The following is a 72,089-nucleotide window of genomic DNA, read 5'->3' as shown; positions in this document are numbered from 1 at the left end:
ACGCTCAGTTCTTGAGCCACCTGGCTTCTCTATTTAAATTCCTTCCCCTGGCAATCTCATCTAGCCCCTTGACTTTGAATCCCATTTCCATACTGATGTCTTTCAAGTTTTACGTCCAAACCCTAACCTGGCCCTAAATTACAAACCCCTTGTCTTCTTGACACCACTATTTAGCCTTTTATCAGGCATCTCAAATTTAGCATGTATGAAACAGATAGACCTAACATCCCCCACCATCCTTTCCTTATCAGTAAATGGCAACTCAATTGAAACTCTACTTTCAAGATAAGTCCTGAATCTGATTACTTTCACTACTGCCACCATTAAAGCCCTGGTCCAAGCCTCAGTATCACTCACTTGTATTAGCTCAGTAATGTTTTGGATGATTATGTGTCAATGTAGGTTCATCAGTTGTAACAAATGTACCACTATGGTGAGGGATGTTGATAACGGTGAGGCTGTGCATGTGCAGTGTGGGCAGAGGGTATATGAAAAATCTCTGTAACTTCCCCTCAACTTTTCTGCGAACCTAAAGCTTCTCTAAAAAAAGAATAAAAAACATTTTTAAAAACCTTAAAAAATATATAAATGAGAGCAGGTCAATGCTCTGCTCAAAACCCTACAATGGCTCTCATCTCACTCTCAGTGAAATCCAAAATCCTTACTATGGACTTCGAAATCAATAATGTTCTCTCTGTACTCACGCTACATCTCTGCTCTCATCCTCTATCACTGCCCCTTCATTGTTCTCATGCTACATTGACCTCCTTCCTGGTTTTTGAACATATCAAGAATGCTCCTACCTCAGGGACTTTGCATTTGCTGTATGTAGTGTCTGTCTGGAATGCTCTTTTCTCCGATATCCACATGGCTCAGTTCTCTCCCTTCAATCTGTCCAAATGTCACCTTATCAGAGCGCCTTCCTTGAACCCTTTAGAATAGCACTTTTCTCACTTACTCTGTCCCTTTTCTCTGCTCTATTTTTCTTCTGAACAATTACCATAATCTGAAGCATTATATTATCTATCTGACCATTCTTTTTTTTTATAAAAATTTTTAAAAAAGATTTTATTTATTTATTTGACAGAGAGAGAGATAGCGAGAGAGGAAACACAAGCAGGGGGAGTAGGAGAGGGAGAAGCAGGCTTCCCCGCCGAGCAGGGAGCCCGATGTGGGGCTCGATCCCAGGACCCTGGGATCACGACCTGAGCGGAAGGCAGATGCTTAACGACTGAGCCACCCAGGCGCCCCTATCTATCTGACCATTATTTTCTTAATATATATATAATAAGCAGTGCGGATTTAAACTCTATGAGAACAGGAACTTTGTCTTGTTAACCACAACATCTTCAACATTTAGAAGAATTATTGTTATGGAGAAGAATGCTCAAAAAATATTCACTGAAAAGAATGCCAAAAGGTTCACTATATGTCCTCTATCATATTCAAATTACAGGGACTGTGTCTTAAGACATTTATTTCTCCATCTCAACTTTCATTTCTTTTTCTTTTTAAAAAATTTGTTTTAACTTTTTAGTTTGAAATATAGAGTCAAGTATTTGCAAATATAGTACACAGAAATTCCATATACTTTTTATCCAGCCTCCCCCAAAGATTACAGTTTACCACTATCCTTAAAAAAAAAAAAATTTCCTTTGTTTCTTTTACTCAAGTTTCTCCTGCTTTCTTCCCTAAATCCTTCTAAACAGGCCTTCAGAACTCTTCTATCCCTTATTTCATAGTCAAGCCATTGATAAACTTCAACACCACCATCAAATCCCTTCTCAAAGATGACCGTCTTACTCAAGGGAAAGATAAAATACTTCAATTAAATGGAAAAATGTTTTATCGTATTTTTTAAAGATTAATTACTTACTTATTTGAGAGAGCATGTGCTCGACAGCATGCACAAGCAGGGGGAAGGGGCAAAGGGAGAGGGAGAAGCAGACTCCCTGCTGAAGAGGGAGCCTGATCCCAAGACCCAGAGATCATTACCTGTGCCAAAGGCAGATGCTTACTTGACTGAGCCACCTAGGCACTCCTGTTTTATCTTATTTTTTAATACTAATAATCCAGAAGAGAAAAGCCTTTTCATCTCTTATGTTTGCAGGTCCTATGGAAAGATGCTGTCTCTCCTGTAAGTTCTGAATAGCAACTTGTTTGCTGTGATTTCTAAAGATAGGTGAAATGATAATTTGTTGACTCTAGTGTGTACTCATTTATCTCTTGTATGCAACTGTTTAGGAAGAGTTGAATAAAAACAAATATGTGATTTCCTATATATGTTTATATTTTTTAAAGAAATTATTCTGCAGAGAACCTGTCATTCATTTATCCAACAAATATTTATTGTGTACCTACTACCATGCCAACAATGGTATTTTATCTCCCAAGATGATCTGGGAGGAACGTCACCTTTAAGACACTAAAAGTACTAAAAGATAGATTGAAAACTCCTCCTGTCTTCCAGGTAAGTAGGTTACTCTCCATGGACTGGGCATTCATGTTCAGGAGATAAGGGCATTCAATGTTTACAACAGCAATGTCCACACTAGCCAAACTGTGGAAAGAGCCCACACACACAATGTAATATTACTCAGCCATCAGAAAGGATGAATACTTACCATTTACATCGATGTGAATGGAACTGGAGGGTATTATGATGAGTGAAATAAGTCAATCAAAGAAGATTATCATATGGTTTCACTCATATGTTGAATATAAGAAACAGTGCAGAGGGGGTGCCTGGGTGGCTCAGTTGGTTAAGCGACTGCCTTCGGCTCAGGTCATGATCCCGGAGTCCTGGGATCGAGTCCCGCATCGAGTCCCGCATCGGGCTCCCCGCTCAGCGGGGAGTCTGCTTCTCCCTCTGACCCTCTCCCCTCTCATGCTCTCTCTCTATCTCATTCTGTCTCTCAAATAAATAAAAAATCTTTAAAAAAAAAAAAAGAAACAGTGCAGAGGATCATAAGGGAAGGGAGGGAAAACTGAATGGGAAGAAATCAGAGAGGGAGACAAACCATGAGAGACTTTTGACTCCAGGAAAGAAACTGAGGGTTGTGGAAAGGGAGGTGGGTGGCGGGATGGGTTACTGGGTGATGGGCATTAAGGAGGGCACGTGATGTGATGAGCACTGGGTGTTATATACAACTGATGAATTATTGAACTCTACATTTGAAACTAATGATGTACTGTATGTTGGCTAATTGAATTTAAATTAAAAAAAGGAGACAAGGGCATTATTATGCTTTAATAACTGGTTTCCAGTGTTAAAAAATCAGTGTCCCTTTCAGTATGTTTGAAATATATAAAATAACCTATGATTTGAGAAGATAAGATGCACTGATTAAGTGATCAGTAAAAAGAAGGACCTAACTGGGACATCACTATCCTCTACCGTTAAACTGAGCATGTATTAAACACCCTTTAAACGCCTTCTTCAAGTTAAGTATTAACTAGAAGCCTTCCTCACATCAGTGTTCTTCCATAATCAAATCTCCTTCCCAGTATTAGTAGGGTGATCATTCACCTCGTTTGCCTAAAATGTCCTAGTTCACACCTGTTGTTCCAGCATAATTGCTAACTGCACCTCCTTTCACTCTGTAAAGAATCTTGGTTTGGACAATAAATTACATAGTCAATCTAAGCATTAGGATCTCTGGGATAAATGATCAAGGCGCCATTCCTATTTATTGGTATTACCTTGTCACAAGCTGTAAAAACAGTTTTCTTTTTGATGGTTTCTTCCTGAGTTGTCACAAAGACCTTCACATAAAATCACTCTGTCCCATTAAAGCAATTATTGAAACCCCCTTCAGTAATGACCACTTGTTTTAGTTTTCCTCCTCAGATTCCAAACACCAAATGCAGACATCGCTTTTCTGGGTCAGCGTCATAATTGTTCAGAGGCATAGCCTCGCAGAGAGAAAATTCTGTCTATCTAATCCAGAAGAATCTTAAAGAGACATTTTTCCTTGGTAACATTATCTGGTAGAAAGAGTCTGTAAATGACTACTAATTTGAGCCCAGAGGATGGAAAGCCTGACATACTTAATTTCAATGGAACATATGTATTTCTGGACCAAGATACCTACCTAACGTCTCTAGAGTGCTACTAGGGAATAAGAAATTGAAAGGTGAATTTGGGTGGTCTCCTTAGATATAATCTCTGTTAAAACTATTTAATCTCAGTGGTTCACAAGGAAAACCTTTCTTGAGTTGAGGAATGGAATGAAATTTCTGGGATTACATGTTTCCAAAAGTGTATTTTTGGCCAAATCTAGTAGCAGCACCTTCATTGATTCATTAATTTTGAAAAACTGATCACTTGTTTTTCTCATCAAAGGCTGTGTCTTCATAGCACCAAAGCACCCAATCAATTTGATGTTTAAAAAAGTCACTTTTGGGGGCACCTGGGTAGCTCAGTTGGTTAAGGGTCTGCCTTCGGCTCAGGTCATGATCCCGGGGTCCAGGGATGGAGTCCTGCATCAGGCTCCCTGCTTCTCCTTTGCCTCTGCCCCTCTCTCCTGCTCATGCTCTTTCTCTCGTTTGCACTCTCTCTCTCAAGTAAATAAATTTTAAAAAAGTCACTTTATACAAATGCGGGATTATGAAAACAACTAGTGAGGGAACTGAATTGTTTTCACCTAATTGTTTGGCTGTTTCTTAACCTACCTATAAATGGTGGTGCTGCTTTTTGCCTCCTGATGATTGCTAGGAGAGTAAATGACATACTTAGTAAAACATTATGAACATTTGAGATAACAGACTGAATGACTTTATCATTGTTTGTAGTTTGCTTGAAAAATTAAGTTGAATGAGACAAAGTGGCTAAAATGTGTTTTTCTCTTTCTTTTTCCTTCTCTACTTAAAATGAAAGTGTATCTTTAAAAAATATTATTACTGAGACAGTCAGTTTTATTGTATGACACTGATAGACCCTAAAATATCAACTACACTCCTCTGTTTTTTTTAAAAAAAAATCCCATGCTTTTATCAAAATTAAGAATTCTATCAAATTTTATCAAAATTAAGGATCAGGAACACTGGGCTCCTAAGTTCCTTCTTAACCCAAGGGACTGGACGGAAAGCTAAAGAAAAATTTTCCTGATAATTATTCCTTTTCCTGTTTCAGGCATCAACTCTACCTCCTTCTCTTTACTTCATCTGTCCCTCTAGGAAACCCATTGCAAAACCCAGACAGCCTCCTTTCTTAGGAGTCAAAGATAGCTTCTTTCCCAATAGTTCCCTGGCCTCTTTGTGAAACATGGTCTTGGCAATTGTCCCAAGAGTCCCACAGTCCTGAGTAAATGGGGAAGTTCCATGATTTGGAAGTAGTGTCATCAGGTGGTTGGAAGGGTTGGGGTGATAGACCAGGCTTCTGGTCTTCCAGATAATCAATTCCATTGGGATTATTTTAACAGGTCATATTATACATTATATACTAAAAATACCTGCAGTTCTCTTAAAGGATAAAGGACCTGCAAGAAGAAGGTAAAGAGTTGATATGACAGGAAAAAAATATATTTAATATATATATTTTTCTGAATAATAATGACTTATTCCTAATTATGGGACAGGAACTACCCAGAAAATATCTTCTTTTAGCAAGGTTATGCTGAGGAGCCTGTGCACATCTCTGCAGTTCTTGAGATTTACCTGCTATCTTTCAGCCAACAGTATGACAAGAATTTACTGATGTGCCAAGATGAGAGCTTGGGTGTCAGAATTGGGAAATCTGAGACATGATCATTTCGTTGAAGAACTCTAAGTTCCCTGAACATTCTTGTTCCATGAGTGGTTCATAAAAAAACCTTAAACATTACCATAGCAACTCTAAGTTTCCCAAATGGGAAACTGGGGCGGGGGGCAGTGCAGGGGTGGGGTATGTGTTTGTGGTGGAAGGATGACATTTTTCACAATATATTTTGCTGGAAGGTCTACATTTCAGCAGGACCAGCTTTAGGAAATGCTGGTAAGTGGTTCTTTAGCAATATTTGCTTATTTTGGAACCACTCTTCCTCTCTACTTCCCCTGCCTACAGGTGTAATTTTGTAATCTGGTTACTCAAGGTCCCCTCACTGTGGTCCTACCTGAGCTGACATGTTCTGAACCTTATCCACTCCTCATGTTGACCCAACTTTCTATCAAATTCTATCTAGTGTCCCATTCCCCCTGGATATTTATTTTTGCTTTCCAAGGGAGCAGGAGGGTTATCTGGTAATCTAATTAGAATGAGAGTCGAAAGGGTAAAAGCGGTTTAATACACTGTCCCTTGTACAATGGAAGTAGAACGTTGCGGTTTATACTTCCATGGGTAGAAGCAGTATTTTCACTTAAAGATATGAATTTTCAGTGGTGAAGTTTCAAGAACTACGTTTTAAATGATTGGGAGTAATATTTTGGGGACATGGGCACACTTTTTAGCACTCTTTTTTAATTTATTTTTTTATTTTTTTTTACTTTTTAGCACTCTTAAAATCATGCACAAACACCTACTCTGAGCCTAAGGAAGTCCTGGCCCTTGAGCTTGGGAGAATCAGATTACCTGTTTTGCGTAGAGATTTCATCACTGTTGAGGGAGGAGGTGCTGGTAGGGGGTGAGGCCGCTGGAGAACATGCCTAACTGCTCCGTCAACAGGAAGACCAAGGTACATACCTTTCTGGGGGTGTGGGGGAAGGGTTGGCATGGAGAGAGGGTGCTTGGCACATGCACCCTCACCCAGGCACTCCCGGCCTCACCCCGTGGTTTGCCTACAGGCTGATTCCTAAAAGATCAGGAAGACAAATGATTCAGAAGTGCCTGCAGCTGATTCCTACTTAGAATATGTAATCTCACAATCCGTGCTTGTTTTCTTTTAAATGCTTATAGGCCTCTGATCAAATCTTCACTTCACTAACTGTCCCTTTGAAAACAGCAGCACTGCTTTATTTCTGATTACATAAATGACTTAAGCCAAATAACTTTTAAAAAAATGCCCACAGCAGTTTTTATTTGACACTGTTTATGTTTCATTTTTGCTATCCTAATCCAAGATTTTCTGAATATCTTCGTAGCTTAGCCAGGACACAATTGCTGAGTTATTGACTGGGCAGGGCTCTGATTTAAGCTCTTAGAAAAATTTCCCATGTGACTTGGAGTGATTTTCAGTGGGAATCAAGAGCACCATTGTTGGTTCTTAATAATTATGTGGTTTCTATATGTAAACGTATGTCTTTCACATGCATAAATGCATATAGGGCATAGGATTTCCAGCGCTGGCTCAAGTGCACACGTGCACGTGCACACACACACACAGGCACACACACACACAGGCACACGAGTCTCTGCTCTTCATTTACTACCTGTTCTCTCATTTGAAGTAGCCTCTCCACTGTCCCATCTCTATTAAATAATAACAATTTCAGAAGGATGCTTGAGCAAATCAACCTAAAGTTATAATTGTTCAGTTTTAAAAAAGAATGGTATTGCAACTCAACACACAGCTCAACAGGGATTTTTCTGGGAAAGTGGTGAGGTTAATACATTTTATTTTATTATTTATTTATAAAGATTTTATTTATTTATTTAGAGAGAGAAAGTGTGAGTGGGGGAAGGGGCAAAGGGAGATGGAGAGAGAGAATCCCAAGCAGACTACACGCCCAGCACACAGTTTCACTCGGGGCTTGATCTCACGACCTGAGCTGAAATCAAGAGTCAGACGCTTAACTGACTGAATCACCCAATCGCCCCTATTTATTATTTTTTTAAAGATTTTAATTCTAAGTAAGCTCTATACCCAACGTGGGCTCGAATTCACAACTGGAGATCAAGAGCTGCATGCTCTACCCCCTAAGCCAGCCCAGCGCCTTGAGGTAAATACATTTTAGAACTTAATAAACAGCTTCTGTTTTATTAGCAAAAGAGTAAATAGGGAGTTTTATCATGATGATAAAGAATGAGGGAATGCTATTCAGAAGGGTTTTTTTTTTTTTTTAATGCAATGCAGATCTATGTGCGTGAGCCCATGCCATTCTTGCTGTTTCTATTAACTCTGTCAAGAGACTATTACAGTGATGTGCAAAGCTGCAATGATGCCAAATTCACAAACTTCTCAATAAAACTGGGCGGGGGGTGGGGAACATATATGAGAAATAAAATAGACTGAAACAATTTTAAATTAGATTCAAGGCTACCCCCTTCTAGAGAGGAAGCTATTGGTTATCATTATTGTACCATATTTTAAAAATTCCCATATTGTGTAAGTCGCTAAATAATAATAGCAGATAACAATTTTTGAGTACTGACTCTGTTCCAAGAGCCATGCTTAGCACTTCACTTGCTTTGTTCTCATTTGAGCCTCATACTTCTCTTGTGGATGAAACTACTGTTATGCCTATCTTAAAAGATATGTGTTTTGGAGACATGTAGGTGTAACAGCCCATACGTAGAACATGTGAACTTGAAATTCCCCTGAAGAGATCTAAGTGACTTACATGGGAGCTGTGTCAGGATATGTAGAGAGGGTAATTTTTTTTTCTTCAAGTCACTCTTGATGTGTTCCATAGCATCATGATGTTTCCAAGCATGTGCACATGTGCAGCACACATTTCAGTTTTTGTCACCAGTTTTTTCCCCCTTTTCTATTCCCTTCATATTTATGATGGGCAAATCTTCTCACTTTGAAGTCTCTTGCTGTGGAATCTCTTTTCCAGTAAAATTTCATGTTAGTTCATATTTCTCAGGAAGTCACCTTTAGAACTTTCAGAAGGATATTAACTTTTTAAAACACAAACACACAAAAAGTCTTACGCTCACCATGAAAAGAAATGTGATGTTTCCCAGTGTTATCTTCGCAGTGACTGCCCAGACCATGAAGGCTAATGTCATTGTAGCCAGGACCCCACCCTGTTCCTTTTCTGTCTTTCTTGTGGCTTGGGGTCTTCACAGCTTTCGCATGTCTTTGCCTGGCTCTGAGATCAGGCTCCCTGACACTGTACCTCTGTGTTGCTTGGAGAGGCAACTTAAAATATACAACCTCCAGACGGGAATGATTTAGCAAAATTAAAAACAGACAGGGGGCAGAGAAGGCGGGAGGTGTCAAATGTTCCTTCTACCCCACTATCAGTTTGATGTGGTGGCCTTGTTCCTACCTAGTCCCCCTCCATTCTGTCCACTGCCCACAGTTAAACCGCCTGAAATGTTAACACAATACACATGGAAAGAGATATGTATACCCTTCCTTCTGCCTCCTACCCAACACATGGAGTTTTAATTGTGACTTATTTCAACTTAATTTTGCTTCACCCTTAGGATGAGAGAGACTTGTTTCAATAAGTCTCAAGAGGTATTGTAAAACATATAAGTACTTAAAAAATCTGCTTAGCCATCTCAAAAGAAAATCATTACTTTTGGTGGATACTGAGCATTTGCTTTAAGAGTGAGCCTCCCTCCTCTTTCCAAGCACAAACATGGTCATATTGATGAGCTCATATCAAAGTTACTGAATGTATAATGCACACTCTTATTCATTATTAAGGCACATGAGTAAATAAAATCTCTGCTCTGATTAGAAACAAATCTAATAGAAAACAGGCAAAAGAAGTATGGATAGAGAAGCAATATCATGTAACATATCCTTTCCTCAGTCCCTGCCTGGGGCAAGATATGGAATCTGGCAGCTCAGTAGTGCTGGGAGGTTTTATTACAAATGGAGAATTTCCCAGTTATTACAGATCTTAAAATCCCCATGGTTCTATGTAATCCATTAAGGCATCACTGGGCTCAAGGTAAAGACTCACATGGAGATGGGATGGCCATCTCTGAATGCAGAAATACTTATTAAGAAGCCCATGAGAACTACCATTTTCTTCATAGCACTGTTTTCAGGTCTTATAAATCATTTTTGCTTCCTCCCTCACTCCTTCTCCTTCCTTTCCTTCCTTCCTTCCTTCCATCCTTCCTTCCTTCCATCCTTCCTTCCATCCTTCCTTCCTTTCTTCCTTCCTTCCTTCCTTCCTTCCTTCCTTCCTTCCTTCCTTCCTTCCTTCCTTTCCTTCCTTCTTTTTCGAGGCTCCACACCCAAAGTGGGGCTTGAACTCACATCCCTGAGATCAAGAATTGCATACTCTACCACCCCATAGATTTCATATTCATTTTAAAATCCATACCAGGCTGTTATGGGTTAGGCTGCATCTAATCTCTAGCATGCCTCCTGCACATAGCCATAGTATGTACTTCTAGTTGTATTAAGCTGTGCCCAACTTTCAAGGTGGTTTCAAGCACAATTTCTGAGTTCTAGTGGGGATGAAAGCCCTTGTATCCTGCTCTTTTTTTTTTTTTTTAGTACCTTGTATGACTTTCTGCAAGATATGACCCATGGAATCCTGTAGCACAAAAATGATAAGATGTTCAATATCTTTCATTTTCTGCAAATAGTCTGTATTTACAATACTACTCTAGTGGTTTCTGACTACCGCTCGGGATGATTTTGCTTAGCCTAGCGGAATGTCCTGGAAACTACTGGCAATGATTTAGCCTCCAAAATTGGAACGCATTAGTAGAGACAGAAAGCCTATGAACAAATAGTGGGCGTGAGCCAGAGTAAATAAGTGTGGTTCATGAGCTGCGGTTAGAAATGTCTCTCTTTCAGTATGCAGGGCAAAACTTTTGCCAGAATTTGCCATAAAGTCATCACACAAAGCAGTTTTTCCTCTCAGTAAGACAGACTCAATGAAAGAGGGCTTCTAATCTCATAATCAACTGTTGGGGCTGCAGTTATATGTCATGCCAAAGTAGACCTGAGCTGAGGGGTCCTTTCTCCAGCTAGCCTTTCTTACCCTGCCTACTGCCAAGCCTCTGTGAAAAAGAATAAAGTCCACAAGGGAGTGAGGAGGAGGTTGGAAGGGTTGGAAGAGGAAAGACTCTTTGTAAAGCTGAAAGCTCCTCCCAGGATCTCATAACAAACCACAGAGTCAGTTTGCTTCCTCTCTTTTCCAAACCCAAACTTGGCCCTCACTGTATAACTCCTTCGAAGCACTTGGTGAGGCTATCATTACTGGGTGAAGCATTAAGACACCTTCCTCTGCAGAGATCTGTCTGAGGCTCAGAGGCTGAAGGGAGACATACATGGTTTTCACTTTACGCTGCTTGCATTTTCCTTCAGAACTTAACCCCTTGACCACACATTACAGAAGGATTTAGTACATTTGGATTGGAATAACATGATTTCTGGTACAGTGTGCATGCTTGTCCTCTGAGCTTGGAGTCTGGTTTCATGCAGTTTTTTTTATTCCTGTGTAGACTGTGCAGTCTTAGCAACCACTGAAACCCAAGAAGAAACTTTTTTTTTTTAAACCGAAGAAGCCATTAATTAATACTCCATAAGACTCATTCACTGTGGGGGATATTATTGTAGGGGCATGTATAGTTTACCTTTAAACAAGGAAGATGATGAGAGACATCATTTTACAAAGCCTTTTTATGATCACCACTGTCATCATACCATAAAAGAGTAAAATATGGGTAAATATTTTAGAAAAGCCTCAGGCATGACAACTTTAGGAATAAAAAAATCTGAAGTATTTCTGCACTAGGTAACAAATTTTCTAATTCATTCCAATAATTATGGATCCTATATTTAAATTCAACCAATATTCAATGGACACCCACTACGTGCCAGGCATTATGCTAGCTAGGTACCAAGAATACAAAGTGAGGAACAGAGTAAATCTATCAAAATGTTGACAACTGTCAGTTCTGAATGGTGGAACTTAATTTACACTCTGCTCAATTTAGAAAATTAAATGAAATGTCTTTTTTTCCCCAAAAAGAAACAAAAAGAGACAGTCTCTCCAAGAGCTCCTAGTTGATGGATATGGAAATGAGTGACCCAATGATTTAAATACAGGGTGATAAGCAGAATAATAGAGGGATGCTCAGAGATGGCACAGTATCCTCAGAGCAGCAATGCTGAGTAGGATATGAATCTGCTATTCTACCCTGGAGGGGTGAGAACTGGTTTAAGAGAAGAGTCAAGCTCTGTTTTAGATTCCTGTATCTTGCTTAACCAGGTGATTACAAATTGCTTAATCTCTCTAACTTACAGCTTCTTTCCTTGTCACATGGGGATAAATACGGTCTTATTTGGTTTTAGGATTGCTGAAAGGATTAAGTGTGAAAATATACATTAAAGGGCCAAAAGGGGTGCCTGAGTGGCTCAGTCAGTTAAATGCCTATGGCTCAGGTCATGATCTCAGAGCTCTGGATTCAAGCCCAGCATCAGGCTCCCTGCTCAGCGGGGAGTCTGCATCTCTCTCTCTCTCTCTCTGCCCCTTTCCCTCCCCCACTCATGCTTGTGCACGCGTGCTCTCTCTCAAATAAATAAATAAAATCTTAAAAAAAAATAAAGGGTTAGCCTGGTGATGGGTATTAAAGAGGGCACGTACTGCATGGAGCACTGGGTGTTATAAGCAAACAATGAATCACGGAACACTACATCAAAAACTAATGATGTAATGTATGGTGATTAACATAACATAATAATAAAAAAATAAAGGGCCAAAAGAACTGTGCACATAATATAAATGTAAGATGTTATTTTTATTATTATTGGTCTCAGAGCCTTAAACCTTACTTGCTGAACAAACCTGCATAGCCAACAGCACTTTGTCATATGTATCAAATATATATTTGACTATAGAAAGTTATGCTTCATCTTTCTTTCATCTGAACATCTCCAAACCCTTTCCCCAAAGTCCCATAGCCAAGGATTTTAAAGAAGAAACAACTAGGCTCATATCAAATAGGTCCAGTCCTCAGCCAGGGGAATCAATAGGCTTTTGCCTCAAGTGAAGTTGGAAGGCAGAATGAACTCATGGAATAAACATGTGCTTTGGGATAAATGGACCTGTAGTATCTTAACATCACTGCATCTCAACTTTTCCTTCTGTGGTGGGATAATAATACCTTCCTCAAGGTTTTGTGAGGATTAAGTAAGTATATGAAATAGTTGGAACATGGTAGTCACTCAATAAATGTAGCCCTTTCCCAAGCACTAGTTACATTGATCCATAGTGATCTCAAATTTTATTTCACAGTGCTCAAGTCCCCTTCTTACATGAACTGATGCTAAGAAGTAAAACAATCCAAGTAGATATTTCGATATGAAAACTGAAGTAACAATGAATGGAAAGGAAGAATGGAAAAAGGAAATTTGCATTCACCATATAAAGTTAACTGATGTAGGGGTTCTGGGTTGGCCTAAGTACTAAGTGAATGGTGCAGTAAGTGGGAACTTCCAGGAGCTGACAAGGATTTGCTTAAACTTAAAACTAGGCATTCCAATCTTGTTTTGGTGGCTTTTTTTTTTTTGGACTCCCAACTCATTCCCCCAAATTTCACTCCAACAAAAGGCAAACATCTTTCCCTTCCAGTGTCCCAATCTTTTTAAAGCTTACACTTAAATGTCCTTTTGTGCTAGTGCCAGCAGAGGAAGTAATAATGTTGTTGGCCAAACTTCTACAAGGAGTCCTGCAGTCATATGGCTTCTTTACCTGCTTTCCCCCTGTCAGTCGCAAAAGAACAGGATAACATGTATTCAAAATGCACAGGCAAAACAAACAAACAACAACTACCAATTACTGGAGGGACAAAAAGGTTTCATGGTGTATGTGTCATTTCTATCCAAGGTTCTGAAAATTCTCCCGTATTGTCATTGTCATATTCCCCCTTATGGCACCATCCTCCCCAACTGGGGATGACAACCTAGTTTAGGAATGGAAAGATGCATTCCATATGACAAATATTCAATTCTCTTCAAAGTGGTTTATACTTTTTAAAATCTTTCTCGTTAGTAATTTTTTACCAGTAGAAATACCTTTTCCTCATCCCACCAACTGTTTTCTAAGAATTTCACTCTAGATTACATATTAGGAAAGAATTATAAGATCTGGTGAAGTATGGCAGAATCAAAACCTAGCCATCATTATTTTGAAAATCTCAGCCATATCGTATAAACACATTAAAAAAATGATTTGATGAGTCTTTATATCTTTTAAAATCCCCTAACAGTATTGGGGGGAAAAGACGGTAATATAGAACCTGGTAAAAACAAAGCACCAGATTAAATCGGAACAGGCTAAGTAACAGGCTATTGGTTTGGTCAAACTAGAGTAAGCAAATAAGATGGTTTTGGCAAAGGAGAATTTACACACACACACACACACACACGCACTACATAAACACCACACACACACACACACACACACATCTATAGACTAAGTTTCTTTACCTGTATTTATTTCCTCTATCTCTCCTGTCCTTGCCTGACCCTGCATACTTCCAGCCTTCCAGCATTTAGAATATCTGACTCTCTATTTATTTTGGTAAAAAACTATTAGGATATTTCAAAGGCACAAGAGAAACACAATTGAGAAATGGTGTAAATCAAATGGATCCACCTTTCTGACTTGTAGTGTGGGCAGGGTGTCTGGACACTGTCAGAGCATTGTAACCCATATCCCAAAGTGACTTTGTTATATGAAAGGAGTTAAATTTTTTTCCTCTTTGTAACCTTGCGAAATTTCCACATTAAAAAGCAATCACATCTTTCAAACTGGAAATGATTGTGTTTGGCACTACAGCCTCTGGTGTAATGGGTTGAGCTTGTTTTCACTAAAACGAAATCAGCTTTCAAAATAAATCATCTGTAACAACATTCTACTCCCCAAATCATATAATCCTATTAACAGAGTTTTTTTTTTTTTTTTTTTTCTTTTCATTGTCACTGGGCTGACAAGATTGGCCAAGTTTCAGCCTGGAGAAACAGAAAGCTTTGGAGGATCTGGCCAACACAAGGAGAGCTACCCAGCTCCTGCCTTCCAGGGCTTAATGAGCCTTTAAATATAATCGTCTCTGTTTCACCCCCACCTAACGTGTTTCATGGGCAATACAGTTATCCAGTCACTCAGCAATTCTAGTCACTCAACAAATAGTCCAGTTGGGACAACCAAAGGACAGTGGCTTACCATGGCTATTCCACTCAGTAAGAACTTTATCAAAATGACATGAGTGCCGATGTGCTGAATGAAAATGTATCCCAAGTGGCTGCTTTGCCAAAAGTGTAAATTATGTGGCAATATCTAAAAGAGCACATTATAATTTCAGATTTCTCAGGAAAGAATATTTTTCTTTGGGGGTACAAAAAAGAAAAAGAAACATCTTATAATAACCAGTAGATTTGTTTTCTTCTGCCAGCAGGAAGAAAGAACTAGAAAATGTTTAGGGAATTCCCAGACAAAACATACTGTTCAGTGTGGTCTTTGCATTTACGGTATGAGACACGATTTGCATTTGGGCTTATAAGTCAGGGAACTGACAGTCTGTGAGCAAAATGCTCTTATTAAAATAACCCAGCCAAAGCAGCTGGAAGCTGTGGTCAATTTATAACTTTCCATAAGTGACAGATCACAAATGTTGTTAGCCCTAACCAGGTCCTATCCTGGATAGGCTGCTCCATTTTGGGCTGAAATTTGCAGGCAGTACATCTTGTTTCTCTGGAGAATCCTCCTTCAAGTCAGTCCTTGGGGAAAGCTTTTTCTGCGAGCCAGTATCTTCTGGCACAACATTTACATGTAAAGCTTCAGAGTAATTCAGTTCTTCAGGGTAAATGCAAACTTGGTGATGGTGTGATCTTGTCTTTCAGAAAGCTTTCCCCAAGACAGAGGCTCACTCACATGAGACTCCTCGGGTTACAGCTTTTCTTCCTCTATTGCAGAATGGCTGACTCTGACTCTAGAATCAGTCCTGGATTTGGATTCTGTCTTAGCTGCTTGTTAGCCTAATAAACTTGGCCAAGGCATTTAACCTTGTTAAGCCTCAGTTTCTACATCTTTTGAAAAGGTGTAATAATATTGCCTGGTTTCAAGAATTATTGTGGGGATCAAATACTAGTTGGAAATTAGAGTTACCTACCCCCCCTTAGAATAATTGAGACCATTTTGCATAAAATTAATTCACTACATGAATGAACAACAGCAGATAGTAGAAATAAACAATTTTGTAATCTCAAGTCTCTGAAAGCATTTCTCTCAAACTTTTATTATAATAAAAAGGGCAATTAGATGCAAATGGAGAGTTCTAGATGTTCATCATTGCCTCCCATGAATTCCCTAGAGATAAGAGTGGTTTTCTTACATTACAGATTAAACAGTAAGAGTTGATTGATTTCCTAGACCCACAAAAAAAAAAAAAAAGCAGTTTTCTATGGGAAGTTACTTTTGGGTCTGAACTAGTGTTAGATAAACTGGCAAGGATCACAGAGTTTGAATGAATGATAATTGGCTTTTGTAAGGTCTCCCCCTGTTTAAAATTTTATGGTCATTATTTCAAACCAGTGAAAATGGAAGTTACGTTAAAGAAATACGGTTATTTCTCTTTTGGCAAAAAGTTTAGTAGCTATGCTGAAGTGGATGAACACTTTTTTTCCCTCTCCATGTAAGGCCTCTAGCCATCAGGAAATGGGCCACACAGCTTATGGAGACTTTAATTAAAAAAAATAAGTATTATCTTCCAATGAGAGAAATTTATGTATGTAATTTTATCAGAATATAAACAATCATATTTAAAGGGATGGTTGCAGCATTCTTTCTGTGATCATTTGTGAAGTTATTCTTATTTTCATTCTTTTCCAATGACTGAAATACTTGTCTTTATGCAGTCTACATCCAAAATATATTTTGATTTTTAAAAGCGTTCTTCGTGTATTTGGAGATATGAGCAAACAAATGTTTACTTTGATTTAAAAATGGTTAATTGTACATAGACAGATCAGATTTTGACAATTTCTTATGGCAAAACTGGAGTACTTAGGGACCACATTAATGGCATATTTCTTCATGAAGAAATATGGGCATGAAGTTAATTCAAACTAGTTATCAAAATATCTGAAAGTATTAGATTGGTTATTTATTTGTTGTTTATTTAACAGTATTTCCTTTCATTATAAACATAATCGTTAATGTTTATTGGGACATATTTTACATACCATAAAATTCTCCTATTGTAAGTGTACAATCATATATTTTAAAAGTAAGGTTATATAGAGTCATGCAACCATCATAACAATCCAATTTTATAATGGATTGACCAATTATTGATCATGTGTTTTAGACTGTTTAGAAAGAGCCTCAAGAATGCACAGCCAAAATGGAAAGGTCCTCAAACAAGTTCACCATTCCAGGCTTGCATTACTAACCTTTATCATTGAGTGATGAAATCATTTGTATACATGTCTCTGTCCCTGAGTAGCCGGTGAGCTTTCCGGGGAGAATCTGATCTGGCACAAGAATATACTTTAATGCATTTCCTTAGAATATCAGAATTTGGGAATGTCATCTTTGTGGATGGTAGATCCAGTACCAATGACAGCCGTACAATTTGAGGCACAAAGATCCAGCATCAGGCCTGCTCTCCTGCTTGCTCAGCTTCTCTAACTTTTCGTTTACTTTTCTTCAGTGTGAACATACCTCATACTGGAAGTGTTTTTGCTGAGTGTAAAATAGGTGAAGACTTCCCACAACTTTGGGATGATGATGTAGGGTTTTGAACTACAGTGAACAAGAAGTTTGTTTCACCAGCAAACAAAAAGGCAGGACCTGAGAAGATGGACATGGGCCATTTCTAAATCCCAGGGCAAAGGGTGATTTGTTGGTGCACCTGCTTCTGTAGAGCTGCCTCTGTCAAGGACTTATCCTGGAGCTCCACTGTTATCTTGGTCAGTGTCTTCACAGAGCAAAGGATATATAAATATCATACAAAAGTCACTGTTGAACAGTGCTACTTGCAGACAATAATCATTTTGCTCTCAAGCTACCAGATGTTGAATATGGCACTGCAGCCATCGAAACTGGCATCCTCTGGTGATGGGTATTAAGGAGGGCACGTACTGAATGGAGCACTGGGTGTTATACGCAAACAATGAATCATGGAACACTACATCAAAAACTAATGATGTATGGTGATTAACATAACATAATTAAAAAAAGGATATACATTTCATGATTTACCTGTTTAATGGATTGAAATTTTGAGGATCTTGGCTTTTGTAAATAGTTGAGCAAATAACTAAATAAAGCCCTTATGAACTAAAAAAAAAGAAAGAAAGAAACTGGCATCCTTCACTCTGACAACAACAGCATTCAACTGGGGACAGATCATCTGACCCTCTCCTTCAGGCTGCCAAAACAATTGGTTGAAAAGTAAAAATGCAACCAATCAGTTCACTGCCTTGATACATGCTGCATTCCCTCTCATCCCCACCCCACAGACGAGGCTCATTTGAATGGCTTTTCTTACAGAATTGGCAGCCATTTTGGCAGCTTGTAAGGAGAGCCTCACTGAGAAATACTGCGGAGCACTTGCGGGCCTCAGGGAACATGATGATTTAAACCTTATGCTGCAGTAGTCCTGGGTGAAGTAGAGCTACAGGCAGGCCAGGTATACTCATAACACAACGCCTGACAGATTTCTCTAAACAAAGTAAAAAAAGGCTGTCAGCAAAGACTCTCACCTCTATGGGTCTCTTTTCAGAAGGGTGTCTTAGAGAGGGGAATGTTTGCAGTCTGCTGAAAAGAGGGACAAACACTCTGTTAAACATCATATCCTCCAGATCCCTGCAGAACATTAAATTCTGACTCTTATAGACAAAAGACAGAACCTATACTCAAGAATTTATGAAGTTAATTTAGCTCTGAGCTGGAGTAAGCAAGAACATGACCCCATTAACCTTGGACGGACAACTGGGCTTATATCATGGTTTGGAATATTGCCCTTAAAATCCACAATTGCTATATATTACATGATCTCTTGCCTGCTAACAATTACTCCATGTGATCGAATGACATTTCTCTCCCTGCTCATAATAATATGCCAATTTCCCTGAAGCACAGGTGTCATCCAAAGAAAGTCCTATTTTTTACAAATTTGTTTTTCATTAGTTTGCTTGGTGAGATGGCTACCACTTATTTCAGTGCTTCAATATTCCCACTAAGGTTTTCTGGCCCAAGTATGAATATGTAAAAGAAAAACAGAAGGGGACATTGGGCTTTTAATGCTGTGGTAGAGTGGGTGGGTCAAGGCCAGAAGTCATGTAATTAAGACTTTGCATTTATGAGAACAACATGCGTTTTGGAGAATTCAAGATGTCAGCCTCTTAATTTGAGCATCTAAAATTTCCAAATCATAAGAAAGATCCATAGTGTTGGGCGCCTGGGTGGCTCAGTTGGTTAAGCGACTGCCTTCGGGTCAGGTCACGATCCTGGAGTCCCAGGATTGAGTCCCACATCGGGCTCCCTGCTCAGCGGGGAGTCTGCTTCTCCCTCTGACCCTTGCCCCTCTCATGCTCTATCTCATTCTCTCTCTCTCAAATAAATAAATAAATAAAATCTTAAAAAAATTTATTAAAAAAAAAAAGAAAGATCCATAGTGTTACACTCGCTGGCCAGGTTCAAACAGAACAATGGCAACCTTAAAAGCCTCAGGCTAAATTTGCAGCCTAGATGGCAAAACATAGAAATCTCCCCTTAGCTCCTATCCCATAATACTCTGTGACACAGTGATGGAGCTTGGGATGCATGTGGACATTGTACACAGTTGCATTAGATATACTACCGTGCTTTATGGTCACATATTTACGTGAGTGTTTTCTCTATTAGGCTGTGGCTCTGTGAGAACAAGGACTATGACTTAGGCTTTTTTTTTTTAAGATTATTTATTTATTTATTTGAGAGAGAGAGAGAGAGAGAACATGAGCAGAGGGGAGGTGCAGAGGGAGAAAGAGAAGCAGACTCCTTGCTGAGCAGGGAGCCTGACGTGGGGCTCAATCTAACTTAGGTATTTTTTTAAAAAGATTTATTTATTTATTTTAGAGAAAAAGAGTGAGAAAGAGCATGTACATGAGTGGGGGGAGGGGCTGAGGGAGAGGGAGAGAGAGAATCTCCAGCAGACTCTCACTGAGCAGGGAGCTTGACATGGTGCTCAATCTCACGACCCTGAGGTCATGACCTGAACCGACCTCAAGAGTTGGACACTCCACTGACAGAGCCAACCAGGGGCCCCTAATCTAGGCATTTTTGAATCTCCAGCTTCTAGCTCAGTTTCACAGTAAGTACTCTGTGAATGAATAAATCATAGCAGTGTAAAGAAACTGAGGTTATGAAGGGATACATCTTTAATGACTTGGTGCCAAACTTAGCCAAAGTTCTAGGATTGGGGAGTTTCCTTAGTTTAGATCATCAGGTGAAAAATGATTCATTTTAACCTAATTTTAAAGCCATCATGTATTTGCCTCTTTTATGGAACCTAGATCAAATATAGTGTAAGGGCACCTTTAACAGACATTAATATAAAATCAAATTATTTGGGTGCCTGGGTAGCTCATTCAGTTAAGCAGCTGCTTTCAGTTCAGGTCGTAATCCCAGGATCCTGGGATCGAGGCTCGCATAGGGCCCCCTGCTCAGTGGGAAGTCTGTTTCTCCTTCTACCCCTCTGTCCCGCTTGTGCTCTCTCTCAAATAGATAAATAAAATCTTTAAAAAAATAAAAATCAAATCAAATTATTTAAAAGTATGTTTGAAAATATACTTCTGGTTTTTAGAATCATCACAAAAGTCTAGAGACCCCATTAGTGGTATCTCCTTTTGGATGACTCTTTCAATTATTTCAGGGGATTGAAGTTCCTGTCCGTCTCAGACTAACACCCATATAAGCACTGTTAGGTGTCACCACCCTAGACATTAAGATTATATAGATTTATACATGTCTAGCTAACACCAAACCTAGAGGCTCACATGTCTATGAAAGAGATTATTATTGCATAGTTAAAAACTCTTCTTAGTTATTAAGGCATCACTTAAAGAGCAGTAAAGCTAATTTTACCTGCTCAAAATACATGATAATGCTACTCATACTTACTTGTGTACATTATTGGAGTATTCGGATTTTTGGGTTCTAGATAACTTCAAGTTGTCTTTAAAATTTTTTTTTTGAGTATAGCTGACACACAATGTTACATTAGTTTCAGGTGTACAACAAAGTGGTTCAACATCTCTGTATGTTATGCTCTGCTCACCAAAAGTGTAGCTACCATCTGTCACTGTACAATGCTATTGCAGTATCATTAACTATATTCTCTCTGTTGTACCTTTTATTTCCATGACTTATTCATCCCATAATTGGAAGCCTGTATCTTCCACTCCCCTTTGTCTATTTTGCCCATCCCCTACCCTGCTCCATTCTGGCAACCATCAATTTGTTCTCTATAAGTCTGATTCTACCTTTTGTTTGTTTACTCATTTGTTTTGTTTTTTAGATTCCACATATGAGTAAAATCATATGGTATTTGTCTTTCTCAGTCTGACTCATTTCATTTAGCATTATACCCTCTAGGTCCATCTATATTGTTGCAAATGGCAAACTCTCATCCTTTTCTTATGGCTACATAATATCCCATTTTGTATATGTGTGTGTGTGTGTGTATCTATCTCACATCTTCTTTATCCATTAATCTATCAATGGGCATTTAGGTTGCTTCAATATCTTGACTACTGTAAATAATGCTGGAATAAATAGGGGTGCCTATCTTTTCAAATTAGTGTTTTTGTTTTGTTTGGATAAATACCCCATAGCAGAATTACTGCATCACATGGTATTTCTATTTTAAATTTTTTGAGGAATCTCCATTACTGTTTTCCACAGTGGCTATTACAATTTACATTCCCACCAATAGTACATGAGAGTTCCTTTTTCTCCACATCCTCACCAATACTTGTTATTTCTGGTCTCTTTGATTTCAGTCATTCTGACAGGTAGAGGTATCTCATTGTGGTTTTGATTTGCATTTCCCCGATTATTAGTGATGTTGAGCATCTTTTCAAGTGTCTGTTGGCCATCTGTATATCTTCTTTGGAAAAATGTCTATTTGGGTCCTTTGCCCATTTTTTAATTGGTTTTTTTTTTGGTGTTGAGTTGTAGGCGTTTCTTTTTTTTAAGTTTTTATTTAAATTCCAGTTAATTAACATACAGTGTAATATTAATTTCAAGTGTACAATTTAGTGATTCAACACTTCCATACATCACCAGGTGCTCATCACAAGTGCACTCCTTAATCCCTATCACCTGTTTCACCCATCCCCCTCCCCCTCCCCTCCGGTAACCATCAGTTTGTTCTCTAGAGTTAAGAGTCTGTCACTTGGTTTGCCTCTTTCTTTTCTTCCCTTTGCTCATTTGTTTTGTTTCTTAAATTTCACAAGAGTGAAATCATATGGTATTTGTCTTTCTCTGATATATTTCACTTAGCATTATACTCTCTAGCTCAACTCACATCATTGCAAATTGCAATATTTCATTCTTTTTGATGGTTAAGTAATAATATCCCATTGTGTGTATATATAGATATATCTATATATATCTACATATAGATATATATATCCATCTTTATCCATTCATTAGTTGATGGACATTTGGGCTGTTTCCATAATTTGATTATTGTAGATAATGCTGCTATAAACATCGGGGTGCATGTATCCCTTTGAATTAGTATTTTTGTATTCTTTAGGTAAATACATAGTAGTGCAATTGCTGGATCATGGGGTAGTTTTATTTTTAACTTTCTGAGGAACTTCCATACTGTTCTCCAGAGTGGCTGCACTAGTTTGCATTCCCACCAGCACTGCAAAAGTTTCCCCTTTCTCCACATCCTTGCAAACACCTGTTCTTTCTTGTGTTATTGATTTTAGTCATTCTGACAGGTGTGAGGTGTAACTCAGTGTAGTTTTGATTTGTATTTCCTAGATGATGAGTGATGTTGAGCGTCTTTTTGTATGTTTGTTGGCCATATGGATGTCTCCTTTGGAAAAGTGTCTATTCATGTCTTCTGCTCATTTTTAACTGGATTATTCATTTTGGGGGTGTTGAGTTTTATAAGTTCTTTATGTATTTTGGATACTAACCCTTTATCTGATATGTCGTTTGCAAATACCTTCTCCCATTCCGCAGGTTGCCTTATTAATCTTGTTGACTGTTTCCTTCACTGTGCAGAAGGTTTTTATTTTGACGAAGTCCCAATAGTTTATTTTTGCTTTTGTTTCCCTTGCCTCAAGGGGCATATCTAGTAAGAAGTTGCTACAGCCGATGTCAAAGAGGTTACTGCTGTGTTCTCCTCTACGATTTTAATGGTTTCATGTCTCATACTTAGGTCTTTAATCCATTTTTAATTTATTTTCTATGTATGGTGTAAAAAAGCCATCCAGTTTTATCCTGCATGTTACTGTCCAGTTTTCCTGATACCATTTGTTGAAGAGACTCTTTTTCCCATTGGGCATTTTCTCCTGCTTCCCTGAACATTAACTGACCATAGAGTTGCATGTTCATTTCTGGGTTTTCTGTTCTGTTCTATTGACCTATGTGTCTATGCTTTTTGTGCCGCTACCATACTGTTTTGATCACTACAGCCTGAAGCCCAGAATTGAAATGCCTGTATGAGCTCTTTATATATTTTGGATATTAACTCCTTACCAGATATATCATTTGCAAATATCTTCTCCCATTCAGTAGGATGCTTTTTTGTTTTGTTGAGGTTTCCTTTGACTTGCAAGATAACTTTGAATTTTATGTTACATGACTTCCCCTGGATTTGGGTTTAATACATACATTAAAAACCTGATTGTGTTGTTAAGCGTCTGCCTTCAGCTCAGTCATGAAGTCCTGGGGTCCTGGGATCGAGCCCCGCGTCGGGCTCCCTGCTCCAGGGGGAGCCTGCTTCTCCCTCTGCCACTCCCCCTGCTTGTGTTCCCTCTCTCGCTGTGTCTCTATCTGTCAAATAAATAAAATCTTTTTAAAAAAACCCAAAAACCTGATTGTGTTTATTCTGTACTTAATTTACTATACTTTTTACCCCAAGGAGCTCAGAGAGGTAAGTCAGGTATCATTTTATTCATCTTCACTACATTTCAATAGAGTGGCAATAGTCTGATGCTAATTGTGGATTTTATGAATTAAAGGCAAAGAGAAATTAGATTATTTGTCATAGGTCAACAAAGGCCAAACACTCTTTCATACAAAATTCAGTAAGTATTCTTGAAACATGTCCAATATATATCAGACTAGAAACAGAAAACAGAAAAGAGTGATTAATTCCTGTGCTGTCTTCTCTGTAGTAATACTCATGTGCCGAATATTTATGGCTTGTACTAGTTAGAATAATACTAGCATAATAACCAGCAGGTGCTAGAATGTGTAAGGGCTCATATACAATAGAAGTTTACTTCTTGCCCAGAAAATATCCCACATTATTTAAGGCAAATGGGGAGTGGGGAGGAAGGGCTGTTCACAGTCATTCAGGGACCCAGGTTAATGGAGGCTCTGCAGTTTTCAGCATTTAGCTTCCAAGGTCATTGTGGTGATTTTCTGTGTCCAGTGGCTGGAGGAGAATAGTACCGTGGGGGAAAGTTTGGAAAGTTTTACCAGTGGGCCCTGGAAGTGGCAAACGTGACCTCCATTCACACCCCATTAGCCAGTATTCAGGCATATGGCATTGCTAAGATGCAAAGCAGGCTTAGAAATTACATTGCTGGCTGCACTACCTATTTTGCCTTGACTCCATACTGTGGAGGGGAAATGCACATTTGGGGGAATAGTTAACTGTCATTGTCCCATAAGTCATTCGTGGGTTTTTCTGACCTTATCCTTTAAAGGTTTTCACTAGTCTGTCTTCTCCCACCAGGTCTCAAAGGCAATGATTTCATGTCAGGGCAATGTGGGCTCTGATAAACAACAGCAGCCAAACCAAGGGTCATGGTTTGCCTGTGTTTGCTACTTGACAAATTTCTGTTATTTAAGCCTGGGGTTTCGCAGGCCTTTGGCTGGTGCTAATTTAATGCCTGTCTATGTAACCAGGGTTCCACCTCACTTTAGTGACTTTGTGTGATATTTCCTAAAGGCATCCCCATCAACTTCAGACTGGCTTGCATCTCTGTCTGTGCTGTGCTGGTGAACCCAGTGATGTTTGTTGTGCATCATTTAAGCTCTTATAAATAGCTGGCTCTTATGTAAAGTGTAATCATCTCTTACTTTTTGCTGTTTATTGTTGGCAAGTCTCCTGGGAACCAGAAAATAACAGTTCTTCATTTTGAAAAATGATTTTTTTTCTACTTCTTACTCTATTTTCTTTCCCCCTCATATTGTCTCTTCTGAGGGCTTGAAGGTACCTTGAATGTGCCTGCAGGGTCTGTTTTGATTATACCCATGAGCCAAAAAAGAAGGAGTGTGCCTGGGTGCTGAATGGCTAGATAAGTAAATTGTGAAAGAAAAACCCACCTGATTCAGACATCACTAACTATGGCTAACATTTATTGAACCTATATTACTTGCCAGGCATAATGCTGAGCTCCCTATAAACATCATTTCATTTAATTCTCAAAATGACTTTTGGAGGTTGATATTTTTTTTTTCATTTTATACACACTGAAAATGAGGTAGAGATGGGTTAAGTTACTTGTCTGGGCTACACTAGTAGTGAGTGGCAATCTATAAATGGAGTCAAAATTTGTGTAAAGCCAAGTCTGAGTTTATCAGCATTCTGATGTTCTATGAACATGTTGCATTCCCAAAGTTCCTATTTTCCGTGGGTCCTCCATATAAAAAATCTACATATCCTATTAATGTTCTTGGAAAATAAATGGCACACTAATTAAAAATAGATATTTCAAGACATTTTTCTTGATTGTCTTATTCCTCCCATTAAATTATATGCATTAAGGAAGGAACAGGCTTCTTAGACTCCAGAACACATTTCCCACCAGATGAGTCAAGATTTGCAGCTCTAACTGCAGTACTTGACAGCATAGCTTAATAAAAAGATTTAAATCCACCTACTATTTTATGCTCAATAACAGATCACGCCATCCCCTAAAGGCAAAACAGTGTGAGAAAAATGATAATGTAACTGTTCCCTGGTGGGTATTGATTAAATGTGAGCATTATGAGCTCATTACATTGGTTAATTTAGACTGAGTTATTAACAAGTTCAACTTGGTAATACTGACAAAAATCCCAGAATATAAACAGAAAGAATAAATGACACATATAAGCCATAATAAAATCCATTTTAAGCCCTGATTTATCTGAAAGATATTTATTTTCATTTACTTATTCTAATATCTATCTGTAGTCAAAAAGTTCTGCCACTGTGTGTGATTTTGGGTGGGAAAGTTACATAACCTTTCTATGCCTCAGTTCACTCATATTCAAAATGGGCATAACAATACTGCCTACCTCACAGGGTTATTGTGAAGATTAGATGAGATAAAGCATATGGAGCACTTGGTGGTCACCAAGCAATATTAAGTGCTTGTCTTAGTCTGCCCAGGAGGCCATAACAGAATACCACAGACCTGGGGGCTTAAATAACAGAAATTAATTTTCTCACACTTCTGGAGGCTAGAAGTCTAAAATCAAGGCACTGTCAGGGGTGGTTTTTGGTGGGACCTCTCTTCCTGCATTACAGATGGCCACCTGCTTGCTGAATCCTCACTTGGCCTTTCCTCTGTGCATGTGTACAGAGAAGAGAGTTGTCTGGTGTCCCTTCTCATAAGAACACCAGTTCTTATAAAGACACTAGTCTTAAGGGATTATGGCCTTACTTAACCTTAATAACCTCTTTTAGGCCCTAACTCCAAACACAGTCACACTAGCAGCTAGGGCTTCAACATATGAATTTTGGATACAATTCAGTCTATAGCAGTGTTCAAAATGGTACAATTGTTATTTTCTTCATTATTTCATTTTTATCGTGTATCCATCTGGTACACAGCTTTATCCTATATGGATATGAGACCTTGTAAATGATTTCAAAGTGAAGCCTGACTTAGATTCCTTGAGGGAATCGCCAGAGCAATAGTAGTTTAGGAATTAATCAGAGTTACTAGTCGAGTGAGATATTAATTTGGCCCTTGGGGACATGTGGTGGTGGTGGTATGTGTGCATGTGAGTATGTGTGTGGTGCCAGCTGGAGAGCACAGCACAAATAAAGTCTTGAAAACACTGGCTCACTAGAATTGAAATTTCAGGACATCTTGCAAAACTAATGTTTCTTTCCTTTCCTTTCACCATTTTTTCTCCAGTTAAAACTGAGCCAGGACTGTGAGCTCCCATTTTGTCTGAATTGGAAATCTGGAGCTGATGCTCAGCTAAATGAGTTTTTTTCTTTTTTGCATTCTGTACACTGCCATCTTCTTCCTGCCTCATCCCATTTCAAGCATTTGACATGTGGTAGGACTCCCTATCTTGAAAAATCAAGCATATATTCTAAAGTTCAGTGCCCGAATTATTCATTTGGATTCTGGCATTTGGGGGTCATTTTGCTGACCACTTAAGATTAACAACATAGAGCAAATGTTAGCAAGACGATAGGCTTTGTCATCTTAGTCAAAGCAATTTTGAAAGCAAGTCCCAATCTTAAAAGAGCTCCTTCCAAGGCTTAGAAATGACAGGCTGCCTGGGGGGAAATCTGCACTGCTGGGCAGAGCCACCTGCATTTCCCTGCAGAATAATTTTGAAAGGATTTTTTTTTCCTTCTTCTTTTGGCAGAACATTAGTCATCATAATAAAGATCTGGTATTTACCAGATCCTCTTAAACAAATAATCTGGAAGCAACAGGAGGAAATCTGCAATAACTTACAATCAGCTCTTAATTTAGAACTGTTTAGATTTTTCACAGTACGCCTGAAATGAGCAATGTTTACACGAAGTTTAAGACTTCCACAAGCAAACCTGCTTTGCTGAAGGTGACAGCTTGCTCCAGATACTCAGAAACTAAGGCCTGGGGTTTCATGTCATGTTCTTAGAGCAGTATCTGGGCAGCAGGTCTAAAGTTCTTGAGAGGTGAGGGGTGCCTGGGTGGCTCAGTCATTAGGCGTCTGCCTTCGGCTCAGGTCATGATCCCAGGGTCCTGGGATCGAGCCCCACATCGGGCTCCCTGCTCCTTGGGAAGCCTGCTTCTCCCTCTCCCACTCCCCCTGCTTGTATTCCCTCTCTTGCTGTGTCTCTCCCTGTCAAATAAATAAATAAAATCTTAAAAAAAAGTTCTTGAGAGGTGTTAAGGGCAGTGGAGACTCTTCTTTCCAGAGTTAACATTTCTGTTACTTCAAGACAAGTGAATCCAGATCTATGCTGGGGTTTGGGAAAAGGGAAGAATAGGCAATCTTATCCCTGATCCCAGTAGCATATAAATGAGGTACGATGGCAGGACCATGGAACCATTAAGACCTTATAATGAAGTGCTGAACAATGTGAACACAGAACACACTTCAAGAGCTTTATGGAGCCAGAGAAAGGGAAGATCACTGTGGACTGAAGTGGAGAAGGTGGGGCTTCAGCTAAGCCTTTTCATTCACTCAACAAATATCTATTGAATATCTTCTATGATGTGCTGGTCACTGAACTGAGTGGAGAATGGTAATAAAGAAGATATGGTCCCTGGTCTAAAAGAAATTATGTTCAAATAGGTGAGGGAGGTCTTAAAGACCTAGGAAAGAATTACAGGTTAGAAAAAAAGACCATGAGAAAAATAAACAGGGTATTTATGAATAAAAAAGAGAGATAATACTTTAGACAGTGTGGTCAGGGAGGGTCTCTCTCAGGAGGTGACATTTTAGCTCCTGTTGGATGATAGGAAAGCAAAAGCCACTAGAACATCCATGGGAGGAGCGCTGGATAAAGGACCACCCATGTGAAGTGTGAGGGTGACGAAGCTGAGGATGCATGAGCCTGACCAGGAGTTTTGGGAGATAACCCAGAATTAATGATGCTGGGTGTGGGGAGAGGGAGATTTTAAGGAATAAACTGACTAGCTTAGAGTTGTACTTCATCCTTCCACCTGGGCCCCTTACTGTTATGGTTTCCCTGCAGAGGTATGCCAAAGAGCACATCCAGAATTCCTTGAAGCACAAAAAATACAGTGAAACCAAAAGCTGACTACTCCATCACCTGATCAGTCATAGACCACCTTCACGTCTGGGAGCCCAGGACTCTAACTCTCCTATATTCCTTTTGAAGAACTTCCATCTTTCCCACTTCTGTGAGAAGAGGAGACTACTATTATAATATTTGCTTATCATAAAAATGTGACATGTGTCTTCCTAAAGACATCGATGTGTGTATATGTGTGTGTGTGCGTGTAACAACCTTGCATCTCTGATGGGGTGGGCCCCAGCTTCCTTCCCTTGCCTTCTGCCAGAGCCCCTCTCTAAGCCCCAGAACTGTGCTTAGAGCCATAGAGCTAAGGCAGCATTTTTTCATGGGGTGCAATACTGGTAGTCCTTTCTCTTGCAGCTCTGTGAAAGCATTTGTTTTAGGGCTTCTGGTCCCCATTCTTTGGAAACCATCGTGAAGGGCTTTCATCATAGTACTCAGTACTGGCCCACCCAACTTGGCATTGCATCAGCTGGAATTCTGTCCTTGAATCAAGGGTGTTGTATTATTTCAAATAGGTCATGAACCAAAAGACTCTATAGTTCCCCTCACAGTGCTGTCCTGAGCAGAATATCACCTTGATCTGTGTTGATTGGTAAACAGCCTCAGGTACTGAAGTATAAGAAAGTCTTGTACCCATTAGGTGTGCAGGATTAGACCCCCAGATCCTCCTGACTTGCCTTGGAAAGAGATTTTGTACATTTTTCTGCACAGACCACAATCTCTGCTCTTGAACAAATTGTTTCTCAGACTGCCTTCCTACAAATCAATGTGTGTCTCAGAAAAGAATCCATTGCTGAAAGAGGAGGAAAAAAAAAAACAGGCATGCCAAATCTTTATAAAAGGTAACCCCTTCATGATAAAATCTTTAGAAGCGAAGCTCTAAAGATGAGAATAGGTGAATCACCTGGTCTATCCATACAAGGGCAGGGGGCTGGGGCATGCTAATGTTATTAGGATACTAGATACAAATATAAACTTTCTCATTAATATTCAAAGGGATAAATATAAACACCATGTTCCAACTGTGGACAATCTAAAAATACAACAAAATAATGCACAGTCATTATTTTCAGGAAGTCAGATCTTTCCTGACTATGCTTAGGAACATAAAAAAGTATTTTCAATGAAAATTAAGTTGATCATATGATGACTATATTGTAAAGGATGCAGCAAATCTGCAGTCACTTCTTCCAGTGCCTTTTTAAATTCCAAATTTGAAGCTCACAATATTACTTTGACTATATATATGTCCTTCCTCTGAGGAACTTCCCATATTTTGGGGGGTACTAGCTCATCCTGAGAGTGAGGAATAGAAAGGGCATTTTGTTTAACTTTTCAGGTGAGATTCAGTGAGGTGTTTTTGACTCACCTCAGCAACATCTGGGTTAGGAACAGAATTCGACCTAGGAATGTCCAGTCCAGGGCATCAGCCATGGGTCAAAGAGGAGGTGAGCAGTAAATCAGTGCAGCAAGCTCCATGAGCACGAATGGACAGGAAAGGTGACCGGCCTGTGACCATGCTGCCCCACTCAGATCTGTATTGTCAATTATGGCTTCCCACTGGGCACCCGAGGCTGGAAGCAGCATCGTCTAACTGCGCCCAGTACTAATGGAGAGTGCATGCTTTGCTCATCACTGAGAGATTACCGGATTACCTAAGATAAAAAAAGGGAAGGTCATCGGATCAGCTGACATCAGGTCCAATTTAGGCTTTAAAACTCTAACAACTTCTCGGCTTTTAAACAAGCCTATCAGCAACTTTTCTTTTTCAAGGCTAAAGCCACCTTTTCAAGGGCTTCTCGGAATTGGAAGGCAATGAAATTACAAGTGTTCCTAAGAGTATGGACTCTTCCAAATTTCAGTTTCCTTGCCTGTAAAATCAGAATAATAATATCTACCTTTTAGGGCTGCTAAAGGATACAATCAGACAAATTAAGTAAAACTCATGGTACTGCCTAGAATAGAGTGAGCCCTCACTAAAAAATGAATGATTATTATGTATCAGGAATCTGGTACTTTTTATACATTATCTCTTTTTTTTTTTGGAAATATAAGTGTTTTTTTAAAGAAATAGAATTTGGTTCTATTTCATTCGTTTCAGACTGTGCTATAAACATAAACATATAAACATATGCACCCACCCATCCATCTATCTGTGCATGCATGCAACAAATATTTATTGAATCCCTATTATGTTTATTCTGTGCCAGGCACAGTTCCAGGTGCTGGAACTACAGCAGCAAAAAAGACAGACAAGGTCCCTGCCCCCGGGGAATATAAACTCCTCTGGAGGAGACAGACTAAATAACAACAAAGATACATACTACGTGAAATATCAGGTAATAGTCAATAGCAGGAGGAAAAAGTGAGGGGACAGAGAATGACTGGCAGAGATGGGGGTTGTCTTTGATAGAGTGGTCAGGGAAAGCCTCTGTGGAGGTGACACTTAAGTGAAGAGTGAATGAGGCATTGGATGATTTAGGAAAACAGTGTTCAAGACTAAGGCGCTGGGAAGGGCAAAGGTCATGAAGTGGGAAGAAGCTTGGAGTTTACAAGGAAGACCCAGAGAGCCTCAAGGTCTGCTCATTTCTTCTGCTACAGCAGCCAGAGGCTGCTCTCCCTGCTTCAGCTCTTAGTACAGTTAACTTTCTAAGCAGCAACCAGGAACTTTTTTTTTTTTTTTTTTTGCTTTTTAAACTTAAACAGATCGTGTTATTTCCCAGATCACGACTCTATAGTGGTTTCCCATCTCACCCAGAAAAAAAAAAAAAAATCCAAACTCCTCATGTGGCTTTCAAGGGCCACCCAAGATCAACTAGCCTTATGTTTTCTAGCACCACGCTCAGCTGGCTTCCTCCTCTCCAGAAGGGCGTGAAGACAGCATGGTAAGATACCAGTTACGAGCTGTTGTAGTCAAAGTGAGAACTGAAGGCTTGAGTGTTGGGGTGGGGCAAAACAGTTAGACTGGGGATAAATTGAGAGAAATGCTGACAGGACTTGCTGAAGGATTGGCTGTGGGCTCTGGCTCTCTAGCTCCTTGGTTTCTCCAAGTTGTCAAGTGCTGTTAATGGCTGCTCCTAGCCTAGGCCTCCTGTTTCCCTGGAGGCATTATTTTTCTGTAGCAAACTAAAAGCTACACATGTAAAACTTGATTTTTTAAATGAACAAACTTTCCCCCATGAAATTTCATCTCTGTGTGGCCTCAGAATTGAAGCCAATTCTCCATAATTGTAGTGAAACATCAACAATATGGGTGGACATTCTACAGGGGATTATTCAGGGCCCTGAAGGAGGGGTAGAAAGGGAAAGCAGATGAAAATTAAATTATATTTATCAGCATTATTTATACATCATTGTTCTGATACAAATTTTTCACTGAACCAGATTTGACAGTGTTGGCTAAAAAAGAGTTTTGAATGATCTGTGAGTCTCTATTATTTTGACTATGGAACTTATTTTTACAAGATTGGTAATATTAAATGTATGAGAAGGTATTTTGTGAACAACAAATCTCCTAGGCCTGGCAAAGTAATCTGGTCCCATTCCTTCTCCCACTCTGCTCCATCCATATTCTTCTCATTGCCATTTCTAGAACATGCTTCCTTAAGGTTTATACTTGCCATTCTTTTTGCGTGGAAAGCTCTTCTCCCAGCTACCAAAATGCTAACTCACTCACCTGGTTCTAGTCTTGCTCAAATGTCACCCTCTAAGTGAGCTGTACCCTGCTCATTCTATTTAAATTGCACCCAGCTCCCCACTCTGTTCCCTTGCTCCAGATCTCTCCTATCCAGTTCCATACCTTCTACAGCACATATTCTAACATACTATATAACTTACTTTTGCATTTTGTTTTGTTTATTGTTTGTCTCACTAGGATCAAACTCCATGAGGGCAAAGATTTTTTTTACCTATTTTGCTCACTGACATAGCCCAAGCACTGGGAGCAGTGCCTGGAACATATGAGGTACTCAATGAACATGTGTTGAGGGGACAAATGAATGGATGGGGGAAGTGTTATTTTTGTTGTAACACAGTGAGGTAAGTAGAATGAAAGAAATCTCAGGATGAGGACGTAAGCTATATGCCTACCATAAATTCCGACCTAACTTCCCATGAGTGAGTGGTATTCCTAGAAATCTAAAAAGCAGAAATGGGTGGACAGAGCTACACAGCTGATCCTTGGCCTCCTGGCCTTAAATCACTGGGGGGTAAGGATCACCCTCAAGGCCTCCAACCGTGTGCTAAATGAGGAAGTAAATCATCCTGGGGAGAAATTTCTAAAACAAGGGCATCAAAGGAAGTTGGCGCCCTTATTGCCTCTGAGGCCTCCCTCTTTGGACCAGGGCCAGAGTCTTTAGGAGATGAGGCTGGAAAAAGAGTGGGGCTAAAAAAAAGCTAAGCATAAGGCAGCACTGTTTTGTGGCCTAATAGCAGGGTGTGATGGCTATGGGGGGAGGATATTTTCTTACACACCCACTTCAGTTTGGAAACTACTAGCATATCAAGGAATAATGGCCTCATAGGACAGTAGTAGCAGAGAACTTCATGCATGTCTTCTGGTAGATGGGTCTTAAGGAGGAATGCAGGGGACATGTGCAATTGCACACTGATTTTCCCCTGAAACTATAGTGCAGGAGGGCAGATGGATTGTCAGAAGTGAAGGGATTTAGAAGGAGCTGTTCCTTGGCCACCTAAATAGGGTGAGGGAAGGCCCCCAAACTGGTATATTATTTTTGTTGCTGGGGCTTTGCTATACCAAGAAGAGTGTGCTTTGAGGAAATTCCTATTTGGTCATACTTATTGCTAGTGGTTACTATCAGAATGAGGAGAAAACAAAAGTCTTGGAACCACTTAAAATAGAGGCTTTCCAAGCCAAGGAAGGTCTTTCTAGGCTCTATACCATGTAGCCAGCCCTTGCTTCTCTATTCTTATGCAATCTCCTGCCCTGACGGGTATGGCTAAAATTCCTGGTCACCCTACAAGAAAAGTAATTCAAAATTACTTGGGAATTTGGGGAAGGAGTCAGGGACAAGAGCCAGGATCATAGTAGTCCTGGCAGATTTCTAGGTCAGTGTTATCTGCTCTGGGTTCAAGGTGGCATGGTGGAGACCTTCCTACTGAATGTGAAAATCACACGTACAAAATGAAGTTGGTAGCGCCAAAAGGAAGAAAAAAGAACTAGGGAGCCTATTTCTCTGAACTTCTCAACTTTTCCTTTTCTAGACTGCCTAAAAGTATTTCAGAAGGCAACTCTCTTTCTAGGACTTTGGCATTTTTGTTCCCCTTGGAGAAAATGAAAAAGGACACACTGAGGCAGCAGGGGAAATTGTTTGGGATTTTCCAAAGTTATACTCTTAAAGTACAACTGCACTTTTCCTTCAATCCCTTAAGGACCCTAAAAGGGAAATAAAATGGAAATAAAATGAGAAATAGAAAAATTATGGAAATTTAACTTTTTCTTGAATGCTCATGCAACAAATCTGAGATGGTTTCTAGACCACAGATGGGAGAAAATCTAAATTGGTTAGTTTTTAAAAAATAAGTAATCGTTTATTTTGCACTGCTATAATGTCAAAAAGGAGAACCATGAACCAAGTGTAATGAATATTATAAAAACCCTTGCTAGCCCCTATTAGTTCCAGTACTTTTCCCTCTTCTTACTACAATACTTTTGCCTGACTAGTATTATATCAGTGTAAGTGATGTCACAGAAATGCCAAGTGACAGTATAAGAAATTGCTGAGTTCCCTCAGAAGCATCATGGTCCCAAAGTTGTACAACTTTGTGAAGAGTGTCAGGAAAGGGAGAGGTGCTATCACAGAAGGATCCCGTTCAAAGTCAAAGGAAACAAATTCTTTACTTCACATGAGGAAGGACTGGCTATCTGATGGATATAGACTTTGTGAGGTTCCATGAATTCCCATTTATTGATAGAGTACTATTGTCCCAGGGCTTCCTAAATTGTGTTGGAACAACACAAAGTATAAGTAAACACATGAATAAAAATACACACTTCCTTTTTGTTTCCTCTCTTGGCAGCAGCGGCGTGCCTCGGTTACTGCTGAGTAGGGGCAAAGAGGCAGATGGAGTTGTGTTTCCTTTTAGACTTTGAAACTGTAAGTTTGACCTGTGGGCAGCAGTTCCCAATCCTGGCAGATCTTCTGAATTACTCTGGGTAGAATTTTGAAAATTATAATCATTGGGTTCTACCCCAGACTTGCTGGGGGTGTGGTGGGAAATGGACATCTACATTTTAACAAGCTCCCCAGGTGACTCTTAAGGAATCCAAGGGTCCAATGGCTAGAGGTTCCATGGAGGGGCAGGTTAGTTTAAGGAATCTCTCCAAGATGCTGGAGATGCCTCAGTGGGATGTGGTGGTGTGTGTGTGTGTGTGTGCGCGCGTGCGCCTGCCTGTGTGTCTCTGTGTTTAGAGAAATGGGAAGGAGGAGGAGAAAGTAGGCAGTTATGTCCTGGGATATATAGGAGGCGAAAACTTTACAGTAGTTCTTGCAGAACACTCACCATTCCAGAAGTCCCTCGATTCTGGACCTTATCTGAGAAAAAAGGAAAAGAAACCATGCTAGCCCTCATTGAATGCCTACTATGCATTTTAACACTGTGCTAGGTATATGAGTTCATTTATTCATTCACAATCATGAAGTACATCCCACATGCCAAGCATTGGGCTAGGTGTCAGGGTTATGAAGACAAAAAAGACAATCTTTATTTTTAAGGAGCCCACAAATAATCAGTAACCAGAGAAACATGTGCTATGATTAAGGGGAGCATGGGTGCTTTGAGAGACTTTGGAAGGGGCTCTCAATTCAGACTGGGTGTGGTGAGAGGGTGAGGCAGAGCAGGTTTCCAAGAACAGGTGGCACTTAAACTAAATCTTAGATAATTTTAATTCTAATATTAACTACTATAAATAGTCCAGTATGGTTGGAGCAGAGAGATTTGGAAGAGGGATGGGAAGGGGTAGAGGAAAGGATAAAGTGAGAGGTGAGACTGGAAAGGGAGGTGTATTAGAGTCAGGTAATGAGTTGCCTTGACTTTATCCCAAGTGCAGCGAGGGACACTGGAGAAGTCGAAGCAGGCAATGATGGGATCTCGCTGTGGTTGAGGAGATACAATATGGCGGCAGCACAGAGAGTGCAGAGAGCGTGCAGGGAGGGTTAGATGAGAGTTGTGAGCCTGATGGCCTGAGAGGAAGCCCTGGGAGTGGGAGTGGAGAGGAAGGGACTGACAGGATGGTAGAGAGAGGGATAAGTCAAGGATGGTGCTCGTTTCTTTCTTGGTAGCTGGATGGGCCATGGTTGTCACTCACCGTTCACTGTTTGCTCTAACATAGCCCTCCAGTTTGCCTTCAAAATAACCTGATGTCAAAAAAAAAAAAAAAACCTGATGTCATTTTTAACAGACAAAGATAGGAAAACTCTGAGAGATCAAACAGAAAAATGGAGGAAAGCTCAAGGTCTCCAGCTGGTAAGCTGGGAGGTGGGATCCAAATTCAGGTAGGCCTGAGACCATGCTTCCAAGGCCCCAGGCAGATGCAAAACTTAAAACAGCTAAAAAAAAAAAAAAGAAGAATATGGCTTTCAGTAGGCTACATTCACAATAGAAACAACTTGAACTAAGATCTGAAAAGCAGAATCCTGGTACCTGAAATTTATTCTTGGCTGCAGTTAGCATGGTGAGATATGACCTCCTTTTTGACAAGGTTGTCAGTGGTCTCTCTCCAATGCTGTGCAGGCTTTTTATACTTCACTGATGGCAAATAGAATTGAATCAAGATTTTAAAAAGGAAAAATTTTACTGTTAAAAATGTTCTTATAAAAAAAGTGAAATGACACATCTTAACCTTTGTCTCACAGATTTTGCCACCTCCAAAAGAAATTTGTTTAAAAACAGTTATCTTGCTGGAGGAGTTTAATAAAAATTTAAAAGTTTTTTTTTGATGGAAAAATAGATCTTTACCCAGAATCTTGTATGGTAGTAATGTGACACGATACTTTAAGGAGAGTACATTGAGTGTCTAGGCTCTCTGAGCCAAAGGGCTGTGCAGAAGTCCTCATGATGGCAGGCCATTGATAAAGATGCCACCATTCAAACCTATCTGAGCCATGTTAGGTTATCCCTGCAGCCACTAGGTACACATCTGGCTGTTCAATGGTGCGGTCTGAACTTCAACTTCTACTGCTTCTTTGTCTAGAATTGAATGTAGTCTGTGTGTCTGATATCTTTTGAAACTATTTTTGCCTCTCAGTTTTGATGAAAGCAGCTTCTTTATTGGTGGAACAGGAAACTGCCCTATGTAGGAATATTTGTACTATTTCTAGAATCTAGTTTTTCATGCTTTGAGTTGGCTGCATATTAAAGATGGGTTTGATTTCGAATTGCCTCCTATATTTTTTCCCCAGTGCTTATCTTTATCTAACTTCTCCCTAAATATACTTTTCCTCTCCCATTTGAAGGCAAACACACCCCCGGTCAGGAGTTAAATTTGTTGGTTTGAATGGTCTGTTGGTTTGTCACTCCCTTTAATGGGCTTCAAATTGCTGAGACCTGACGCTTTAGTTTCCCCATCTGTTGGATTGCTTTCACTCACCTTAAGAGGTCACTGTGAGGCATAGCTCATAAATGTCATCATAAACTGCTCTGCAAAATTGTGTCTCAACATCTGTGATGCCAGATTCAAAAGTGCGTCCTTCTGTGTATCTGGTCCAAAGAAAAATGAGGTGGCCTTTTGATGCTGGCCAGCATAGTGAAGAGCTGGCAATCATCACATTTCCTATGGCAGCCTACACTGCATTTTCTTCAGCTGTCCTTGCTAGCAGTGGTGGTCTAGCATTGTTTCCTGTTAATAGCAGCAAGCAGCCTTGCAGGTCGATTCTTCACTCTCTATTCCTTTACTGAGTTGGAAGGACCTCCTTTCCAGTTTTTAAGAGCAGGGATTTTGAGACAGTAACCCCACCCTTCCATAGCAGGTCATGTAAATGCCTAGACACCACCCACCCCCCATGGGCAGTTGGCCCATTTGTGCAAGAGAACAATAAGGAGATGGTTTCTTTGCTTCTGCTTCCTTGGCAATGTAGGAGAAGGAGGTGGCTGAAGCCAGACACGTTGGCTCCATGCACATGCCCAAGCTTTTTTCAGTCTCACCCTATTGAGCAATAAGAAGGCAACTGTCTCCATGTTAACATCACCAACGATGATGTTATAACTGGATTGGCTAGGTTTTTTTCATTGAAACCCTAGCTTAATGGGTGTGTCTGTGTGTCTGTAAAACATAAATGCAAAGAACCAAAAGGGAAGAGAGACAAAAGTGGAATCACTCCTTTCTTGGCAAGGAAAAAAAATTCCATTTTAGAATAAAGGCAATTACCACCGTAGCTGAACAAAGAGCTAGTTTGAGACACCAATCAATCACTTAAATACAGCAGTCTTTAGGTATGTGAAACTCAGTCACATAAAACTGAACATCTAGGTAACTGTTAATTTATCATTCAGGCCAAATGCACTTTCTACCATCATTTTCAAGTCCTGCTGAGCTAGAATTTTGCCACATCTACTATTACACTTTTCTGCCATCTTGCCTTTGTGCCTGCTGTTCTTTCTTCTTGAAATGCCCTTCCAGTCTTTTCACACCTGGGGAATACATATTCACTTTCTAAATCCCATCTCAAAGATCATCCCTACCTTTCCTGTGCCCCTAGGAAGAACTGGTTGCTCCTGAGGGGCTCTGTTAAAGTTTAGGCTAGCATTGGCGCCTTTAATCACCCTGCAGCATTGTGACTTCTTGAGTTTGGAGGATGTTTCTTGTTCATTTCTGTATCCTTGGTGCTTTGTACAGTTCTATACATTAGTAAGCGTAGAACTCACTTTGCTCTAACCACAGAGTGGAAACTTTTTAATTGTCCAGAGTTTAGGGGCTCCTGGGTGGCTCAGTCAGTTAAGCATCTGCCTTGGGCTCAGGTCATGGTCCCAGGGTCCTGGGATCGAGCCCCACATCGAGCCCCACATCAGGCTCCCTGCTCAGCGGGAAGCCTGCTTCTCCCTCTCCCTCTGACTGCTTGTGTTCCCTCTCTAGCTGTGTCTCTCTCTGTCAAATAAATAAAATTAAAAAAAAAAATAATGTTCAGAGTTTAGTTAATAATGATATCTCTTAAAAAGGGATCTGATTTCTGATACATGCTCTGGCATTTTGGGTTTCATATAGTTTTTCCTGTTTTCATACAATCTGAGGATGAATGTGGGGAACGTATATTGTTTTCAAAAAAGTTGTACTCCAAGTCAGCAATATCTTCCTTTTGAGTGGAATATAAGACTGGCATTTTGCCATGTAGGTGAAGGGAGAGGTTCCGACATGGCTGAGAAAGGCAGTGTAAGCTGAATAAAAAGAAGAATGGGATCAAAAAGGCAAATTGTTGTCTTTAGTACAAAATAATGTTTCTTAAAATTGGGTGTGTCGACAAAAGCTGCCTTCAGGCAGGTTTTACTTACGTAACCTGCATATATTCAGAATCTAGAGTTTTGACTTACCTTAGCTTCAAAGGCAGGTATTTTTATGTGAATAAATTCTTTCATCCATTTACTAGATCAATCATCAGTTTTCTTAAGAATGGAGGACATTTCTCTCTCTGCATTCTGTTAAATGTAGTAGAAGAAAAACAGAGCTCTAAATTAATCTGGTTCCTCTCAGTACTTTGCATTTTTTAAAGCATTTCCTTAAAATTAAAAATAAATCCATGTAATTTGGTATAAAATTTTAAAATGTAAATCAGCAAAACACACACAATCACCCATAATATTGATATCTGGAGATAACTACTATTAACTTATTAATTGGCTCATTTAGTCAACAGATATTTCTTGGTGCATAAACTTATTTCCAGAGATATTTGTTGCATTTATACATAAACTTATTTCCAGAGATATTTGTTGCATTTATACATCCACATCCATATCCACACATTTTTCTTCACAGAAATGGGATCATAATATCCTTATTGTACTATCAGTACTTAATGTACAATTTGTACACTTCTCTTCCAGCCATTCTGTTGTATGATTATTTAGCCAGTTCATTATTGTTACTTAGGCTGTTTCTAAAGTTTTGGTATTATAAACAAGGCTGCAAGGAACATGCTGTAGGTACTTCTCTGTCTTCTTGTCCAATTGCTTAAGAAAATTTTTAAATGAAAAATTCTGGCAAAAAAATAAAAAGGAATGTAATTTTTAAAGATTTTCGTGTATTTGGCTAATTTTTGTTCAGAAACATTGTGTCACTTTTTAGAGTGCCTGTTTTTACAATACCTTTACCAATATGGAGTATTATCAGTCTTTAAAACTTTCGCTAATATGATATTTTAAAAAATGATACATTGTTATAGCTTCTATTGACTTGTGGTGTTGAACATTTCTTTATATTTGCTGTACATCTGGGCTTCTTCCTTCATGAATTGACTACACTTCTTTGCCCCACTTTAAAACTGGAGTTACTGCTTTTTCTTATTGATTTGCAAAAATTCAATATATATTAAAGATATTAACCTCACTATGTAGTAAAGATATTCATAAGATATTAACGTTTTATTATTTGTTTGCCTATTGCTCTCTTATTGCTCATTAGATAGCTTTCATTAAAAATAAAGGAGAAGTTGGGGCAGCTGGGTGGCTCAGTCAGTTAAGCATCTGCCTTCAGCTCAGGTCATGATCCCAGGCTCCCGGGATTGAGCCCTCATCAGGCTCCCTGCTTAGTTGAGAGTCTGCTTCTCCCTCTGTCCTTCCCCCTACCCCTTCCTGTGCTCTCTCTTTCAAATTAATAAAATCTTTTAAAAAAATAAAGAAGTCATAATATTGCTCTTAATGTTGATTTTTTTTTCTGAAGTTTTCTGATTTGTTATCCCTTTCAAGGTATGTAAACTGAGGGCCAGATCCAACTGAAGATCTAGACAGGAAATCCAAAAAAGCAATATGCCTAAGCCCCTTTTCTAACTAAAGGGCTTTGTTTTCATTTCTGTATCCTATTTTTGGTACTAATGGCATCATGTGAACATATTTCTATAAAAGACATATTTTTATATGCTAAGGGAATATTTGTACAGTTTCACAGTTTATTGGATTTTTAAGAAATGCATTATGGTGATAAACAATATGTTTTGAAAGGATTTTCTTTGCAGCTCTGGATAAGAAATAGGTACTCAGGTGTTACTATAACCCAGGCAGAGAGATGAACTCTTCCAGCACCTAAGAAGAAAGACAACTCTGGGGCAAAACTTTTCTTTATCAGATTTTGAAACGTGAATTGAATCTCATTCCTCCTCCTCCTCCCTCCCTCCCTCTTTCCCTCCTTCCTTCCTCCCCTTCCTCCCTTCCTTCCTTCCTTACCTTCTTTCCAGTTTTCAGTTAGTTTATCATGAATAGATTTTTCTGTATTACTTTTTATCCAAATGAAAATTTCCAACTCATCTCATCTTTTTCGTTCTTAATATGAATTTGTTTAAAGTAATATTCTCCTCTATTCCAGTTCTTTGTTTCCTAGACTTAGATGGCCTTTCAGTCCAATAGAATGATTCAAATATTGAGTGTTATTTCAATAGGGATAAAATTAGTAAATATATATTGCTTGTTCTGACCTTTAAAAAAGTTAAATTTTCCCATCATTCACATTATGTGTGTTAGCAATACAGCTTGGGGAAGGCTCACGCTGTCTGAGCACCATCTGAAGTCCTGAAAGAAATTACCAAGAAAAAGTTGTTTCTTTAACCCAGTGGAATATTTAACCCAGCTGATATTCTATCTGTTTGAAAACAGCACCTCCAGAAAACTTGTCTAAAGATGTAGCTAAAGCAATGAACGATGAGAGAACAATCATGGAATGGCTGAGAAGAAATGATACTTAGCCAGCTATCTTTCTGCAGAGCATTTTATCTTTAGTGGACTATGCTTTTTGTTTTTCAAAGTATTATATACAAAATTTCAGAAAGGTAGGCTTATAGTTAGTGTATTACACAAAAGTCTTCTACATTTTCCTCTTTGTGAGATTCCTATATTAGAACAATAATCCTTGCTGGTTGGGACCGTGTCTCATCTATGACCCAAGCCTCAATTTTCTAAATTCCCATCCCATCATAATCTTTGGGATTCAGGAATAAGAGATCGAAATTGCCAGGAATCCTCAGAATTCCTGAAACCGTAAGTTGCCTTTGTCTTTAAAGTACTTCTTCATATTCTTCACTCATTATTACAGACATCTGAAAAATTTAGTTTAACGAGTAAGAAATATTAAGTTTGGTAGTATCAAGAACTTTTTTTGCCTATAGCAAATATTCAAATGCTATAAAATACCTGCCAACATTATTGGGTAATAGTCAAATGATGTAACATTCAGATCTCTCAATACTATACAGAATCATGTCTCAAAATTGCCAATTTAAAAACTTATATTGCTTCCCAAACTTGTTATTTCTTGGGATACCACTTATAAGATTTGTTTAAAGTATTCTATGTGTATAAATGTACTAATATTTATTTTATCTGCAAGAATGACTGTTAGCATCAGCCAGCATCATGAATGTTCACTTTTAATGTGGCAATAGCTACAAGCCAGACCGACCAATTAGATCTTGATCTCTTCTTCCCTCTGTGTTTCTACCCCGGTTCACAGAAATGCTGGTCTACTTTAACCTTCCACTCTGTGTTTACATTCTCTGCTTTCTTTTCTTTTTTTATTATTATTATGTTATGTTAATCACCATACATTACATCATTAGTTTTTGATGTAGTGTTCCATGATTCATTCTCTGCTTTCAACCTGATGTCAGTGAAGCTTTTCAAATCAATACAGTGATGGTCACATTTTAATTCTTGCAGAAGAATTAGAATCATTTTTCCAGTTTTCCTAATTTCTCAACAGATTTTTCTTGAGATTTAGAAAAACACACCAATCTCCCAAAATCTACTAGGAAGGAATTCCCACATGGATGTGCTACCCAAGCCTGACTTTTCCAGGGCTGACCAAGGCTGCTCCTTGAAGACCCACAATGGGGGGGAAGGCAGTGGGACCTGACAGGACCACATGAGCCTGGGGCTCAGGAGCCGTAGGTTTTAATCCTGGGTGCTCTACTAACAACAGCTGTGTAACCTGGAGGCAATTTCCTAACTTCTCAGGGCTTCCGCTTGCACATCTTTAAAACGAAGGGCTCTTGTTAGTTTAAGAGAAGCTGAAAGTGTGTAGGAGAAAAGATAACATTCTACTGTGGAGGCCTCAAGGTCACGGAGAGGGGCAGAAGAACAAAGATCTGCCAGGAAAGTCTCCCTGGGTGTGAGAGTGGGTTCTGACAAACCCCCAAGGAGAGGCTGGTGGCTGGGACTTCTTTTGTATCTTTCTGGGTGTGCTCCAGTCAGCTATAGGGCTGCGAACCCTACAGCTGGGCAGCCAGCAGCAGACCCCAGCAACCTGACTGGTTAACCTGACTTGCCTTTATTCAGACATTTTAGGGTTCTTTGTGCTAAATCCAGACCAGAAAGAAACTTTGTTGGTTAATAAATCACTCAAGGATAAAATAATAAAAATCTCTATCAGTAAGACTAAGCTCCTAAGCGAAAACCAGTAACAGCTATTATCACTTTGCATATAGATTTTCCAGGCCGGGGTGGTGTGGGCGAGTGGTATGTTTTTACTCATAAAGGTAAAGGGGTTGGTGGTAAGTATATTTCAATGAAAATTAATAATAACTGTTAATTTGCTTGTGGGATCAACAAGTGCTCTTTAATGTAATTAGGTGCTGCTATTTGCTTATTCTAGGTTTAACAAGTTAACTTGTTTTGAGTAGGAGGAGCCCTGAATAGTGCAGGAAGAGCTAGATTAAAAAAATATTTTGGGAAAGAGCTATCTAATTATGTCACATTTGAATGTTTAAATTGCTATAAAACATTTATCATCCACGGAATTAAAACTTCATGGTGGGGTGCCTGGGTGGCTCAGTCAGTTAAGCGACCAACTCTTGATTTCAGCTCAGGTCATGATCTGAGGGTCTTGAGATCAAGCTCTGCATCAGGCTCCATGCTGGGAGTGAGGCCTGCTTAAGATTCTCTCCCTCCTTCTACCCCTCCCTGCTCGTGCTCCCTCTCTTTCTGTCTCTCTCTAAACAAACAAACAAAAACCAAAAACAACAACAACAAAATTTTCTGGTGAACAGCCTCAATTTCACATATACAATTAAGCTAAGTTATACAACACACACACACACACACACACACACACACACACACACACACACACACCCCATATTCCTCATCTAGTCTATTATTTCTCCTCCTTCCAGTCTCTGAAGCCTGCTCAGAGCCCCCAGGTCTTTCTGCAACACCTTGTCCTTTGCCCATCAGAGCATGAATCCTAAGAGACTGCATGTTGTCTGAGAGCATAGATCACATGGCTGGCTGTCCATTTCATAGCTGTATCCTCATGAGAATGCACAGAGATTAACATCAAGAATGAACTCAAAACATATGTACCATGGGCCAGATGCTATGCCAGCTATGTCACATACAAAATCTTATTCAATCCTTTCAACAACTTTATAGGATAGGATTATCATCCCAAATTTACTGACGAAGAAACTGATGTCTCAGGAGATTAAATAATTCATTGATAATAACAGGGCTATAGTCAATTCTTGAATATGGTCCACTGGCCATGAGAGTGAATTTATTGCACTAATTCAAAGACATAAAGGACATATTCACTGACCTCAAAGATTTTACTCTTCAGTAAAATAATTCTATGTATATATTCAGTCATAGTAATTCTTGGGAATAAAATACAACATTTGCTTTGTCCTAGAGAGATTTTTAAAGGGGCACTCATTAGAAACATTTTACATAATACAATTTTTCCATAGGTTTCTTGTAGGTGAGGTAACTCTTACTTTGTAATTTTGTTACACATTTTTCAAGAGGATACCACATATTTGAGCTTGGTTTATTGGCTGATTCTTTATAGCTCATTGACATTTACTGGTCTTTTTAAAAATTAGTATCTTTAAATTTTGATTTTATCAAAACCTGCTCAAAGCAACTTAAGCTAAAAAACCTAGAATAATCAGATTATCCAGTTACACAGAAGAACACATGCTAATAATCACATTTGTCATTGAATATTTCATGATTACTTTTTGCAGTAGGTGCCGTAAGTAGCCTTTAAAGTGATATAATAAATTTCAGAAGGATGAAATCAACAGCACTTTGGAAAAGATTTTTTAAGACCTAGTTTAGCAGGTGCAGAGGTTCTGGGCTCAGGAATCAAGAGTGAATCAAAGAGGATTTATAGAAAACCCTCTTTCTTAGGGGGAGAACCAAGTCAGGGAAAAGAGCTAAGAGGCCATTCTGGGATATAATTGGAGATTAAAAAAAAAAGGCACATGTGTGTGCTTTTCAAAGGACTGTCTTTTGAACTTGGGATAGAGCTTCCCACCTTTATAAGTTCTCCTTCATGACAAGTGCTGTACCCACTGATTCCCCCAATCATGTTTTGGTCTTAGCTACTGTGCCTTGCTTCTTGTAAATCCATGGCTTTGGACTGAATGTCCCACTCATGAATTTACTCTGGGACTCTGATATTCTAGGCTGTTTGTAGTGAAGTGTACTAATGTGACCTGACATGGTCCATTCAAGCCTATTTCACTGGATGGACCATGTTTTAGCGTCTCATGTTTGACCTTAAGTAGCTGATCTGGGATTTTTCCTGGGTCATGTTTGGCTTTTCTTCTACCGTCTCACAGCAAATAGCTCTTAGGTATTTCATTCTACCTTGCTGATCACAATGGAGCAGTGCTTATCCGAGGAGGGATGTCAGCATCTAGAATGGAAAGGAAAAGTTGGCATTAAGGAGCATTTCAAGTGAAAACTTAACAGGATATTGTAACTAAGCAGATGTGAGTGGTGAGGAGAAGAATCTGTAAAAAAGGTTTTGAGCTTCAGAGACTGAGGAAATGGTGCTACCTATAATAATATGAGAGAAGTAGGAAGAAGGACTTGGTTTGGGGTACGGGATATTGATCTTGAGACATCAGTGGGGCTTCTCATCAAGTATGTATAGTGTGAATGTGTGGCTTTACAGTGGAAACATGAAAGAGCCAGGTCTGGGGATAGAGACCAGTGATTACTGAAGTTCTATGACTGGAAGAGATTTCAACTAAAAGAGAAAAGGTGGCTTAGAATGGAACATTGAGTATGCTCACACAATGGTATGGCAAGAGGACAGGAGTCCTTGAAGGAGATTAAGCTAACCTTATGAAAAAGGAAAGAGGAGAACCAGGTGAGGAATTTGTAAGAGAATGTGAGGGAAAAGACAGTGTCAAAAAGTAAATGATCAAATGTCAAGGATTGCAGAAAGCTTGAGAGGGAAGAAGACCAACCATTGTATCTAATAGTGGGGAAAGTGCTGGTCAGCTGGGAAGAGTAGTATCAGGAGAGGGTCAGTCTAGTTTATCTTGATGCCCTGGAGGAACTGGCTTTTATAGGAGTAGGGAGAAGACAAGAGCTTAAAATGCTATCTTAGTATGAATGTGAAACCAGCATGCATGGTCATGGAGAGTGGGGTATCATGTGGGTCAGCAGGGACGGTAATACATAACTAGCCTTGAGATAGAAAGCCCCCAGTTCTATAAAGTCAGTATTCATTAACCACCAAGCAAAATAAAGAGTATAAAGGTTGGAAGCCAAAGAGATTATAATGGTCTTATAAAGTCAACCACACATAGTTATTGTTATAATTTAATCTATTTACTTTAATCCAACAAATCAGCACGTTTCCAAGAGTAAGCAAACGCTGTTATACAGATTTGTATAAACTTAAGATCCAGGGCCAGAAAGACCAGGTCCAAAGATCTCAATTGGAATGGACAGTGAATACAAATGTTAATGAGTGAAACTATGTGTTCTTAGCCTGGAAGCATTCCTTGGCCTTCCCTGTACTGATAGTATTACAGTGTTCATACAACTGCCATTGACACTGAAGCAGCCACACGCAGTAGCATTTGATTAGAAGTCGATATCACATGCATGGCTGATGATGGGCACCAACATGAGCTACATTTATGTTATGACACAAGTGAGTGTGGGCAGTGATCTGACAGCTACAGAAAGAACACTACCTCTTCCTCTTCACTGGGCAAGTAGAGTGACACATTGTTACTTAACCTCTGAGTTTCATTTTGCTCATCAGAAAAATGAGGGAGTTGGATGAGATTATCTGTATTCTCCTTCCAGAAGTAAAGTTCTGTAATTCTCTGACTCTAAGATTCATCTTCTTATATCCATGAAAGAATTAAAAATTTACAATAAGATGTTCGCTGAGCTCTTGATTAATTTTTGAGAATATGATGGACTATTGCAGGTTTTGTAAGCAAACATTTATGTAGAATGGTAGTTCTCAAAATTCTTGATTTTGCACCTCCATTGTTAAAATTGTTTGAGCACGAACTTCAATTATATGCATACTTATTTATAAGTTACATACATATACTGCCAGATTTATAAAAACTTTACAAAATGGATACCAAAAAATGAGAAGAGTATGGCATAACAATAAAAATAAATCCAAAACAAACTTCTAGGGATTTCCCTCAACCCTACATCTTAAAGTACGAATTTATACACTCCATGGGGCAAATACAACCCATTTTGCAGACTATTTTGAGATAGGTATTTGCTATCTTACACTAAAGACTTAATAGTGTGGGAAATAACTTTTCCACATTAGCAATTATTTTATTTGATAAGAAAGTCTTTCTAAAGCATAAATATATTGAATAATGAAATAAAGGAAATTAATAAAACATGGTCATTCCTTGTTTTTCAGAAAGACAAATGTTTCCAGACAGTATATCTGATAGTAACATTTGGAAGGTAAATCTGATTTTTACCAAGCAAAGTTAGTGGAAGAATCTGATTTCACATGAGGAAAAACCATGATAATAACCAAAAATCCCACCCACAGCATTTGACTGAAAATAATCAAGTAAGGAAGTGAGTGTTACCACATCTGTGGTATTATTACTATTATTAATCACCAAAGGGGTTATTTCTGTTAACAGGGCTACCTGCTTATTAGCCATCTATTTTTCCTTGTTACCTTCTGCCAACACTGAGGTTTCCTTGTGTTGTCAGCTATATCTCTGATATGAATGTTTACGTTTGAGATTTTAGACTATGTAAAATAGATTCACATTCTACCCTATTACAGACAGGGACATTATTGGGGTCTAAGCTATCTAAACTGTTAACAATCTGTCAGAATCAGAAAAGGCAAGAATGATTTTTCCGACCAAACACCAACTATAAATGGTGGAAAAGAAAGTTGATCTGCAGGTCATAACTTTAAAAAAATCTAAATAACTTGATTCAGATAAGAAGAAATTATTCATATCCACCATAACAAACATAAGACACATACCTATGCCATCACAGGAATGGTTTTAAGAAGGCATTGAACCTGCTGGCCCTTTACTCTAGAAAACAGCAGTTTAGTATCAGCTCTGTTAAAAATAAATTGTTCTTTTTAGCAAATATTACTCATTATACAAATAAATAAAGCATCTGTTCAAGTAATTGATTCTCTGTATTAGGATTTATCCCCAAAGCATGATAACTCACATGCAGCAAAACAGGATTGACAAGAGAGGCTGGAACTAGGTCTGTTCAGGGACCCTGCATCCTGGGCCAAAGAGATACAGTCAGTTCAGGAACCACATTAATTCCCAAGGGTCAACCCTGATTTCTGACCTACCCTGACCCATCCTTACCCACTTGGTTCAACTTACTCATTCCCAATTGAGAAAGAAGATGAGCCTTGACTTTAAAAAAAAAAAAGATGAGCAAATCTGGAGTAGCACAAGTGCTTTCAAGTGCAGTCAGGATTGATTCAGGAACTGAAGAAGCCTGGTATACAGATAGCACTTAACATATTATGGACAGAATAATATCTTCCATGCTCTGTGGCACAGAAAGTGAAGGTCTCAGTCAAAGATGCGTAAAGGGCAGAATAAAAGTTCTTTGTGGGAGTGTACTTTTGCCAAAAATCCATTTATATCTTGCTCTGTGTCCTCCTCCCCTACACTGAAGGGCTGGAAGGATAAAATTTGCATTTCTCAGATTCCTTTGCAGCTAGGATTCTGGATGTATTATGATATGTAATTCAAAGAAATTTTAAAAGTAAAAGGAAATTGAAGGCTATCTTCTTGCAGCAGTGGCAGTCAACAACTAAGCTCTGGACTCTACATTTCCTGGTATAGTCAGCAGCTTCATTATTGGGAGGGAGCCAAGTTTGTGTCAGCTGATGTATTAGTAGTAGCATTAATTTGCTAAAATCTGGTTCACAGCTGACCTTAAAACCAAAAGACCTGTGACTTAAGCTTTTCTAATCCTTCCAATTATTGTATAATCACCTGGTTTCCTATATTAAATCCCTTTCTGCTGGAAATACCTAGAGTGGCTTCTGCGTTCTGCATTAAATCCAGACAGAGACAGAGAGATGTTTGACCCTACTCATAGATATCTCCGAAGGCCATCTCTATGGGTTGGGATGATTATATTTGGGCACAACTATAAGCCCATTGGTTTTCAGAGCAAAATGTGTTTTGCCACATCAGGTCTTTGCTGGGAAGTTAAGACTTTGAATGCATGTTCTCTAGCACCTATTAAAACTCAACTTACAAAACATACGTATGAGATAGGTTAATTCTTCCTTCCTCTATTTCTTTAAGCTCTATTCTTGCAGTAACATTTCAAATGATGTTAATGAAAGTTAAGTAAGGGACTTTCAAATGGTCCTTATAATAACAATTAGAGTGACCAATTTCTATTAGCATTTATTATCAGAAAAACACTTGTTTCTCTTGGTAATTTGATAATAAGAATGATACGACGTCTTTTCTTTCCCTGATTTTGCTGAGTCTCAAAAGCTCAAAGTCAAATTGGATATTAACTGTAGTGCTCTTCCTGGAAAAATCATTTTTATTCTATTTCCCCCTGGTTTCTGATCATTTATCTCTATCTTAACTATTATATAAATTAAGAAATGTATGTATGGAATTTACTTAGAAATAAGGAGAAAGGATATCTGTACAATATATAAATAAACATGGAACTATTTTCTCCCTACTTGGTATTAGTAACTGCTATGAGCCTCATTGCTGTTTTCTATGTAAAGTCTAACAATATCATTTTTATTTTTCCCAGACATTGACGCAAAACCCTCTTGGATGGTGTGCTGTATACATGAAATAAGAGCCCAAGAAACTCTTCTTAAAAAACATGGCTTTAGTCCTAAAGCTGATTCACAGAAATGTGTGATTCAAAATGAAGCAAACATGAGTATTATAAACAACAAAGAGTTAACTTTAAAAGTTCGAGTAAAAACGAAACATGAAAATCCCTCTCAGCTTTTTTCTTTCTCATATTCTCCTCACACAATTTCCTGTTAGTCTCTCTGACTTTTCTGAGAGATATTATTTTCCTTTCCAGTACCAATTTCAGCAGTGATGGCCTAAAAGGTTCTGGTGCCCCAAGTGAGACTAGATTATAGGACTCCATATGGGGTCAAAGATAGGAGGGTTCTTAAGGATTTTTACCAACAAAATAAAAGCGGTGGGGTTTCACTTCACTTCACTTCAAAGTAAAGATACCAATACAAGCAAATTCTCCTCTTGTCATATTGATAAAGAAGCAGAAAGACTCCTCCCGTCATGCAGGTGGGATCACTGACGACTTGAGTGGGAAATTGAACTATAAACTGGGTGTTTTGTGAAATCCTCTGATGTATATACACCAAGTGGAAAGAACACACACACACACACACACACTTCGAGATTGAGAAAGAGATCTTTATGTATTTATAACAATACATGACTTTTAGTAGATGATTAGGAAGTATAATATAAGCACTAGAAACTTCTGGGAAAGAGTTCACCATCAAACTCAAGTTTACCTTCTGTTGTGACACAAGGAATTAAGTGATACTAAAAGGGAGGTCAGGAACAATGAGAAATACACTATCTCCTGTCCATTTTTTCTTCTTGAAGGAGTCGTGTTTTCTGTCACTGATACTGTCCAAGTGTCTTTCCTGAGGACTAGTAAGCAAAGGGGCACATAGACTTCTACCTTTGCCTTACTATTTACTGTCTCAGTATGTACAAGCTGCTTCTAATGACTATTAGTAATCTCGCTTGTTGGATAATGGTAATCTTGAAGGAGGGAGGAAATAAATAATCATGCTTTTCAGGATGTTGGAGTAATGCCACAGAATGTTTGTATTCATTTTTCCACCCTGATGTCCTAAAAGCCAAATATGAGTTTCATTAAGAATTGTTCCCTTTCATTTACCAGTATTCTCAATTCCATAATTGGTCGAATCAGTACTAATTCAGAGAAGGCTTGCTTGCTCTAGAAAACTTGACTTCTTCAGGACCAGGACAAGATGATGCTAAAGGCTATAACCAGAGGCTCTTTCTGCCTGTGTTCTGAGCTGGCACAGCACAGGTTTTGCAATCTTGATGGTAGACTTTGATAGTGTTCTGGTCACTTCACACCTCTAAAGCTCGATATCTTCATGAGAACATGGCTGTGAGAATTAAATAAAATGATGCAGGTAAAGTGTTTAAAGCCTGGCACATACTAAGACCTCATTAAACGTGAGCTTCTGAGGCAGTTTTAGGGACTAACTCCTGCTGCCTCCAATCTCCTTTTTATGGTGTCTTTTGTTCTCTCTTTACATCTATGCCTTGCTCTTCTCACTGCTGACTGGCTAGTTATCCCCATATGTTTTACTTAAAATTTAGGAGGGTGCTAATATAATTGATTAAGCTAATAACTATCTTTTTACTGAGTGGAGTACCTGCAAATCATCTGTCAGCTAAGGGTACTCACAAAGGTAAAATAATATGAGAAACCTTTTATTACAAGATACTTTATTCCTGGCCATTAAAAATACCAAGCAGTTATTAATAATACTTCCATAGTCTCCTCTATTAGTCTTGTATATTCAGGACTGAAATTAGGATTATGATATGCATACTTGTGTTATTTTACTTATTTATTTTTTAAGTTTTTTTAAAGTTTATTTATTTAAGTAATCTCTACACCCAATGTGGGGCTCAAACTCACAACTCTGAGATCAAGAATCACATGCTCTTCTCACTGAGCATGCCAGGCATCCCTTACTTTAAGTTTTTGTTTTAATTCCAGTTAACATACAGTATTATATTAATTTCAGGAGTACAACATAGTAATTTAACAGTTCCCTGTAGTCATCACAAGTGCATTACTTAATCCCTATCACCTATTTAACCCATCCCCCTACCTACCTCCCCTCTAGTAACCATCAGATTGTTCTCTATAATTAAGAATTTGTTTCTTGCTTTGACTCTCTCTCTGTCTCTCTCATTTGTCCCCTTTGCTTTTCTGTTTTGTTTCCTAAATTCCACATATGAGTGAAGTCATGTGGCATTTGTCTTTCTCTGACTTATTTTACTTTGCATTATGCTCTCTAGATCCATCCATGTCATTGCAAATGGCAAGATTTCATTCTTTTTTATAGCTGAATAATATTCCACATATATACTACATCTTTATCCATTCATCAATCAGTGGATACTTGGGCTGCTTCCATAACTTGGCTATTATAAATAATGCTGTTATAAACATAGGAGTGTACATATCCCTTTGAATTAGTGTTTTTGTATTTTTTTGGTAAATACCCAGTAATGCTATTACTGGATTGAAAGGTAGTTCTATTTTTAATTTTTTGAGAAATGTCCATACTGTTTTCCCCACTGGCTTTACCAGTTTGCAAGTTCTTTACCACCAACAGTACCTGAGGGTTCCTTTTTCTCCACATCCTCACCTATACCTGTTGTTTCTTGTGTTGTTGATTTTAGTCATTCTAACATGTGTGAGGCGATATCTCATTGTAGTTTTGATTTGCATTTCCCTGATGATAAGTGATGGTGAGGATCTTTTCATGTGTCTATAGGCCATCTGTATATCTTCTTTGGAGAAATGTTCATGTCTTCTGCCCATTTTTTAATCGGATTATTTGTTTTGGTATTGAGTTGTATAAGTTCTTTACAAATTTTGGATACTAGCCCTTTATTGGATATATCATTTACAAATCTATTCTCTCATTTCATAGGTTGCCTTTTAGTTTTGTTGATTATTTCCTTTGCTGTTCAGTTTTTTATTTTGATGTAGTCCCAGTAGTTTATTTTTTCTTTTGTTTCCCTTTCTACTTGTGTTATTTTAAAGATAGGCTGAGAAAATCTTGTTTCTACTGGGTTGTGTCTGATTTCATGGACAATTAGAATGCTCTTAGATATTGAGACTAAAATAGTCAAACTCAAACCAAGGGCACCAACCTTTTCATGAACTGCAACATGGATTCTCTTTAGAATGAGCAGAACCATTGAAGGGAAACAATGTCAGACTCTACTTCCTCATTGTGTGCATTTCTAATTAACTGCAGAATTCTTTCCACTCCAAATGGCCCCAAGCACCCAAAGACAAAAGTGATCCAAACTAGCTTTTAATTTTTTAGAAGTCACATTAGTAAAGTTCTTGTTATGTCAAGTGAAATGCTACCCAGCTCTTTGGCACAGATGTTTAAAGACAGCCCTGTTACTTTTTGGGTGGTTAATACCTGAGGCAAAATCAAGGAAAGAAACATGAAAGTTCTTGTACTACTTGAGATTAATTATCTGTGTGGTGAGGCTTAAGTATCAGTGCATGCACAATTCTGATCTGTTCATCTCTCCATCTACATGGGTGTAACCTGAACTGAAGGTATGTAATTGTTAGTGGAGTTTTGGGTACAGATTTCTATGAGTATTATGGATGAGCACAATTTTATTTACTTATTTTATTTTATTCTTTTAAAATTTTATTTATTTTTTATTAACATATAATGTATTATTTGTTTCAGGGGTACTTACTTATTTTAAACTGTATTTTTGTACAACAGAATAGCCAAGAAATAAACCAGGAGTCAGAGGAATTTCACATATGTGAGCAAATCTAAAGCATCTTCATGTTAGGGTCAGGACAATATCCACTTGTCTGAAAGCAAAACACCTAAATCTCAATTTTCTTAATGTACCAAATGTCTTTATGTAACATATTTAAGGGAATTATAGGAACAAATGACAGTTTGTTTAATTGACATTAATTGTTCTTATTTTTTACATGAGATACACATTGATTTTTTTGTGGCATTATTAATTTTAAAGGTGAAATACCTACATTTTAGCTTTATTATTGAGCCAGGAGTTAACACACAGCTGAGTAACTGTGCAATCAATTTAAGAGAATTTATTAGGTTGGAAGATAATTATGAAACCCATGGATATTTTCATAAAACAGATACAGATTACATAGAGTTTCCTACAGAAAACTGTAAATATTATCAGGAAGGTTCTAAGTCAGCTATAGAGAAAGTGTTAACCAAATAAGCATAGATATGTCTAGCTGTTCTATTCTTGAACCAAATCAGAGAAGAAAGCTATGTGGGCACATATCATCTCTACTTCCTCCCACCCCACAGATAACAATTTGTAGATAATATGATATACAAATAAAAACTAATATGAATGATAGTGATTATTTTTCATCCTTTGCTGAAACAGTCAATTTAGGGTAAAACAGCTCAAATACCGACTTTGTGAAGAAACAGTGATCACAGAACTGATGGCAAATAGGATTATGCTGAGTGTTGAGAGATTTTAAGGATTCTACCTGGAGTATGTTGCTTTCACAACAGTATGTGTCATGCCATTTAAGATGGATTTTAAACATACAGTTTAAATATTCAGAATTGTTTTTTGTCTGAATATGGGTCATAAGAATGTCTCTGATTTGAATGAGAGATGGGTGAATGCCATGGCTTAGGATGCCTATTTTAGAGCTGTTCATGCTATTTTTTATGTTTATTTCAGGAGAACACAATAACTTCCAATTTTTTAAAAAAGATTATTTATTTTAGAGAGGGGGGGGTAGCAGGAGAGGGAGAGAGAAACTCAAGCAGACAGCGCTGAGCATGGAGCCCAACACCCGCACTTGATCTCAAGACCGAGATCAGGACCTGAGCCAAAACCAAGAGTCAGTTGCTTAACCGACTGCACCACCCAGGCACCCCAATAACTTCCAATGTAAGTAGGTAGAGGGTCAGACATAATTTAGATGAAATCCCACTGCTCATCTCTGTGGACCCTAGTATCACCAAAATTTGAGTGTTCAGATGAAGTGGCTGGGGAAAATAACCAGTGCCATAGGGCACAGGTCTCGGTTAGGAGGGACAGGAGTGCATAATTAAATTTGTTCTTGTGGCCTCCAGAAATCTTAGTCACCTGAGGTCTTTAGTGTTAACTTTTTGAATTTCTCTTTCAAGAAATCAAACCTCAGAAAAACTAATTTAAAGATGCTCCCGTTAGTGCTGATTTCTTCAGTAAAATATATACAGTTTTCCAATGTAAAAGAGGCTGCCCAGCATGGAATTGGGTGGAAGGATAAATAAAAGCAGGGAAACTATTAGGTATGTCCTTCTGGTCCTTCCTGAATGTTATGAAATAGTCATTTGGATAGAAATAGTGACAGGTGAGCCTAGCAGAAAACCTCAAAATAATACACACAAACACACAGTACCCAGAATCCATTATTTTTCTAGTGCATGTGAGAAAGATATAAAACAAGAAGTCACATAGTCTGGGGACATCTGGGTAGCTCAGTTGGTTAAATGTCTGACTCCTGATTTTGACTCAGGTCATGATCTCAGGGTTATGAGATTGAGCCCCGTGTTGGGCTCTGTGCTCTGCGTGGAATATGCTTAAGATTCTCTCTTCCTCTCTGCCTCTCCCCCTGCTTGTTCTCTCTCTCTCTCTCATAAATAGATAAAAATCTTAAAAAAAAAGCCACAAGGTCTGTTTGTATTAAAAACAAAACAAGAAGCACAAACCCTATACCCTCAGGAACAAACTAGAAAATAATGTACATGGGAAACACAGGAATTAGTAGAGATTTTCCTACATATTTTTTCTACATCTGTCCCAGCTTCCAGGACAATGAAGACTATCTAGTCTGAGAACCCTGCAGCTTAGCTTAAATGATGGTCTGTATCACAAAAGTAAAGTTCCTCTAGGCTGGCTGCACACATATTTTAATTCTCTGAGCAGAAAAGGTGCCAAGGAGAGCCAACTGCTTACACTGCTAGACGTTATCACCTGATAATGTTTTTGAGCATCCCCTGTGTATGAAGCTCTACTAGAACTTCAGCAAAGGTCAGCTTTCTAGAGAATTTTGCAGGGCAGGGGATTTACAGAATTTACATTGTAGAAAGTGAAGGTATAGAAAACATACCTAACTCTCCTCTGCCCAACTCTCCTTTCCCTTCGTCTTGCTTTTACTTTCTCAGTCATCTCCCCCGACCAGCATATGGTTTTCCCCAGATGATTCCAGTTCCCAAGCCAATCCTTACCAAAGTAAGGCTTAGAGCAGCAGCTGTGCAGTGGTGGAGGGAGGTTTTGCAAAAGTAAATTGTACTTCCAGACCTAGGATCTGGAGCCCAGACTGGAGCCTTAGTTGTTACCAACAAACTCTCTGATATTCCCTGCCCCCAAACACACATACTCTGGTTATTGAGCCTCCTCCTTGACAATTAGACTCAGCTGCTGTTCTTCTAGGCCTGGGGCCTCACCTAAACTCCATCTCAGTTTGCCGTGCTACTGCTCAAGAGCCCATTTCCTTTGAAACCTGCCCAGCTTCCCTACTCCTGACCACAGAGCACAGGGAACTTCCCCGTCTCTACATGACCAGTGTGCTTGATCTTTACCTTTTGGGCGGAATTTATCACATTTTACCTTATATCATAACTACACAAATTTTAGAATGTCAGTTCCTTAATGGCAATACCTTTTCATCTTTGATTCCCACACAGCGCTATAAAGAGCTAAAGTTCTCCAAGTCTTTTCTGGCCTAATCTGTGTCTTGCATGGGTAGAGGTACAAAAATACTTGATAAATAAATGATTCTTTTATCCCAGAGTTCCTTCAGCTTGTAGCTGTCAAGCCTTGCTAGTGACTATGAAAAAGTAGTTGATCCTACACGCAATTGTTTTAAGGAAATAAAGTATTCAAAAGCATACTGTGGAAAATGAAACTTTTATCTTCAAATTCTCCAACCAGGGACCATCTTGGAAGATTTAAGAGTGAGTAGGTGATTGACAGCAAGAAAATGAATGTTCACCCTGATGCCTTATTGGCACTTTTGCAAGAAAACATGAAGACACTATAAAATTCACTGTGGTATTTAGATATTCATTCATTCATCCATTCACAGGTTACTTGCAAAAAAATAATTGTTAGATGGTATTATATAATGTTATATATTAGTCACTAGTTTAGCACTTCAAGAAATCTGAGGGTTATAAAACGATTCAACCTATGCTCCAGTTATTTTCCTAGAATGCCTCTTGAACTTCAACATGAATACAGATTACCTGGGGGGATTCTGGTTAAAATGCAGATTCTTATTCCACTGGATGAGATGGAGCCTGAGATTCTGCATTTCTGATAAATTCCCAGGTGATACTGATCCTGTTGGTCCACAGATCACATTACCAAGAAGGAAGGCTTTTGTTCTGTTCTGAATGACTTTGCTTAACAGTCTAACAGAAAGACCTGTGCATGATTTAGGTTCTTCCTTCCACTATAATGCTATGGGAAAAGGTGCCTCAACTCTTTGAGCATCTATAAAATGGGATAATAATATCCACTCCACCTGTTTTAAGTGAGTTGTTAAGATCATTTGAAACGCATGTAAGTGCATTCTATAGATAAAAGCATCATGATTAATATGGATAATGATCATTACTAATTTCACACTTGAATTGAAATGTGAAGTCCTGAGTAATGGAAACTTCAAATGGGAAAAAGATAAAGATTTTATAACACCAATATTTCACTGGTCTGATTTCTTGACTGACCAGAGTTGGGTGGCTTCTGACATGGAGTGGTGCTTGGGTAAGAGATATGTTAAAGATGGTTTTGAAAGGTTTTGCTGTGTTTTGAAACTGGATCACTTTCTTACACCATACACAGAAATAAGTCAGAATGTATTAAAGACCAAAATGTAAGACCTGAAAACATAAAACTCCTAAAAGAAAACATAAACAGTAATCTCTTGGACATTAGCCTTAGCAACGTTTTTCTGGATATGTCTTCTCAGGCAAGGGAAACAAAAACAAAAATAAACTATTGGAACTACATCAAAATAAAAACCTTTGCACAGAGAAGGAAACCATCAACAAAACAAAAAGGCAACCTATTGAATGGGGGAAGATATGTGCAAATCATATATCTAATAATGTGGTTAATATCCAAAATATATAAAGAACTGATACAACTCAATAACAAAAAAACCCCCTAATAATCCAATTAAAAAAGAGGTAGAGAGCCTGAATAGACATTTTTCCAAAGAATACATACAGATGACTAATAGACACATGAAAAGATGCTCAACATCACTCATCATCAGGGAACTGCAAATCAAAATCATAATGAAATAATCACCTCATACAGTCAGAAAGGCTAGTATTGAAAAGACAAGAAATAACAAGTGTTGGTGGGGATGTGGAAGAAAGGGGACCCTTGTGCACTGTTGGTGGGGATGTAAATTGGTGCAGCCACTGTGGAGAACAGTATAGAGATTCCTCAAAAAATTAAAAATAGAAATACCATGTGATCCAATAATCTCATCACTGGGTATTTACCCGAAGAAAAAAATACTAATTTGAAAAGGTATATGCATCCCTATGTTTATTGCAGGCTTCTTTACAGTAGCCAAGATACAGAAGGTGTCCATCAACAGATGAATGGATAAAGAAGATGAGGTTAAGTATGTGTATACATACACACACACACACACACACACACACACACACACACAGTTGAATACTACTTACCATTTAAAGAGAATGAAATCTTGCCATTCACGGCAACATGGATGGATAATACCTAGAGGGTATCATGCTAAGTGAAATAAGTCAGATAGACACAAATATATGATTTCACCTATATATGGAATCTTAAAACAAATGAACAAAGAAAACAAAAACAGGAAATAGACTCATAAATATGAAGAACAAACTAGTGGGTGCCAGAGGGAAGGGAGGGGGTGGGCAACTTAAGTGAAGGGTATTAAGAGGTAGAAACTTCCAGTTATAAAATAAGTCACAGGGACGAAAAGTATAGCATAGGGAATATGGTCAATAATATTCTAATAATTTTGTATGGGGACAGATGGTCACTATATTTATCATGGTAAGCATTGCATAATGCATAGAATTGTTGAATCACTATGATGTACACCCAAAACTAACATAACATTTTGTGTCAACTATACTTCAGTTAAAAAGAAGACTTGAGATAGATGTTAACTAGACTCACTGTGATGATCATTTTAGAATATGTACACATACTGAATGTTGTACACCTGAAACTAAAATGTTATATGTTGATTATATTGCAATTTTAAAAAAGGCTGTTATTTCTTGTGATAAGCACGAAAACAAAACAACAAAAAAGAAAACTTTGCTGTGTGTTGAGTGGGGGTGATTTCTCCTTGATCACCAGTAAATGGGATGTCAATAAAGAAGGGAATTCCACACAAAGGCTTTGGTGTTGAATGCTGAGTTTATATTTTTATCTCAACTTACTTACAAATCAACCCTAGGCACCGATATTATTTATTCCCATTGTAAAAGTTAGGACCCATGAGCTCCATGAAGGCAAGGCCTGTATTATTTAGTTCATTGGTATATCCTCAGCAGTAGCACGATGCTGAAACAGAGTAGGCATCCTAAACCATTTGCTTAATAAATGAATCAGAATCAGAGATGAAGTATTTTGCTTAAGGTCACACCCAGTTAAGTGGTAAAGCAAGGCATTGTTCCAGATCCATTTGGCTTCTAAACCCAATAAATGGCTTGATGCCAGGAGTTTCTCATTCAGCAGGTCTAGGCTGAGCCCAATTATTTGTATTTTTATTAAGCATCCCTTTGGATCCTTTGACTCATTCAATTTTTGAACATGTATTTATTCAGCAAGTAACATATGCACTCATATTCTGGGTGCTGGGACTCCATCAGCAAACAAAACAGAGAAGAATCCCTGCCCTCACAGAGCTTAAGTGCTAATGGCACATCAGGCCAGTGTGAGAAACTCTGCACTACACCATGATGACAATGGGTTCTGTTTATTCAGTTAAAAATGGCATGCATGGGAGATTCCATTCATCCTTTCACCCATGTTTGTTATGGGAGCTAAGAGCATCCCGGGCAGTTGAAATTTAAAAGGTCCTCTTTTGATAAGGAGTCAGGACTTGTTGTGTGGGGAAATCTTTTTTTCTGTGGGCTTGTTTGGCACCCCCTCATCCTCTTTGGAGCACCTGAAAATATCATGTCCCCCTTTCCTGTTGAGGACCGCTGGAGGGACTGAAGAAGGAATGCACTGCTGGTTGGGAAAGCTCCAGGTGAGGCTCTGCCCATCATTAGAAGGCCTTTCAGAATGTAGAGATGACTTTTTGATTCCCCCTTCTGAGGATCAGGCTCTATTTAATTACATGGAGGTACTTTATCAAGACAATATTGCATTTTAATGACCTGTAAAGCTCCCATGGATCCCCATTTTAAAGTTTTGAACTATTGCTTTGAAGGGTCTTGACTGCTATCATTGAACATGCATTGCCTCCCCCCACTTGAAAATGTGAATGGAAATTTCAAGCAGGTGAAGGAAGGGGGCAAATGACTCCCTTTGTTTTAAGTGTATGCTACTTTAAAAACCTGTAGTTACTTATTCACTTAAATGAGTAACTTGCATAATTGTCATATTTTTAGTCCTTAAAAATCTGTTTTTGCAATGGAAATCTTCATGCAATCAGTATAATCAATTGCAAAATTAATAAACTGGGGCGATCTTTAACACAGCTTTTTCTGCTTCAAGAAATGAGTGGAAAACTACCTCCATGTGTGGTTTAGACCTGAAAGAGTTTTAGTAACAAATTCTGAATTGTATGGCCTTACTTTGAAGTTGCTGATGACACTCATTTTGCTGTCATTTTCTTAAATGTTTTCTGTGCCAAACTCAGCATTTAAAATGGACAGAAGGTAGCAACTGAGGGAACCTCTTCGCGGGGTGGGGGCTGGGGGCGGTTGGGGGTTTCTGAAAGAACTTTGCATAAAATTTCTCTATTATTTAATCTCTATTTTAGAAAAATAGCAAAGCTAGTTCCCTGTTCACAGAGATGTGCAGGTACGTGGAAAATCAACTGTTCATCTCAAGATTTTTATCTTATTAGATAAGAGGTATTATGCTTCATTTGTTATATCAGGAACAAAATGTTAATGCAGGCGCTCTACAACAACATAGAAAGTTCAAACGGTTAAAGGCTGTGACTTCCTATTTGTAATTTTAGAAAGTACTTAGTGGCGTTTGTGCTGGGTGGGGAGCAACTCATATTGCTCTAAGAAATGCATTTAGTTGCTGAAAAGTGTCTCTGTTTAAACAGTCGCAATGTAACCACCGCCAACATATCTTTGTTTAGTAGGTAATATCCAATTTATGTGATTGGCAATGTCACCAAAGAGGAGGCAAGGGAGATGTTTTTAGCCCTTCCTGGGTATTGTCTTGTGAATATTTCTTTTTTATTGCATGATATAAAATAAGCCAACTGTCCTTTATTGAATGCTCCTTAGTCTCATTCCTCTGGATTTTGCTATTCAGCTCTCATGTGCTATTGGAATGCCTACCCCTGAATCTGTCTAGATTGCTTGAAACCATCGTAGAGAAGCAAAGTCCAGTCCTTCCTGATAATCCACATGGAGTCTGAAATAAAAATCTGCACTAAATTTCATTTTATTTAGTTATTTTTTAAAAGATTTTATCTATCCATTGAGAGAGAGAGAGAAAGAGCACAAATGGGGTGAGGGGCAGAGGGAGAGGGAGGACAATCCCAAGCCGACTGTGCTGATCCTGGAGCTTTCTGTGGAGCTCGAACCCACGACCCTGAGATCATGACCTGAGCCAAAATCAAGAGTCAGATGCCCAAGCGACTGAGCTACCCAGGTACCCCTGCACTAAATTTTAGACATCTACATCTATGGTATACATAAGCCTGGTCAAATTATATAACATATTTTTAAAGGTCTTTTTTAATCCAAGTCACTAACGACGATGGTGTCCAAATGGAGAGCACTATAATGTTGCTTTCAAAAACTTTTGTTTACTTTTAGCCATTCTCTGAGAATAATAAAACCAAACAGGTAGAGTATCTGTTCTTAATGAGCCCCATTTTGCTTTACATAGCACAGAACTGCCTCCAGTTTAATTCAGTTAATGAAAAACAGGGTGTTGCATGGTGCATAAAGGCAAACTCAGAAGTAGTTTGCTATGGATAACCCAAATCAAAATTGGTTACATCTAGAAGAGAGTTGGTTTTGTGCTCACTTTGGCGGCACAAATACTAGAAGAGAGTTGGTTTTCACTTTGCTTGGTTTCGGAAAGAAAGAAAAAAATGTAATAAACCAAGCCTCAAGCTCTTTGCTAATATTTTTTTTAAATGAAAAATTTTAAAAGATTTTATTTATTTAATTGATAGAGAGAGAGAGAGGGAACACAAGCAGGGGGAGTGGGAGAGGGAGAAGCAGGCTTCCCGCCGAGCAGGGAGCCCGATGCGGGGCTCGATCCCAGGACCCTGGGATCATGACCTGAGCCGAAGGCAGTCGCTTAACCAACTGAGCCACCCAGGCGCCCCAGCTCTTTGCTAATATTGATATTAGAAAAGTGTCAATTACCTAAGTAGAAATTTGCAATAAATATATATGAGGTTATAATATATTTTACATAGTTGAAATCTAATTTTGAATTATTTTTCTATTGAATGACAAACAAGAAACAGCAAATTAACGGACAGCACCGTTTGAAATACAGTCTTGTGGATTTTTAAAAAATCTGTTCATACTACCAGAAATGCAAAAGTAAAAATAAGTTTTTTACTTTATAGTTTGTTTATTTCTTTAATGTCTTTGAAGGCATAATTGTTTTTGCATGAACAGCGAAGACAGGACATAGTAAATTGTAACTCCTATGTAAAGACAGATATCCTCATTAACAACTAGCTGCTATAAAAATAAATTATACCACCATGACTCAGGGAAGTTGTTAATAATTCTACTTTGTTTACATTATGCTTCGAAAGCAACATAGCTTAATGAGATCAGATATTAAGCTAATGGTAGCTTGGAGTCAAATGTTTTCAAGCTCTGCCAAAACCACAGGTAGATTCTATGTGGGTAGTTTTTACTGACAGTGTTTTCAAAAGAGGAAATGAATAAGGCCCTGCTTGGTACAGAAGTTATGCATTCATTACCTAAGAAAGAGTATTAAGTACATACAAATTACCGAGGTGCTTTGAAAGGGCACAAACAACATAATGGGGAAAAGTTCAAGAACTATGGAGGTATTTGTATTTAAGAACTATGAATAATAATAAAATTAATAATAAAAACCTGCAGAAAGCCCATAATAACAAATGACCAAGTATCCAAAAAATCATGTGGTCATGTTCTAAAGCAGGTGAGCAGTGTTTGGAATTGTAATTTTCTACAACATAAAATTTCTTTGTACTCCCTGAACTCTTTGCATGGATTAGTTAAAATGAAGTGGGCCATACTCAGTTTTTCATTTTTCATGATGCAGAAAAACATTAAACTTCTTAACCTTGGAATTGTCTGCTTGATTTTTAAAATAAATGTGATATTCAAGTAGATAACATTCACTCTCATGCACCCTTTATTAAGGACATGACTAATTGTTAATGTGCCAGAGCAATTTTTCATGGTCTTCATGAAAAATGCAAAAGTAAAAGTAAAAATCACTGACTGTGATTTTAGTTGCCACAAACCTGTAAATGTCTCTAACATATAACATTTAATGAGTATAATCACCCCTGTATAGCAGGATATCTAAACAGCAGATTCTTTGTAGGTTTAGTTTTTAAAATTGACTTGGTATTATTTTCTCTCTCTCCTTTGGCTTTGAAAGGGACCAAAAAAAAAAAAAAAAAAAAAAGAAAGAAAGAAAGAAAAAGAAAAAGAAAAAAGGCAGCAATCCCAAACACCCACTTTGCCAAATTAATGAGAAGGCAAGATCTGTGAAATGCAGAAATTATCTGTTTTGCACCAGTAGAACATATCAGCTATATGCACGCAGCTGCCACGTTAAGCATCTGCACTTTTTCTAAGGGAAAGGTACAGCATGTGTCAGTACATTCAGCTTTATGTAAAAATAAATATGTTTCAAAATAAATAAGACAAGGGCAATGAGAAAAATATTCTGCAGAGCTTATTGCTAACTAGTGAGGAGATATCGGTGATGCTATTTTGTTCCTACATCTAGAAAGTGACAGAATTTCTAGGGGTGGAGGGAATGTACATAGTATAATTTAAATCAGATCTAGATCCAGAAAAGCACTACCTACCTTGAAGATGACACTATCAGATGAATATAAGTTGGCGAAGTCTGGTGTTACAAGAGGTATGTGTATGTTATTAAGCCATGTTATCTCCAAGTTTTTCTGTGAAACTAATTCAAGTTAAAGGAACAAAAGGAAGTATTATGGTAGCCAGTCTATTAATTCCTATCTTGCTAATGATTATAAAAAGCCTCAGAGAAATAAATTCATAGGCTGTTTCTTCTATGTTATAAAGAACAGTGTCTGTTATGGTTTTTATTGCTGCATAACAAATCACCCTGGTAGTTAATGGCTTAAAGCAACAACAATCATATTATTATCTCACAGTTTCTGTGGGTCACAAATTTGGAATGGGCTCAGTTAGGTGGATCTGGCTTGGGATTTTTTGCATGGTTATAGTAGCTATGTTCTGGAGCAGCTGGGGGCAGGCCAGCATCTCTCCCTATCTCTTTCTCTATCCCTCCATCTTTCTATTTATCATCTTCATTCAGTGTCAGGACTCCTCTAAGTCCTCTCCTGGTGGGCTAGTTTGGGATACCTTGCAGTATGGTGGCCTCAGGCCTGTCTGATCACATAATGGTGGCTCAGGACTCAGTCTAAGTGCTCCAACAAGACAAGTGGAAAATATAACATTTTTTCCAACCTAGGCTTGGTAGTCACTCAGACTTACTTTATTGGCTACATTTTATTGGTTATAAGGTAAGAGAATAATTAGATTCCACTTCTGAATATGGGAGTGGCAAGGTTTAGAAGATTTTGTGGGATCAGAGATATTGAGATGGCCATCTTTGGAAAATACTGCCACAGTGTCTTTTACTATGAAATGGTTATCTTTGCTAAATTGGTGATATTGTGAGTAAAAATAAATGTAGTCTTTGCTAGTAGATGATTGAGGATGAATTATTATGGTGAAAAATAAAAATAAAAGAAACCTAGTAGTGTCTAGATATATCGTGTGTTTTACTTATATTATTTGTTTATTATTTGTGATACTCCATTCCATGGAAATTCTAGTAGTTTCCCACACCATTTCTAGATCTCTGTTATTTCTTCAGACGCAGGCTTGCCAGAAGGTCTGGAATTATATCTTTAGTTGAAATGGATTCGCTTTTATTACAAAGATCCAGAAACGTGGAAGTAACAAACTGAAGGCCATTTGGCTCAGGTAGGTGAGAAAAGAGGAGGAAATTGATGCAACATTGAATTGACAGAGGGGATGGGCTATTTTATGCTAGTCTGGTAATCTCTCTTGGTGTCACTTTCTCCCTCTATGAAATAGAGAAGAGCTCTTCTGACTTGCCTCACAGAACAATGGTGAAGCTAAGCTAAGAAAAGTATTTGGGAAACCATTTTCAAATACATGGATCTATTTGGATGCCAACTGGGAGATTAATTACTGGATTGGCTTGTCTACAAGTCTGTGGCAGGGCTTTTGTCTTTGGAAGATGAGACCATAGACCTATCACCCAGACATTTGCTTTGATGGTTTTTTTTCTCTAGTGAGGATCGATTTCCCCTAAGCCATCCACATTCCTATCTGGTCTTTCTCTCCAACAGTGGAATGTACTTGCTTAGTGGTTGGCAGGGTAGGCTAAACCCCTACACTAAGAGAAATAAAATACACTGATTTTTATGACACTGGTCTATTAACAGCAAATTTTAACCAAATGAGAAAAAGGAGTCTGATCACAAAGGTCTGTAAAACCTTCTAGTCAAGTGCCTAACAAAATCTGATATAAACATTTGAGAATCTACAGTACATAGGCACTCCCATACTTGAAAGCAGAAGTGAGAATGTGGAAGTGTAAAGCATAAGTTTTAGTCTACAGGCATCAGTAGCTTACCTTAAAAAGGTAGCCCAAAAGGACAAAGATTGTTTCACTACTTGGGAGTCAGAGAAACTCATCCTCTGTAAAAGGATTTGGTGGTCCCCAGTGGAAGGGCCAGCTCACTGATTTCATAGTACAATAGAAAATTTGAGTTAGAAACCATCTCTTCAAAATCATTAGACTTGACAAACTGAAGCTCTTTTGAACATGATCTTTTGAGATAAACATCTCTCCCAAATCCCAAATCTTTGGGATACATAAAATATATTTATTGCAAGGCCTCAGAGGCCTGTTGTGGGTTGTGGTCAGCTGCATGTTGTAAGGACAGGACAGGTGTTTCTTCTTGATGTTTAGACGAAGATGACCATTTATCTTTGACACTCTCATCTACCTTCCCATTCCTATTAAATAATTCCTTTTAAGATACCGGGAAGGAATCAAACTCCAACTGATCTTTAAAAAGCAGATTAGAAATACAGCAATTATTGCCTGGATAAGAAGATAAGAAATATTTCTAACAATCAAGTCAAATTATTTACTTGCAAGAGGCTCACCTGTATGGCAAGCACAGCTTGATGCTTTTGTAAAGTCCTCTAACTCTCTTCCAAAAGAAGCCGTATTTAAAGCAATCATCCATTTATACCATTTATACCGGCAGATAACAGCACACCAAGCAACACTTTGTACTTCTCTGAGAAAATTTGAAAGAAACAGATTTTCCTAAAATGGGATTTCAGTGATATTTTGGGTTAAACACAGTGCTTCTATTGCTTCTGTAATTTGGAGTCTTTACTACCAGTGAGCAAAGACAAGCAATGATTCCAGAGACTTTCATAAGGCAGATAATATAGATGGTATTTCACACTCTTGCATGTTCCTAGTAAATATCTATTGGGCTAATTAGTCTTGGAAAGAATTTCAATTCTGTGTACTACATTGTTGAAAACTGGGCATAAGAACAAGCAAGCCACCCCTTGAATAAATAATATTTCATGGATTCAAGATGCATCAAGGAGAAATAATCCCAGACTGAAAGACTGAGTTGCTCTGGATAGAAAATTGATATAAAATGCAGGATTTTGAAACCAAAAATCTGTCTGACTTTATTTAGCCATTGTTTATTGTGGTTTTTCAATGTGAGCTCTGTATAAACCATTAACTTTGTTTTCTAAGGGTTTCCAAAGAGCCTGGAAACTAAGAATTAAGTATTGCTTCTCCCAATTCCTCAAAAACCGGCAAGCTCTTCCCCAAGCTCAACACCTGTTGTTTGAAAATCTACCACACAGTGGCCTTCATCTTCTATGCCAAGAGATGTGAAGATGCCCAGAGGTCCTTCAGATGTTTGAGCTACTGAGTCTTGTGGGGGGACCAGGAAGGGGAGGGGAAATGCTTCTGGAATTCCAAAGGTCACTGCTGGATTGAAATAATGAAAATTACCCACATGTTGAAAAAAAAAAAACTCAGATGTGATTATTGGAAAATCTGGCAATCAGACCAATAACTAACTGTGCCTAAAGTTTAATTTATACTTTAAAAAAGAGAGAAAGAGAGAGAGAGAGAGAAAAGGAAGGTGTGCCAGGGTGAGAGAGAAATAATTATTATAATCTTTAGTTTTCCAGCTACCACAATCAACAATTTCAAACACAAAATGGAAGAAATATTTACTTCTACCAAAGAGGATCAAGTGTGAACTATCACTTACCCAAGCACTCATTTCTGAAAACAAGTCTGAGAACTTATTTTAAGTGATTGAAGAAAGTCGGAGTTAGAGCAATTTTTTTTATAACAAAGGAAGAGTATGATACATATTTGAATTATCTTTCAAGGCGCTTACTGTTTCTGGTAACCATTTCCTTACAACTATTTTATTCTAAGGACAGCTTTTCTTTCTAAAATACCTCTCCCCACTCTTCCTTCAAAGGTGCTAGAACTCTGTGGTGATGGTAACATTATATTATATGTGTAAAAAGATGCACTTTCTGCATAAAATAAACTGAACAAATACATGTCATGAATCTGCTTTGTAATCTTTTTACTCTGGGTTATTTACTAGGTGACCTAGAGGCATCATGGGGTAGTACCCGTGGGTAGAGCCCATTGGGTTTGGAGGCTCAGTCACAGGGTGGCTCCAGCTGTCTGATCTTGGTAAGTTTTCCTGTATTTATTTATTTCTTCACCTAGTAAGCAAATATAGGCATGGGCAAAGTGACAGGCTCTGCATATATGTTGTAGTTACAGAGATTGACATCTTACCCTCACAGAACTTTTAGGCAATTTCACTTCAGTATGCTGTGTTCCAGAACAGAAGCGTGATCTGGGGGCTCCCACGAAGGCACAGACGGTGGGATGGGATGAGGAGGGGAGGTCAGGGACTACTCATCAGAAAATGTTAAGACTGAGAGGCTCAAGTAGGAGTTAGCTTCTTAGTGAAGAGCAGGTAGACATCGTGGAAAGAGAATTTTGGACAAAGACAACAGTATATGTGAAGACCCAAAGGCACTTGATCTGCAAATACTTTCTGGGTGGCCTTCTAGGTCAATAGATGTGTTTGAAGAAGAAAGATGCAAAGTTTTTTCTAGAACTAGAATTTTTGGAGGCAAATTACAGAGATGAGAAACTTATGACTAGTATCTGTTGTAGTTATCAATTTGTTTTCATTCAGCTTTCCTCTGTTTAGTCCAAAGGCTTCATGGAAAAGTACACAGGTGAAAGCCTAAGGCTTTGCTTAGAGTGACAAGTGGGAACTTCTCAGATTACACCAGCACCCCTGAAGCTATAAGGATGCACACACAGCCTTCTCCAATGTCTGATGCATCTTCCAAAATAAACACATATTTAGGAGTGATGTTTCTAAAATTTTAATTTGCATAAAAATCACCTGAGGGTTTTGTTAGAATACAGATTCTGATTCAATAATTCTGGGTGGGCCTGAGATCCTCTATTTAATGCTCCCAGTGATGTTGATCCCTCTGATCTGGGGACTTCACTTTAAATAATAAGGTCTTAAAGCACTTAAGGAAGGCCCAATGGACATCAATGTCCTGTAAGTTTCAGTATTTTGAATCATGTACTTTAAAAATATATTCTCTCATTCTCTTTCCCTGTCTGTCTCTCTCTCTCTCTCTCTCTCTCTCTCTCTCTCACACACACACACACACACACACACACACACGGGTGTACATACTTTAAGTTCATCCTGCTGACGATACATTAATGTACAACAACTGAGCAACTAATAGAGTATGTAACAACTATTCTGGTTATTACTATCAGTCTACAAATAGGTTAAAGATATATCTTGTCCACCATCACCCTTTCTAATATTTGTGCACTTTTCTTTTTGTTATGTTTGAGTGTGACAGTGAAATGTCAGAGCAGAACACTTAAATATATGTTGCCTCCAAAATCTAAGAAAGTCCACTTGGTGTTGTACCTTTCTCTTCATGAGGGGAGGATCAAGGTCTATCAGTATGTTTTTTTCTTTAGAAGAAATATCCTGAAATGATCCAGGACAGTGGACTCATAGAAACCTCCCCATGGGATGGAACCCTGAACTTGCATAGGTTTATTTCCCTCTCTCTGGCACACATGTCTCATTAAGGCATTTGAGGTGCTTGCTTTTTTCCAGTCATAAGATCCATTTAATATAATGTCATCAGATACTGGGCTAGGGTAGATACTGGGCTAGGGTGGTGTTCTGTGGGATACCAATTCAATTAAAGCCCCTGCAAGAATGATTTAGAGATATCTATGAATTTAAAGCTATCACTCTTGCCTGTGTTTGTCTAAATATCCCACCCCAATCATCAGAGCCCCACTCCTTCCAAACTAGTCTCCCATCTTAGCAAGCGAGACCTGGTGGCCTGGTTTATTTAAATGAAATAGCAATTTCAACTCTTATAATAAAACCTTGGCCTGATTCTCAGCCATGTCTGCCATGCCCCTACATGAGATAAGAAAATAAGGCACCACAGAGGCTTTCTGGTTCTCCACCAGTGCTTTGGGTTGGAAAATCAAGACTTTATGCTTATCTTCCTCTTTACATACACTATCCAGAGCAGTCCTAAGTAGCCATTCCACCTTATCATCTCAGTAATCATTACTGTCATTTTAGCAATTAAGTGCCACAGCCACTTTATCTGCCAATTCCTTGATTACTACCTTCACTCAGTGCTACCACTGGTGATAATCTGAGTGACCATTATGCCACTGTATGTTATGGATTACCAGTGCTTTCTATCCCTCTGGCCTTCTGTACACTCTTCACATAGGAGCAACTCAATCTCAGAATCCAATTTTGATGATCTATTTGTCATGCCCCATACCTGGTATCCATTACTGCCTCACTCAGAGTCCCAGCAGCAAGCATGGCATACTCAGAAGGCCTAACGATAATTTAAAACAGGACTAACCCAGTTGTCTTCAGAGATGCTTGTCAATATGTGCTGGCTCAAAAGAACCTATACTCTTTTATTAACTATATAGTATTATCCTGCACAAGTAATTTTTACAAATCATCTAGAATTCACTTTTGCATATTATACAGATTTTTCACCACAGAATAAGCCAGTCTTGCCATCAACCTGCCATTGCTTCTGTACTGATTTGTAATGCCACCTTTATCATATATCAAATTCCATATATGTAGATGTTTGTTTCTAGGCTCTGTATTTTAATCCATTGGTCTATTTATTTGTTGTTTTTATTATTCTGGCTGTGTAGTGTGCCTGAATATCTGGTAGGCAATTCATCCATGTACATGTCAGATTTAGTTTATTAAGTCCTTCAAATAATCCAGCATGCTTAACTACCAACAGATGATTTTAAACTGCCACCTAGGGAAGGTGAATCTGGAGTTATCTTCCGGATTTCTGTTTTGCTAAGCAAGGTGTACAAGTCAAAGATAAGCTGAATTACTCATTTGTCACATGTGATTTTCCTTCTCTACCCTTTTCCACACAGTGCTCCATCTCTCCTCTCAATAAATATTGACTATGGACTGAATTATTCCCCATCTCTACCAAATTCACATGTTGAAGTCCTAACCCTCAGGACCTCAAGAATGTATTATATATGGAAACAGGGTCTTTAAAAAGGTAATTAAGTTAAAATGATGTCATTAAGGTGGGTTTTAGTTCAGTATTATGGTATCCTTATAAGAAGAGTAACTTTTATTTTTTTAAGAGATTTTATTTGTATATTTGAGAGTGGGAGAGAGAGATAGCACGAGCAGCGGGGAGGGACAGAGGGAGAGAGAAAAGCAGACTTCCCTGCTGAGCAGGGAGCCCAACGCGGGGCTGGATCCCAGGACCTTGGGATCATGACCTGAGCCAAAGGCAGATGCTCAACCGATTGAGCCACCCAGGTGCCCTGGAAGAGTAACTTTACACACAGAGATGTACAGAAGGAAGACCACATGAAGACACAAGGTGATGTCAGCCTTCTTTGAGCAAAGGAAAGAGACCTCAAAAGAAACCAACCCTGCTGACACCCTGATTGTGGACTTCTAGTCTCTAGAACTGTGAGAATATAAATTTCTGTTTTTTAATTCACTTAGTCTGTGGTACTTTGTTATGGCAGGTCTAGCAAACTAATGTAATTAGATATTGAAAGAATATCGATTTAAAGGAGTGTAACCAAAGTTAGTTAGCCTGGTTCTCTTGCCCTGTTTAAATCTA

The sequence above is a fragment of the Zalophus californianus genome, chromosome 12, assembly GCF_009762305.2.
Source record: "Zalophus californianus isolate mZalCal1 chromosome 12, mZalCal1.pri.v2, whole genome shotgun sequence".
NCBI classification, from domain to species: domain Eukaryota; kingdom Metazoa; phylum Chordata; class Mammalia; order Carnivora; family Otariidae; genus Zalophus; species Zalophus californianus.
The sequence above is the reverse complement of the archived record's forward strand: the minus strand, read 5'-3'. Positions refer to the sequence as shown.